The sequence below is a fragment of the Bombina bombina genome, chromosome 8, assembly GCF_027579735.1.
Source record: "Bombina bombina isolate aBomBom1 chromosome 8, aBomBom1.pri, whole genome shotgun sequence".
In the NCBI taxonomy this organism is placed as follows: domain Eukaryota; kingdom Metazoa; phylum Chordata; class Amphibia; order Anura; family Bombinatoridae; genus Bombina; species Bombina bombina.
Window position 1 is genome coordinate 351,885,810 of NC_069506.1, and position 72,089 is coordinate 351,957,898.

The following is a 72,089-nucleotide window of genomic DNA, read 5'->3' on the forward strand; positions in this document are numbered from 1 at the left end:
GCTGAGAGGTGACCCTATAAGAGGAGAAACTGATGGGGGAGAAAGGCAGATAGACTGTGTGCGTCTGTCTGTGCCTGAACCGAGTTAACCTGTACAGGGAGAAACTGTCTGTGAAAGGAGGCAGATGAATGATGAGTGTCTGTCTGTGATTGAATCAGTGGATTCTATAGAAGGAGGTGAGATTGACGGGGGAGAGAATGACTGGGTGACTGGGCCGCTGGATGATGTGTGCCAGTCTGTGGCAGGGACAATTCCATGCCCTGTGAAAAGACACAATAGTTGGGATAAATGGCAGAAGGAAGATGTGTGCTTGTCTGCACCAGGGTCAAAAGGATCTCAGATTCTGTGTGAGGATGCAAAGTGGCAGACTGACTGTAAGAGAGAGCAGGGGGGCAAGCTTGTCCACTCTATGACAGAAGAAGCAAAGCCACAGATTTCAGAGTGTGTGGGCGAGGAGGGTACAGGATACTCTTTGAGGGACCCCCCGAGTGAGTGTGAAAGATTGTGGGTGACAGAGACCCCAGTAACCTCAGCTGTGACCTATAAACAGACTGCACAGACTAGGGGACAGAGACTGACACAGACTGCAGGCACAGGGGGAGGAGTACAGAGAAGTGTATTTACACAGCCCCACAGTGCCATTCAGCAAATACACTGATAGATGTGCAGCATCAGTGTCCCCAGCAGGCTCAGCAGTTAGAACACAGAGTGGAGAGGAGGGGGGCAGTTAGTCAACCCCCTACCAACCATAACAGAGTGCAGGAGTACAGGAATTCTACTACAGTGGGAGGGCAAGAGCCTATGGTAGTTAAGCAGCAACTGACAGCACACAATATGTTTAGAGAGCCCACCATAGGTAGCAAGACACTAGGTTTCACAGGCACCTCTGTAACAGGGGATGATGTGTTATTCATGGATAAGATGCACGCCTTATTGAAGGAGGTACCTGCAAAACCCAGAGATGCCATATTCGCATAAAAACAGTTGCAGGAGTTTACTGCCAGAGAGGGAGTGTGTGAGATGGTCCATAATGTTCTTGTACTCACGCCCATGAGACAGAACCAGCTACAGGCTGCATGGGAGGGGCCCTGCAATATATTCAATCAGTTGGGTAGAGCAACTAGTGTGCCAATTTTAAAAGGAGGGCATCCGGCTGCCAAAACTGCTATGTGCAATCTGTCTGGCAATGGTGTTCTCACCGCAAGGGGAAGCTCCTTTTGATGCGCATCCGGAGTGGCTTGTAGCCATCCCCTTTTGCGTCTCTTATTGGGGGAGGTGTCACGAAAACCTCAGAATTTAGCTAAGAAGGGGTTAATTCTGTGTAGCTTGAACTCAAAACAGTTATTTGTTTTCAAGAAGAATTGTGTTTGTATTTTCTTTGAAGTGCCAGAAGCCTCCTAAATAGCCCCACCAAATGTTATTGTGTATGCATTGAGTCATAACGCCACTCCAGCTCTTAGTCCCAGAGATACACAGGATAAAGTTTATGGCTTAGGCTGTCAATAGAATGCCTGATGCAAAACAGGCCCTTCATCGGTCACTGAAAGGACACTGGTATATTATGTACATATGTGTGTTAAAACTGTTATAACCTTAAAGGAAGGTAAATATGACAACCTATGGCATATTTGATATCAAACCGATTCTCCCTATAAAAGTAAAAGGTTCTAGATATGTAAATATAGAAATTGAGTTACCTAGCAGAACTCATAATGGATTGTATAATTTCAGGCAAGAAATTAGTCTATTGAAGGTCATAAAGACAGGGGGGTTTTCTTAGCCCGCCCAGGAGGGTGTTGTCAGGCAACTTGATCTGTGGAAAATGGTATAAGAATTTTATAGTTTAAAAATAAGATTGTCATTCTTACAAGGGAGGCTGTGACAACACAGAGTAAGGACCCAATTGCTTCATGCCATCTCTCTGGTAACAGATTCCAAAGACTAGTACAGTGTAAGGTTTCTAATTTTCTTCTTTTTATTTTGAAAAAACTGTTCGCGTGTGTAATTTTATTTGTAACAACTTTTTTTATTAATAATGCATTGTGCATAATATTTTTGGCATAATAAATAATTCATTTATTAAGTTTGGCCTTTGTCTAATAATTGAACCACGTTACTGAAAGAGACTGGAATATTAGAACTGTATAATTTAGGTTATTTTCTTCTAAATTGTATTTCTAGAGTTAATGTGTAAAGTCTGGGTTTTTTCTTAGGATTTTCCCTTTAATAAATCTAAAGTTGTTGCAGTATTTGAGCTATAGGATTGATAGTTTATTGTGGGTGGCATTAAAAGGGAGTTTTGGGCGTTTCTCTTACGTCTAGTACAGACTAGGGGAGTGTGGTTAACCCTTGCACCCACTAAACTGAATCACAAGCTTGCCTGGTGTGGCTAGATTGTGACCTATTGGTGACAGAAAAAGGGGGCTGATAACCCTTTCTGTGCCAAATAAGTGACTGACACAGGTTTGGATAACCTTGGTTCGTCACACCTAGTATCTCTAATGTGCTTCCTAATCCTGGACCGTAGTTCCCTGGTCGTTTGACCTGTATACTGTAGATTGCAATATTTGCACTCGAGAAGATATACTGCAAAAACAGTTCTGCAGTTAGCATAAAATTTATGCACAAATTCTTCTCCAGTTTGTGTGCTCTTAAAACCATTGGCTATACTTATAAAACCACAGGTCACGCATGGACCATGGCCACACTTATAGGTCCCTTTCTTTTTAATCCAATCACTTCTATCAATGTTTTCAGAACAAACCAAACTAGGAGACAACTTTGAAGATAATGTTGGTGGTCTTTTAGACACAAATTTACAATTGCCAATATGTGACCTTAAGGTCTCATCTTCTTCCAATAAATTAAAATTTTTCCTCAGAATGGAACAAACTTGATTAAATTGGCTTGAATATTCGGTAGAAAAGACCACCGTTTCTTGGGTTACAGTACTCTGTTTAACAGATCCCTGAACTAACTCAAATTGTGATTTGGACCTCACCTCACTATAACTCTGATAACCTTTTTAGGTTTCCAAATAGATTCAGTATCCATGACTTTGTCTAACAGACAAGAGACGTCTGAAATTGGTTGCAGCTTGTCAGAACCTTCAGTTTCAATCATTCCCTTCACTATTTATGTGCATGAAGGTTTTAGGTCTCATGACTGCAGCATCGGATGCAATCCCCTTTGCTCGTTTTCACATGAGACCTCTTCAGCTTTGTATACTGAACCAGGGATTATACAAAGATATCACAATTAATATCCTTAAATCCCAATGTTTGACTATCTCTGACTTGGTGGTTAGATCACCATTGTTTAGTTCAAGGGGCCTCTTTTGTTCGTCCAACCTGGACTGTGATCACAACAGATGCAAGTCTTTCAGGTTGGGGAGCTGTCTGGGGATCTCTGACAGCGCAGGGAGTTTGGAAATCTCAAGAGGCGAGATTACCAATCAATATTTTGGAACTCCGTGCGATTCTCAGAGCTCTTCAGTTTTGGCCTCTACTGAAGAGAGAACCATTTATTTGATTTCAGACAGACAATGTCACAACCGTGGCATATGTCAATCATAAGGGTGGGACTCACAGTCCTCAAGCTATGAAAGAAGTATCTTGGATACTTGCTTGGGCGGAATCCAGCACATGTCTAATTTCTGCAGTCCATATCCCAGGTATAGACAATTGGGAAGCGGATTATCTCAGTCGTCAGACTTTACATCCGGGAGAGTGGTCTCTTCACCCAGATGTGTTTTTTCAGATTGTTCAGATGTGGGGGCCTCCAGAAATAGATCTGATGGCTTCTCATCTAAACAGGAAACTTCCCAGGTATCTGTCCAGGTCCAAGGATCCTCAGGCGGAAGCAGTGGATGCGTTGACACTTCCTTGGAGATATCAACCTGCTTATATATTTCCACCTCTAGTTCTTCTTCCAAGAGTGATTTCCAAAATCATAATGGAGCGTTCGTTTGTACTGCTGTTGGCTCCAGCATGGCCACACAGGTTTTGGTATGCAGATCTTATTCGGATGTCCAGTTGCCAACCTTGGCCACTTTCGTTAAGGCCAGACCTGAGGGGGATCCATGGCAAAACTCCCATGGAAAATTACATAGTTGATGAAGAGTCTGGTTTTAAGCCATAAAGGGCATAAATCACCTAACATTCCTAAATTGTTTGGAATAACGTGCTTTAAAACATCAGGTATGATGTTGTATCGATCAGGTAGTGTAAGGGTTACACCTGCTTCACAGTGACAGACCAAACTCCCCGTTTAAAGGGACAGTCTACACCAGAATTTTTATTGTTTTAAAAGATAGATAATCCCTTTATTACCCATTTCCCAGTTTTGCATAACTAACACATTTATAATAATATACTTTTAACCTCTGTGATTATCTTGTATCTAAGCCTCTGCAAACTGCCCCTTTTTTCAGTTCTTTTGACAGTCTAGCAGTCTAGCCAATCAGTGCCTGCTCCCAGATAACCTCGCGTGCACGAGCACAGTGTTATCTATATGAAATACGTGAACTAACAACCTCTAGTGGTGAAAAGCTGTTAAAATGCAATCTGAAAGAGGTGGGCTTCAAGGTCTAAGAAATTAGCATATAAACCTCCTAGGTTAAGCTTTCAACTAAGAATACCAAGAGAACAAAGCAAAATTGGTGATAAAAGTAAATTGGAAAATTGTTTAAAATGGCATGCTCTATCTGAATCATGAAAGTTTATTAACGCACTTTAACGCACCGCAAACAACCACAAACAGTCCGATTGCAAAACTGCAAACCCCCATTTGCACAAGGTTGGATACCAAGCTAGCCATGTCCCGTTCCTTGTCCTCACTGATGTCATTGAAGGTCTCTTCCTCCACCCAGCCACGTACAACACCAAGGGTCCCCGAAAGGTGACAACAAGCGCCCTGGGACACCTGCTGTGTTTGGTCTTCCACATCCTCAAAGCCACCTTCCTCCTCTGACTCCTCTTCTTCAGACTCCTCTCTCTGTGTTGCCTCTCTCTGCGTTATTATAAGGTGTGTTAAGTATTACTATTCCTATCAGTTTAATCCCTGTTACGTCCCCTATCAGGGGACGTGTATATGGCATCGATTTTAGGAACCAGGAGATGGAAAACCTACTTCAAATTTGGGGCACTGCGCATGCAATCTAATGTGCCACCAGATAGGAGTGGTGTGTTAATTAGTTCTATTCTTATCAGTTTAATCCCTGTTATGTCCCCTATCAGGGGACGTGTATATGGCATCGATTTTAGGAACCAGGAGATGGAAAAAGATTCTTGGTCGGTCCTTCTACTTCAAATTTGGGGCACTGCGCGTGCAATCTAATGTGCCACCAGATAGTAGTGTTGTGTTAAGTAGTACTATTCTTATCAGTTTAATCCCTGTTACGTCCCCTATCAGGGGACGTGTATATGGCATCGATTTTAGGAACCGGGAGATGAAAAAAGATGCTTGGTCGGTCCTCCTACTTCAAATTTGGGGCACTGCGCGTGCAATCTAATGTGCCACCAGATAGGAGTGGTGTGTTTAGTAGTACTATTCTTATCAGTTTAATCCCTGTTACGTCCCCTATCAGGGGACGTGTATATGGCATCGATTTTAGGAACCGGGAGATGAAAAAAGATTCTTGGTCGGTCCTCCTACTTCAAATATGGGGCACTGCGCGTGCATTCTAATGTGCCACCAGATAGGAGTGGTGTGTTAAGTAGTACTATTCTTATCAGTTTAATCCCTGTTAAATCCCCTATCAGGGGACGTGTATATGGCATCGATTTTAGGAAACGGGAGATGGAAAAAGATTCTTGGTCGGTCCTTCTACTTCAAATTTGGGGCACTGCGCGTGCAATCTAATGTGCCACCCAATAGGAGTGGTGTATTAAGTAGTTCTATTCTTATCAGTTTAATCCCTGTTATGTGCCTTTTTTTTGGTTTGTTTTTTGAAGCCACAGTGCAGCACCAGAGGCCAGAAAAATTAGGCATGTACACATGCCTGAAAAATTAGGTATTGTAGCAGCCGCTGCTGTAGCAACGGCCAGAAAAAATGATGTTTGTTTCCCAGGCAGAAAGTGCCCTAAAACATTACAGCTTGAACCCTAGTTGGTGGCGGATAAGTCACGCAAGTCATCTGGCATTCAGAGATCAAATACAGCAGCGTGTGGACCATTTTTAGCCCAAGGCAGCTCATCTCATTAGGCCTTTTTTAGTCGAATGTATCGCCCACTGTCAGTCCCTTCGGGATCCATCCCTCATTCATCTTAATAAAGGTGAGGTAATCTAGACTTTTTTGACCTAGGCGACTTCTCTTCTCAGTGACAATACCTCCTGCTGCACTGAAGGTCTTTTCTGACAGGACACTTGAAGCGGGGCAGGCCAGAAGTTCTATCGCAAATTGGGATAGCTCAGGCCACAGGTCAAGCCTGCACACTCAGTAGTCAAGGGGTTCATCGCTCCTCAGAGTGTCGAGATCTGCAGTTAAGGCGAGGTAGTCTGCTACCTGTCGGTCGAGTCGTTCTCTAAAGGGTGGACCCCGAAGGGCTGTGGCGATGCGTAGGACTTAAAAAGCTCCGCATGTCCTCCATCAACAACACGTCTGTAAAGCGTCCTGTCCTTGCCGGCATGGTGGTGGGAGGAGGAGGATTATTTTCACCTCTTCCCCTGTTAGATTCCCGTTGTGCTGTGACATGATACTTATACGCTGTGTAAAGCATACTTTTTAATTTATTTTGGAACTGCTGCATCCTTTCCGACTTGTGGTAATTCGCTAACATTTCAGGCACTTTATGCTTATACCGGGGGTCTAGTAGCATGGACACCCAGTACAGTTCGTTCTCCTTCAGCTTTTTTATACGAGGGTCCCTCAACAGGCACGACAGCATGAAAGACCCCATTTGCACAAGGTTAGATGCCGAGCTACTCATGTCCCGTTCCTCATCCTCAGTGATCTCACTGAAGGTATCTTCTTCCCCCCAGCCACGTACAACACCACGGGTACTAGATAGGTGACAACGAGCACCCTGGGATGCCTGTTGTGGTTGGTCTTCCTCCTCCTCCTCAAAGCCACATTCCTCCTCTGACTCCTCTTCCTCACAATCCTCTTCCAGCGTTGCCGCAGGTCCAGCAAGCGATGCTGATAAGGCTATTTCTCTTCCTCTTCACGCTCATCTACGGCCTGATCCAGCACTCTTCGCAGGGCACGCTCTAGGAAGAAAACAAATGGTATGATGTTGCTGATGGTGCCTTCAGTGCGACTGACTAGGTTTGTCACCACCTCAAAAGGACGCATGAGCCTACAGGCATTGCGCATGAGCGTCCAGTAACGTGGCAAAAAAATTCCCAGCTCCGCAGAGGCTGTCCTAGCACCCCGGTCATACAAATAGTCGTTAACGGCTTTTTCTTGTTGGATCAGGTGGTTGAACATTTGGAGTGTTGAAATCCAACGTGTCGGGCTGTCGCAAATCAAGCGCCTCACTGGCATGTTGTTTCACTGCTGGATATCTGAAAAGTGTGCCATGGCCGTGTAGGAATGCCTGAAATGGCCACACACCTTCCTGGTCTGCTCAGGACGTCCTGTAAGCCTGGGTACTTATGCACAAAGCATTGTACGATCAGATTACACACATGTGCCATGCACGGCACATGTGTCAACTTGCCCAAATTCAATGCCGCCACCAAATTTCTTCCGTTGTCACTAACCACTTTGCCGATCTCCAGTTGGTGCGGAATCAGCCACTGATCCACCTGTGCGTTCAGGGTGGACAGGAGTGCTGGTCCGGTGTGACTCTCTGCTTTCAGGCAAGTCAACCCCAAGACGGTGTGACACTGCCGTATCCGGGATGAAGAATAGTACCTGGGGAGCTGGGGGGGGTGCCGTTGATGTGGAGCAAGACGCAACAGCAGAAGAGGACTCAGCCGAGAAGGTTATGGAAGAGGATGGAGTAGGAGGAGTAGAGGAGGTGGCAGCATGCCTGCCTGCAAGTCGTGGCAGTGTCACCAACTCCTCTGCAGAGCCATGCATTCCATGCTTGGCAGCCATCAGCAGGTTTACCCAATGCGCAGTGTAGGTGATATACCTTCCCTGACCATGCTTTGCAGACCAGGTATCAGTGGTCAGATGGACCCTTGCCCCAACATTGTGTGCCAGACATGCCATTACTTCCTTTTGCACAATCGAGTACAGGTTGGGGATTGCCTTTTGTGCAAAGACATTTCGGCCGGGTACCTTCCACTGCGGTGTCCCAATAGCTACAAATTTTTTGTACGCCTCAGAATCCACCAGCTTGTATGGTAAAAGCTGGTGGGCTAAGAGTTCAGTCAAGCCAGCTGTCAGATGCCGGGCAAGGGGGTGACTTTGTGACATTGGCTTCTTACGCTCAAACATGTCCTTGAAAGACACCTGACTGTGGGCAGATGAGCAGGAACTGCTCAAGGCGAGAGACAGAGTGGCGGATGGTTGAGAGGGGGCAAGGAGGACAGCAGTGGATGACGTGGCTGAAGATGCTGGACCAGGAGCAGGATGGCGGCTTTGAGTTTGTGTGTTGCTTGTACTCGTGTGTTGATCCCATAGGCGATCATGTGCCTTTGCAAAGCAGTTGTACCTAGGTGGGTGTTGGACTTCCCACGACTCAGTTTATTTTGGCACAGGTTGCAAATGGCATCGCTGTTGTCAGAGGCAGACACACACAAAAAATGCCACACTGCTGAGCTATGCAATGACGGCATTCTGGTGGTGGCAACAGCATGCGTTGATTGGCGTGCTGTCTGGCTGACCCCGGGTGCCGATGCATGCTGTCTGACTGTGCCACTAGCTCCTTGCGATGACCTCCCCCTCCTTCCAACTCGTCTCCTCCTCTTTTCTGTCTCCCCATATGAACTTTCCCCCTGTTCTTATTCTCTTCTAGTGGGCACCCACGTGACATCCACGGATGCATCGTCATCAACTGCTTCACTTGTATCTGACAAGTCAACAAAGGAAGCAGCAGCGGGTACAACATCATCATCATCACACCATACGTCCATGTGTGTAATGCTGCCTGACTGAGACATATCCCTGTTATCTACATCCTCTGGCAATAATGGTTGCACATCACTATCACTCATTTCTTCCAACTGATGTGTAAATAACTCCTCTGACAGATCAAGTGAAGTGGCTGTGGTGCTAGTGTTGGTGGTGGCGGCAGGCGGGCGAGTGGTAACTTGAGAGGTGCCCGAAGCTAAGCTGGAGGAGGATGGTGCTTCAAGGTTCCGAGCGGAAGCTGTAGAAGATTGGGTGTCCTGTGTTAGCCAGACAACTATGTCCTCAGAAATATTCGAGTTCGGGGTACGTGGCCTCTGAACACTGGGCATTATTCTAGGGCCAAAGGGAATCACAGCACCACGAACATGATTGCCCCTGCGGGGTGGCCTGCCTCTGCCTGTCATTTTTTTTTTTAGATTAGTGGTACTATGCGTGCAAGCTACTGTGACAACAGATATGAGTGGCACTGTGCACTGGCAGAAGTTGGCAGAGTAGACGCTGTAGGCCTGACACACACGCTTGCAGACAACTAACTGCTATTCAATCTATTACAGTCAAAATTGTATTTTTTTTTTTAAATCTACACTACTGTTACACCAGATATGAGTTGCACTGGGGTGACACTGTGCCCTGGCAGGCAGGCACTGAAACGCACACGTGTGAAGGAAACTGACTGCTATTATTTAACACAGTCAAAAAAGTGTTGTTTTTTTTTTAAATCTACACTACTGTTACACCAGATATGAGTTGCACTGGGGTGACACTGTGTCCTGGCAGGCAGGCACTGAAACGCACACGTGTGAAGGAAACCGACTGCTATTATTTAACACAGTCAAAAAAGTGTTGTTTTTTTTTTAAATCTACACTACTTTGGTTTTATTGGCCATTATAGCTCTGTTTGGCAAGATACTAGGTTATTTAGGAAAGATGGCTTGCATTTGGATGAACAGAGTATCTGGGAGAGGAGTTCAAATGCTTTATTAGAAATCATTTAAACTAATAAAGGGGGGTAGCATTAATATATCCACCTGCCCCCCACAGCATGCCGAAACTGTTAGTCCAAGTAACAATTCTAAAAATTCTAGTAGAAAAATTCTTCGTGCCATGAGCACAAATGCTCGCAGCTTAGGAAATAAATTACCTGAACTCATTTCAATAACGACTAGGGACAACTTGGATTTAGTAGCTATAACAGAAACATTGTACAATGATTTGCATGACTGGGACATAGTCATACCTGGATACAGGTTATTTAAAAAGAACAGAGTAGGAAAGAAAGGTGGAGGTTGCTCTGTATGTAAATGAAAATATAAAGGTTACTGAAATTGTAGGAACAAATGATGAGGTGGAAAGTATTTGGGTAACTTTGGAAATTGGAGATAAAAATGTTTTTAGAATAGGGGTTGTATATAGGCCTCCATTGCAGGATGAAAAACTGGACAATCTGTTATTAGAAGAAATAACCAAAATTACCATGAAGGGTAAGGTTATAGTACTGGGGGACTTTAATTTGCCAGATATAGACTGGAAGATTCCTTCTGCTAGATCGGCTAGAAGCAGGTATATTCTTGAATCTCTGCTAGGGGAATCACTTGAGCAATTAGTCAAGAAACCAACTCGTAAGGAAGCTATATTAGATCTAATACTTACAAACAGTGATACAGTTTCAGATGTGTCTGTAGGTGAGAACTTAGGATCCAGTAATCATCAATCTGTTTGGTTTAGTATTTATGTGCAGGAACTGTCCACCCAGACTAAAACAAAAGTTTTAGACTTTAGGACGGCAGATTTTTTATTAATGGGAGAGTACCTAAAAAACTATTGAAAGGGGAAAACTCTTATTACAGGGGTTCAAGAACAGTGGGAATTTTTGAAAGGTGCAATTTTAGATGCAACCGCACACTGTATTAGACATGTCTGTAAAAGTAAAAGAAAGCGGAAACCAATTTGGTTTTCCAAAGAAGTAGCACATGCTGTAAAGACAAAAAAGATAGCTTATAAAAATTACAGACACACACAAGCAGATGATGATATGAAAATATGGAGACTCCAACAAAAAAAGACTAAGCAGTTAATTAGGAAGGTTAAAGCTCATGCAGAAGAGAAGATAGCACAGTCAGTAAAACATGGGGACAAAACATTCTTTAGATATATCAGTGAAAGAAGAAAAAATAAGTTAGGAATAGTAAAATGGAAATCAGTTGATGGTAGAATAATAGAAGGAGATAAGCAGATTGCAAAATGTCTCAATGATTACTTCTGTTCTGTTTTCACAAAAGATTGTGAAGATACAATGTCTACATTAAGGGATGCTACTAAAAATAGAAACAAGCTTAACAGTAATCTTTTTACAGAGGATGAGGTTTTGTTAGCATTATCAAAAATAAATGTTAAAAAGGCAGTGGGTCCTGATAATATTCATCCAAGGGTTTTAAAAGAACTTCAATCAGTGCTAACTGTCCCATTAACTAATCTGTTTAATCAGTCACTATTAACAGGAGCTGTCCCAGATGATTGGAGAATAGCAAATGTAATACCTCTTCATAAAAAGGGCAGTAGAGAAGAATCTGGCAACTACAGGCCAGTCAGTTTAACTTCAGTAGTAGGGAAATTAATGGAAAGCCTCTTAAAAGAAAGAATTATGACTTACATAAAGACAAACAATTTAGAGGACCAAAATCAGCATGGTTTTACTTCAGGGAGATCATGTCAGACTAATCTAATTGACTTCTTTGATTATGTAACAAAAGTATTAGACAAGGGTGGAGCAGTTGATGTAGCATATCTAGATTTCAGCAAAGCATTTGACACCGTCCCACACAATAAACTAATTCACAAACTATATCTCCTTGGTCTAGATTCAAAAATTGTGAACTGGGTGGAATGCTGGCTTAAGGACAGAAAACAAAGTGTCTTAGTAAATGGAGTTCATTCAGCAGAGGGGGCTGTTACTAGTGGTGTTCCTCAGGGGTCAGTTCTAGGGCCTGTTTTGTTTAACATATTTATCTGCGATATCAGCAAAGGGCTACAGGGGAAAGTATCTCTCTTTGCAGATGATACAAAAATTTGCAACAGAGTGGATGTTCCAGGGGGGGTAGACAAAATGAGAAGTGATATACAACAATTGGAGGATTGGACAAACGACTGGGATCTAAAGTTTAACACAGCAAAGTGTAAAATAATGCATTTAGGGAAGAAAAATCCAAATGTTAATTACAGACTCAATGACACTTTACTGAGTGTTACAGATGAGGAACAGGACTTGGGAATTATTATTTCAGATGATTTAAAACTTAGTAAACAATGTAGTAATGCAGCGAGTAAGGCTAGCAGAATGCTTGGATGTATTGGTAGAGGTATTTGCAGCAGAAATAGTAAGGTTCTTATGCCACTTTATAGATCATTAGTTAGGCCTCATCTTGAGTATTGTGTGCAGTTCTGGAGGCCATATCTTCAGAAGGATATTAACAAACTTGAATCTGTGCAAAGGAGGGCTACCAAAATGGTACATGGTCTAAAAAATAAAACTTACCAGGATAGGCTCAATTACCTAAATATGTATAGCTTAGAGGAGAGAAGGGAAAGAGGTGATATGATAGCAACTTTCAAGTACATTAAAGGGTTTAGTAAAACTGAGGCTTTTAAATAAAATGGAAAATTCAAGAACAAGGGGTCATGAGCTCAAGCTAAAGGGTAGTAGATTCAGGAGTAATTTGAGGAAACACTTCTTTACAGAAAGAGTGATTGATTTATGGAATAAACTTCCTCAAGAGGTAGTAGCAACAAACACTGTGGGGGACTTTAAAAATGCATGGGACAAGCATAAGGCTATCCTACGAACTAGATAAGTTTATACTGTTAGGTAAGGTCGGGCTGACTTGCTGGGCCTATGGCTCTTATCTGCCATCAATATCTATGTTTCTATGTTTCTACTATTACACCAGGTATGAGTTGCACTGGGGTGACACTGTGCCCTGGCAGGCAGGCACTTAAACGCACACGTGTGAAGGAAACTGACTGCTATTATTTAACACAGTCAAAAAAGTGTTGTTTTTTTTTAAATCTACACTACTGTTACACCAGATATGAGTTGCACTGGGGTGACACTGTGCCCTGGCAGGCAGGCACTGAAACGCACATGTGTGAAGGATACTGACTGCTATTATTTAACACAGTCAAAAAAGTGTTGTTTTTTTTTTAAATCTACACTACTGTTACACCACATATGAGTTGCACTGGGGTGACACTGTGCCCTAGCAGGCAGGCACTGAAACGCACACGTGTGAAGGAAACTGACTGCTATTATTTAACACAGTCAAAAAAGTGTTGTTTTTTTTAAATCTACACTACTGTTACATCAGATATGAGTTGCACTGGGGTGACACTGTGCCCTGGCAGGCAGGCACTTAAACGCACACGTGTGAAGGAAACTGACTGCTATTATTTAACACAGTCAAAAAAGTGTTTTTTGTTTTTTTTAAATCTACACTACTGTTACACCAGATATGAGTTGCACTGGGGTGACACTGTGCCCTGGCAGGCAGGCAGGCACTTAAATGCACACGGGTGAAGGAAACTGACTGCTATTATTTAACACAGTCAAAAAAGTGTTTTTTGTTTTTTTTAAATCTACACTACTGTTACACCAGATTTGAGTTGCACTGGGGTGACACTGTGCCCTGGCAGGCAGGCAGGCACTTAAACGCACACGCGTGAAGGAAACTGACTGCTATTATTTCATAATCAAATTTCTAGTTTTTTTTTTTTTATGTACACTACTGTTACACCAGATATGATTTGCACTGGGATGACACTGTGCCCTGGCAGGCAGGCACTGAAACGCACACGTGTGAAGGAAACTGACTGCTATTATTTAACACAGTCAAAAAAGTGTTTTTTTTTTTAAAATCTACACTACTGTTACACCAGATATGAGCGGTGGCACTGGGCAAGTGGGCACAGTATAAACTGTGAGCCTGACACACACGCTGGCAGGCAGGCAACTGCAATTAGATTACACAGGGAAAAAAAAAAGGGCTTTTTGGGGTGCTGTCCTTACAGCAGAGATCAGATGAGTCCTTCAGGACTGTAGTGGACACTGAATACACTAGCCTAGCTATCGATTTCCCTATTCAATCAGCAGCAGCTACACTGTCCCTCCTCTCTCTAAGAATGCAGCTTCCAAATGAATCTAAAATGGATGCTGTCCAGGAGGTATGAGGGTCTGGAAGGGAGGGTCTGCTGCTGATTGGCTGGAATGTGTCTGCTGACTGTGAGGTACAGGGTCAAAGTATTACTCAATGATGACGAATAGGGGGCGGATCGAACATCGCATATGTTCGCCCGCCGCAGCGAACGCGAACAAGCTATGTTCGCCGGGAACTATTCGCCGGCGAACTATTCGCGACATCACTATTAATACTATGTTGCAGGCTCGTAAATCTGTGTCTAGAAAGATTTATTATTGAGTTTGGAAGACTTACATTTCATGGTGCTCTTCTCATAAATTCTCTTGGCATTCTTTTAGAATTCCTAGAATTGTACAGTTTCTTCAGGATGGTTTAGATAAGGGTTTGTCTGCAAGTTCCTTGAAAGGACAAATCTCTGCTCTTTCTGTTCTGTTCCACAGAAAAATTGCTAATCTTCCTGATATTCATTGTTTTGTACAGGCTTTGGTTCGTATCAAGCCTGTCATTAAATCAATCTCTCCTCCTTGGAGTCTTAATTTGGTTTTGAAGGCTTTACAGGCTCCTCCGTTTGAGCCTATGCATTCTCTGGATATTAAATTACTTTCTTGGAAAGTATTGAATAATGGTGTGAATAATGAAATTGCTGACGCGCTATCAAGATTTGATTGGGTGACATTTAAGCATCTCATGCCCCATGCTGCTAGAGTGGGCTTACCCTGTCCAGGTTTCCTTTGGCAGCTTCTAAATCCTGGATATCCCTGCTCCCTTTAGTACGTGCCTCTCTAGACCCATTCACTTGGCACTCTTACGTGAGGTTGTGGAAGGAATGGGACATGTCTTGTCAGGACAGGAAGGTGGAAGCGTCTGAGGCATCACAAGTCACCTTGTATGATTAGCTGGTGAGTCTGTTGAATGACAGTGTCCGGCAGGGTGCCATTCATTCTCGCCTGGCAGCTTTGAGCTTTTTCTACTGCATGCTTTCCCTACCCGATCCTACTAACTCTTTCTTTGTTCACCAATCGTAAAGGGCTGGGGTCGTTCTCAACCACAGCAAAAGGATGTTAGGGAGCCCATCTGTTATGAGGTTCTTTTTCAGGATATGTACTTATCATTAGTGATGTCGCAAACAGTTCGCCGGAGAACAGTTCCCGGTGAACAAAGCTTGTTCGCGTTCGCCGCTGCGGGCGAACATATGCGATGTTCGATCCGCCCCCTATTTGTCATCATTGAGGAAACTTTGACCCTGTATCTCACAGCCTTCTGACACATTTGAGCCAATCAGCAGCAGACACTCCCTCACAGACCCTCCCAGCTCCTGGGCAGCAGCCATTTTAGATTCATTACGATCTTGCTTTCTTAGTGAGAGGAGCTTTAGTGTTGCTGCTGCTGACATTATAGGGAAATAGATAGCTAGGCTAGTGTATTTAGTGTCCACTACAGTCCTGAAGGACTCATCTAATCTCTGCTGTAAGGACAGCACCCCAAAAAGCCCTTTTTAGGGCTAGAACTTCAGTCGTTTTTTTTATTTTTGTATTTGTAATTTTATTTGCATTTGCCTGGCTTTCAGCCTGTGTGTGAGGCTCACAGCATATACTGTGATTAGTGCCACCACTGATATCTGCTTAACATTAGTGTAAATTTAAACAACCAAACTTTTAAATCATTTTGCTAGTGTAATCTAATTTCATTTTCTATCAGGCCTGTGTGTCAGGCTTACACAGCATACACTGTGGTTAATTGCTGTGCCAGCAGCCACCACTCATATCTGCTTAACATTATTTTAAATAAAAAATAAAAAACTTTTAAATCATTTTGCTAGTGTAATCTAATTTCATTTTCTATCAGGCCTGTGTGTCAGGCTTACGCAGCATACACTGTGGTTAATTGCTGTGCCAGCAGCCACCACTCATATCTGCTTAACATTATTTTAAATAAAAAATAAAAAACTTTTAAATCATTTTGCTAGTGTAATCTAATTTCATTTTCTATCAGGCCTGTGTGTCAGGCTTACACAGTATACACTGTGGTTAATTGCTTTGCAAGCAGCCACCACTCATATCTGCTTAACATTATTTTAAATTAAAAAAAAAACTTTTAAATCATTTTGCTAGTGTAATCTAATTTCATTTTCTATCAGGTCTGTGTGTCAGGCTTACACGGCATACAACATTGTTTAATTGCTGTGCCAGCAGCCACCACTCATATCTGCTTAACATTATTTTAAATTTAAAAAAAAAACTTTTAAATCATTTTGCTAGTGTAATCTAATTTCATTTTCTATCAGGCCTGTGTGTCAGGCTTACACAGCATACACTGTGGTTAATTGCTGTGCCAGCAGCCACCACTCATATCTGCTTAACATTATTTTAAATTAAAAAAAAAAAAAAATTAAATCATTTTGCTAGTGTAATCTAATTTCATTTTCCATCAGGCCTGTGTGTCAGGCCCACATCATATAGTGTGATTAATAGCTCTTTTTTCCACCACTATCTGGTGTAACATTAGTGTAACATTTTTTTTTTTTTTTTTTTTTTAATATCAGTCCTCTTCTAGTGTTATTTAATATTAGTTGCCATGCCAGCCTGGCTGCCATTAGTGCCAGCCTGTGTGTCAGGCTGCCAGTATATACTGTGCCTACTTCCATCCTCAGTGCCAGTCCACCACTCCTATCTGGTGTAACATTAGTTTAAATTTTGTAAAAAAAAACTTTTACATCAGTCTTCTAGTGTTATTTAATTTTAGTTGCCAGGCCAGCCTGCCACTAGTGCCAACCTGTGTGTCAGGCTGCCAGCACATACTGTGCCTACTTCTATCCTGAGTGCCATCACTCCTATCTGTTGTAACATTAGTCTAACTTTTTTAAAAACAAACTTTTACATCAGTCTGCTATTGTTATTTAATTGCAGTTGCCTGTCTGCCAGCGTGTGTGCCAGGCCCACTTTCCAACTAGTGCCACGAATCGTATTTGTTATAACAGTAGTGTAAATATTTAAAATAAAAACTTTTTTGACTGTGAATCATCAGTCTGCTAGTGCAATTGAATTGCAGTTGCCTGCCTGCCAGCGTGTGTGCCAGGCCCACTTGCCAACTAGTGCCACCAATCATATTTGTTATAACAGTATTGTACATATTTAAAATAAAAACTTTTTTGACTGAGAAACATCAGTCATCTAGTGCAGTGTTTTTCAACCAGTGTGCCATGGCACACTAGTGTGCCATGAGAGATCCTCAGGTGTGCCGCGGCAGACTGACAACAGTGCGGGGGTGTCCCTCTTTCAAATTTTGAAATATTGGGAGGTATGTGACAGGCTCATCAGGCATCATTTACAACCATGACATTGACATTCATTCACAGACAATCATTATGATTGTTTGTGAATGAATGTCAATACGTCATGTATAGTTTGTAGGAGTCATGGCATGACAGCATAGTACAGTGTATGTGTATATATATATATATATATATATATATATATATATATATACTGTGTATATATATCCTGTATTAGGCTACAATGTGTGATTTTGTAAAATTTTGGGATGGTGGTGTGCCACATGATTTTTTAATGTAAAAAAGTGTGCCACGGCAAAAAAAGGTTGCAAATCACTGATCTAGTGTAATCTAATTGCAGTTGCCTTCCTCCCAGCGTGTGTGCCAGGCCCACTTGCCAACTAGTGCCACCAATCATATTTGTTATAACAGTTTAGAAAATATTTAAAATAAAAACTTTTTTGACTGTGAAAGATCAGTCTGCTAGTGTAATCTAATTGAAGTTGCCTGCCTGCCAGCGTGTGTGCCAGGCCCACTTGCTGCCAACTATTGCCACCAATCATATTTGTTATAACAGTTTTAAAAATATTTAAAATCAAAACTTTTTTTAATGTGAATCATCAGTCTGCTAGTGCAATTGAATTGCATTTGCATGCCTGCCAGCGTGTGTGCCAGGCCCACTTGCCAACTAGTGCCACCAATCATATTTGTTATAACAGTATTGTAAATATTTAAAATAAAAAATGTTTAGACTGTGAATCATCAGTCTGCTAGTGCAATTGAATTGCAGTTTCCTGCCTGCCAGCGTGTGTGCCAGGCCCACTAGCCAACTAGTGCCACCAATCATATTTGTTGTAACAGTATTGTAAATATTTAAAATCAAAAAAATTTTGACTGGGAATCATCAGTCTTCTAGTGCCATTGAATTGCAGTTGCCTGCCTGCCAGCGTGTGTGCCAGGCCCACTTGCCAATTAGTGCCATCAATCAAATTTGTTATAACAGTATTGTAAATATTTAAAATAAAAACTTTTTTGACTGTGAAACATCAGTCTGCTAGTGTAATCTAATTGCAGTTGCCTTCCTCCCAGTGTGTGTGCCAGGCCCACTTGCCAAGCCAACTAGTGCCACCAATCATATTTGTTATAACAGTTTTGAAAATATTTAAAATAAAAACTTTTTTGACTGTGAATCATCAGTATGCTAGTGCAATTGAATTGCAGTTGCCTGTCTGCCTGCCATCGTGTGTGCCAGGCCCACTTGCCAACTAGTGCCACCAATCATATTTGTTATAACAGTATTTAAAATATTTAAAAAAACGCTTTTTTGGCTGGGAAGCATCAGTCAGCTAGTGTAATCTAATTGCAGTTGCCTTCCTCCCAGCGTGTGTGCCAGCCAGGACCACTTGCCAACTAGTGCCACCAATCAAATTTGTTGTCACAGTACTTTTAATATTTAAAAAATAAACATTTTTGACTTTGAAACATCAGTCTGTTTTTTTGTGTCAGGCTCACAGCATATACTGTGCCCACTTGCCCAGTGCCACCACTCATAATTTGTTTAATAGTATTGTAAGTGTACATTTTAAAAAAAATGACAGGCAGAAGCAGGCCACCCCACAGGTGCCGTCGTGGTCATGGTGCTGTGATTCCTAGTCCTCCTAACCTTGACATACCATCCACCTCTAGTTGTGCTTTGGGCACCTCTCAAGTGACCAGTGCCACTCGCCCGCCTGTCGCCACCACCAACACTAGCACCACAGCCGCTTCACTTCATCTGTCAGAGGAGTTATTGACACATCAGCTGGAAGAAATGAGTGATGTGCAACCATCATTGACAGAGGATGTAGATAACAGTGATATGTCTCAGTCAGGCAGCATTACAGACATGGAGGTACGGTGTGATGAAGATGATGATGTTGTACCCGCTGTTGCTTCCTTTGTTGATGTGTCAGATACAAGTGAAGCGGTTGATGATGATGTGTCCGTGGATGTCACGTGGGTGCCTGCTAGAAGAGAAAAAGAAGAGGGGGAAAGTTCAGATGGGGAGACAGAAAGGAGGAGGAGGAGAGGAGTTGGAAGCAGGGGAAGGTCGTCGCAAGGAGAGGTCATCACAAAGAGCTAGTGGCACAGTCAGACAGCATGCATCGGCACCCGGGGTCAGCCAGACAGCACGCCAACGCCAATCAATGCATGCTGTTGACACCACCAGAATGCCGTCATCGCAGAGCTCAGCACTGTGGCATTTTTTTTGTGTGTCTGCCTCTGACAACAGCGATGCCATTTGCAACCTGTGCCAAAAGAAACTGAGTCGTGGGAATTCCAACACCCACCTAGGTACAACTGATTTGCGAAGGCACATGGTCTCACATCACAAACACTGATGAGAAGAACACATGAGTAGAAGCAGCACACAAACTCAAAGCCGCCCTCCTCCTCCTGGTCCAGCATCTTCAGCCATGTCAACCACTGCTATCCTCCTTGCCCCCCATCCTCCACTGAGTCTCTCTTATGTAGCAGTTCCTGGTCATCTGCCCACAGTCAGGTGTCTGTCAAGGACATGTTTGAGCGTAAGAAGCCAATTTCCCAGAGTCACCCCCTTGCCCGGCTTCTGACAGCTGGCTTGTCTGAACTCTTAGCCCGCCAGCTTTTACCATACAAGCTGGTGGAGTCTGAGGCTTTCAAAAAATTTGTATCTATTGGGACACCGCAGTGGAAGGTACCCGGCCAAAATTTCTTTTCACAAAATGCAATCCCAAACCTGTACTGTGCGAAAGGAAGTAATGGCATGTCTGGCACACAGCGTTGGGGCAAGGGTCCATATGACCACAGATAGCTGGTCTGCAAAGCATGGTCAGGGCAGGTATATCACCTACACTGCGCATTGGGTAAACCTACTGACGTCTGACAAGCATGGAATGCGTGGCTCTGCAGGGGAGTTGGTGACACCGCCACGACTTGCAGGCAGGCCTGCTGCTACCTCCTCTACTCCTCCTACTCCATCCTCTTCCATAACCTCTTCCTCGGCTGAGTCCTCTTCTGCTGCTGCGTCTTGCTCCACATCAACGGCACCCCCCAGCTCCCCAGGTACTATTCAACATCCCGGATACGGCAGTGTCACGCCATCTTGGGGTTGACTTGCCTGAAAGCCGAAAGTCACACCGCACCAGCACTCCTGTCCGCCCTGAACGCACAGGTGGATCAGTGGCTTACTCCGCATCAACTGGAGATTGGCAAAGTTGTTTCTGAAAATGGAAGTAATTTTGTGGCGGCATTGAAATTGGGCAAGTTGACACATGTGCCGTGCATGGCACATGTGTGTAATCTGATTGTACAACGGTTTGTGCATAAGTACCCAGGCTTACAGGACATCCTGAAGCAGGCCTGGAAGGTGTGTGGCCATTTCAGGCGTTCCTACACGGCCATGGCGCACTTGTCCGATATCCAGCGTCAAAACAACCTGCCAGTGAGGCGCTTGATTTGCGACAGCCCGACATGGTGGAATTCAACACTCCTAATGTTCGACCGCCTGCTACAACAAGAAAAAGCTGTTAATGAGTATTTGTATGACCAGGGTGCTAGGACAGCTGGGGATTTTTTTGTCAAATTACTGGACGCTCATGCGCAATGCCTGTAGGCTCATTCGTCCTTTTGAGGAGGTGACAAACCTTGTCAGTTACACCGAAGGCACCATCAGCGACATCATACCATTTGTTTTCTTCCTGCGAAGAGTGCTGGATCAGGCCGTAGATGAGCGGGAAGAGGAAGAGTTGTGGTGTCCATCACCACCAGAAACAGCCTTATCAGCATCGCTTGCTTGACCTGCGGCAATGCAGGAAGAGGATTGTGAGCAAGAGGAGTCAGAGGAGGAATGTGGCTTTGAGGAGGAGGAAGACCAAGCACAACAGGCATCCCAGGGTGCTCGTTGTTGTCACCTATCTGGTACCCGTGGTGTTGTACGTGGCTGGGGGGAAGAAGATACCTTCAGTGAGATCAGTGAGGACGAGGAACGGGATATGATTATCTCGGCATCCAACCTTGTGCAAATGGGGGCTTTCATGCTGTCGTGCCTGTTGAGGGACCCTCATATAAAAAAGCTGAAGGAGAACGACCTGTACTGGGTGTCCACGCTACTAGACCCCCGGTATAAGCATAAAGTGAGTGAAATGTTACCAAATTCCTGCAAGTCGGAAAGGATGGAGCAGTTCAAAAATAAATGAAAAACTATGCTTTACACAGCGTATAAGGGTGATGTCACAGCACAATGGGAATCTAACAGGGGAAGAGATGAAAGTAATCCTCCTCCCACGACCATGGCGGCAAGGACAGGACGCTTTCCTGACGTTTTGTTGATGGAGGACATGCGGACCTTTTTTACTCCTATGCATCGCCAGATCCTTTCGGGATCCAGCCTCAGAGAAAGACTCAACTGACAGGTAGCAGACTACCTAGCATTAACTGCGGATCTCGACACTCTGAGGAGCGATGGACCCCTTGACTACTGGATGTGCAGGCTTGACCTGTGGCCTGAGCTATCCCAATTTGCAATCGAACTTCTGGCCTGCCCCGCTTCAAGTGTCCTGTCAGAAAGGACCTTCAGTGCAGCAGGAGGTTTTGTCACTGAGAAGAGAAGTCACCTAGGTCAAAAAAGTCTTGATTATCTGACCTTTATTAAAATGAATGAGGGATGGATCCCAAAGGGACTGACATTGGGCGATACATTTGAGTAAAAAAGGTCTGATGATGAGATGAGCTGCCTTGGGCTACAAATGGTACACACGCTGGCGTATTTTTTCTTAGAATGCAGGATGACTTGCGTGACTTATCCGCCAACAACTAGTGTTCAAGCCGCAAGGTTTTAGGGCACTTTCTAACTGTTTTAAAAACATCAATTTTTCTGGCCGCTGCTACAGCAGCGGCTGCAACAATACCGAAATTTTTCAGGCATTTGGACATGCCTAATTTTTCTGGCCTCTGGTGCTGCACTGTGGCTACAAAACCCAAACCAAAAAACGGCACATAACAGTGATTAAACTGTTAAGAATAGTACTCAGTCATTAACACACCACTCATATCTGGTGGCACAGTAGATTGCACGCGCAGTGCCCCAAATTTGAAGTAGGAGGACCGACCAAGCATCTTTTTCCATCTCACGGTTCCGAAAAATTATCTATGGTTTCCTAAAAATGATGCCATAACTGTACTCGATTGTGCTAAAGGATGTCATATGTGGTGTTTCATGCTGTTGTGCCTTTTGAGGGTCGTGGACCATCGTATAAAAAGGCTGAAGGAGAATGACCTGTACTAGGTGTCCAAGCATGGTTTTTTGTTCAATTTTCCGGTTCCTAAAAATTATCTCCGGGTTCCTAAAATCAATGCCATATCTGTAATCTATTGTGCAAAAGGATGGCATATGTGGTGTTTCATGCTGTTGTGCCTGTTGAGGGTCGTGGGCCATCGTATAAAAAGGCTGAAGGAGAACAACCTGTACTGTGTGTCCAAGCACGTTTTTTGTTCAATTTCCCGGTTCCTAAAAATTATCTCCGGGTTCCTAAAATCAATGCCATATCTGTAATCTATTGTGCAAAAGGATGGCATATGTGGTGTTTCCTGCTGTTGTTTCTGTTGAGGGTCCGGGACCCTTTTATAAAAAGGCTGAAGGAGAACGAAGTGTACTGGTTGTCCAAGCATCTTTTTCCATCTCCCGGTTCCTAAAAATTATCTCCGGGTTTCAAAAATCAATGCCATACCTGTACTGGATTATTCAAAAGGATGGCATATGTGGTGTTTCATGCTGTTGTTTCTGTTGAGGGTCCGGGACCGGGACCCTGGTATAAAAAGGCTAAGGAGAACGAAGTGTACTGGGTGTCCATTCCAATCATGTTTTTTTTATCAATTTCCCCATTCCTAAAAATTATCTCCGGGTTCCTAAAATCAATTCCATACCTGTACTCTATTGTTCAAAAAGATGGCATAGTTGGTGTTTCATGCTGTTGTTTCTGTTGAAGGTCCTGGACCCTCGCATAAAAAGGCTGAAGGAGAACGAAGTGTACTGGTTGTCCAAGCATCTTTTTCCATCTCCCGTTTCCTAAAATTTATCTCTGGGTTTCTAAAATCAATGCCATACATGTACTGGATTATTCAAAAGGATGGCATATGTGGTGTTTACTGCTGTTGTTTCTGTTGAGGGTCCGGGACCGGGACCCTCGTAATAAAAGGCTGAAGGAGAACGAAGTGTACTGGGTGTCCAATCATGTTTTTTTTTTCAATTTCCCGGTTCCTAAAAATTATATCTGGGTTCCTAAAATCGATGCCATACCTGTACTCTATTGTGCAAAAGGATGGCATAGGTGGTGTTTCATGCTGTTGTGTCTGTTGAGTGTCCTGGACCCTCGTCTAAAAAGGCGGAAGGAGAACGACCTGTACTGGATGTCAAAGCATCTTTTTCCATCTCCCGGTTCCTAAAAATTATCTCCGGGTTCCTATAATCAATGCCATACCTGTACTCTATTGTGCTAAAGGATGGCATATGTGGTGTTTCATTCTGTTGTTTCTGGTGAGCGTCCGGGACACTCATATAAAAAGGCTGAAGGAGAACAACCTGTACTGGATGTCAAAGCATCTTTTTCCATCTCCCGGTTCCTAATAATTATCTCCGGGTTCCTATAATCGATGCCATACCTGTACTCTATTGTGCTAAAGGATGGCATATGTGGTGTTTCATTCTGTTGTTTCTGTTGAGGGTCAGGGACACTCGTATAAAAAGGCTGAAGGAGAACGACCTGTACTGGATGTCAAAGCATCTTTTTCCATCTCCCAGTTCCTAAAAATTATCTCTGGGTTCCTAAAATCAATGCTCCTTTCAGGCAGGCCAGCTCTTTGCATACCAGCCCACAGTTTCTGTAACAGATCGCTCTTGCAGGTAGAGTTGCAGCAAGAATGCAGGGTCAGAACCACTGCAACTGGTATACCTGAAAGAATCAGACGGTCCCAGACCACATGTGTGTCCTATTGTTGTACTTTGTTAGTATAATTATAGATCATGATGGCCATATAGGCCTCCCCCGATAGGTGGGAGTAACAGGGATGAAAGTGCTAAGCATAGTACTACTTAACACAAACTTACCATGGGTCCCAGAACGCATGTTGTATTGTTATAATTTGTAAGGGTAATCATGCAGGCCATATAGACCTCCCCCGATAGGGGGAGTAAGAGGGATTAAACTGCTAAGAATAGTACTACTTAACACAACCTTGTTACCGTAGGTCCCAGACCACATGTCAGATTGTTGTACTTTGTTAGGCTAATTATATATCATGCCGGCCATATACACCTTCCCCGATAGGGGGAGTAACTGGTATTAAAGTGCTAAGCATAGTACTACTTAACACAACCTTACCATGGGTCCCAGACCGCATGTCTTATTGTTATACTTTGTAAGGGTAATCATGCAGGCCATATAGACCTCCCCCGATAGGAGGAGTAAGAGGGATTAAACTGCTAAGAATAGTACTACTTAACACAACCTTGTTAACGTAGGTCCCAGACCACATGTCAGATTCTTGTACTTTGTTAGGCTAATTATATATCATGCCGGCCATATACACCTCCCCCGATAGGGGGAGTAACTGGTATTAAAGTGCTAAGAATAGTACTACTGCATGTCTTATTGTTATACTTTGTAAGGGTAATTATATATCATGCAGGCCATATAGACCTACACCGATAGGTGGGAGTAACAGGGATGAAAGTGCTAAGAATAGTACTACTTAACACAACCTAGTTAGCCATGGGTCCCAGTCCCAGACCGCATGTCTTGTTGTTTTATTTGGTCCGTGTAATCATGCAGGCCATATAGACCTCCCCCGATAGGGGTTGTAACAGGTATTAAACTAAAAAGAACAGTACTACTGAAATAAACCTAGTTACCATGGGTCCCAGACAGCATGTTTTATTGTTGTACTTTGTTAGGCTAATCATGATGGCCATATAGACCTCCCCCGATAGGTGGGAGTAACAGGGATGAAAGTGCTAAGAAAAGTACTACTTAACACATGGGTCCCAGTCAAATACCGCATGTTTTGTTGTTTTATTTGGTCAGGGTAATCATGCAGGCCATATAGACCTCCCCAGATAGGGGTAGTAACAGGTATTAAACTAATAAGAACAGTACTACTGAAATAAACCTAGTTACCATGGGTCCTAGAACGCATGTTTTATGATTATATTTTGTAAGGTTAATCATGCAGGCCATATAGACCTCCCTCGATAGGGTGAGTAACAGGTATTAAAATGCTAAGAACAATAATACTTAACACAACCTTACCATGGGTCCTAGAGTGCATATTTTATTATTATATTTTGTAAGGGTAATCATGCAAGCCATATAGACCTCCCCCGATAGGGTAAGTAACAGGTATTAAAATGCTAAGAACAGTACTACTTTACACAACCTTACCATGGGCCCCAGAGCGCATGTTTTGTGATTGTATTTTGTAAGGGTAATCATGCAGGCCATATAGACCTCCCCCGATAGGGTGAGTTACAGGTATTAAAATGCTAAGAACAGTACTACTTAACACAACCTTACCATGGGTCCCAGGATGCATGTTTTATTATTATATTTTGTAAGGGTAATCATGCAGGCCATATAGACCTCCCCCAATAGGGTGAGTAACAAGTATTAAAATGCTAAGAACAGTACTACTTAACACAACCTTACCATGGGTCCCAACCCGCATGTTTGGTTGTTATACTTTATCAGGGTAATCATGCAGGCCATATAGACCTCCCCCGATAGGGTGAGTAACAGGTATTAAAATGCTAAGAACAGTACTATTTAATACAACCTTAAAATGGGTCCCAGAACGCATGTTTTATTATTATATTTTGTCAGGGCAATCATGCAGGCCATATAGACCTCCCCCAATAGGGGGAGTAACAGGGATTAAACTGCTAAGAACAGTACTACTTAACACAACCTAGTTACCTTGGGTCCCAGACCGCATGTTTTGTTGTTATACTTTGTCAGGGTAATCGTGCAGGCCATTTAGACCTCCCCCAATAGGGGGAGTAAGAGGGATTAAACTGCTAAGAACAGTACTACTTAACACAACCTAGTTACCATGGGTCCCAGACCGCATGTCTTATTATTATATTTTGTCAGGGTAATCATGCAGGCCATATACACCTCCCCCGATAGGGGGAGTAACAGGGATTAAAGTGCTAAGAATAGTACTACTTAACACAACCTTGTTACCATGGGTCCCAGACCGCATGTTTTGTTGTTATACTTTGTCAGGGTAATCATGCAGGCCATATACACCTCCCCCGATAGGGGGAGTAAGAGGGATTAAACTGCTAAGAACAGTACTACTTAACACAACCTAGTTACCATGGGTCCCAGACCGCATGTTTTATTATTATACTTTGTCAGGGTAATTATATATCTATCAAATCTATCTATTTATCTTCTATCGATTCTATCTAACTATCAATCTATGTATATCTATCTATCAAATCTATCTATCACGTGGCCGGACTGTTTTGAGACAGCCACTTGTGTTTAGGACAAATTTGAAGTAGGAGGACAGACCAATCATCTTCTTCCATCTCCCTGTTCCAAAAATGCAGGCCATATAGACCTCCCCCGATAGGGAGAGTAACAGGTAGTAGTAAACTGCTAAGAATAGTACTACTTTACACACCACGGGTCCCAGACCGCATGTCTTATTGTTATACTCTGTCAGGGAAATTATATATCTTTCAAATCTATCTATTTATCTATCGAATCTATCTAACTATCAATCGTATCTATCAAATGTATATTGCATCTATTGATCTATGTAATTCGTATCTATCAAATGTATATTGCATCTTTTGATCTATGTAATTCGTATCTATCAAATGTATATTGCATCTATTGATCTATGTAATTTGTATCTATCATATGTATATTGCATCTATTGAGCTAGGTAATCTATGTATCTATCTATCTATCTATCTATCAAATCTATCTATCTCGTGGTTGTGCAAATGGACTGTTTGCAGTTGTTTGCGGTGCGTTACACGGAGAGTTTGGTCTGTCACTGTGAAGCGGGCGTAACCCTTACACTACCTGATCAATAAAACATCATACCTTATGTTTTAAAGCACGTTATTCCAAACAATTTAGGAATGTTAGGTGATTTAGGCCCTTTATGGCTTAAAATCAGACTCTGCATCAACTATGTAATTTTCCATGTGAGTTTTGACATGGATCCTCCTCCAGCATGCCACAGTCCAGGTGTTAGTACCCTTGAAACAACTTTTCCATCACTATTGTGGCCAGAAAGAGTCCTTGTGGGTTTTAAAGTTCGCCTGCCTATTGAAGTCAATGGCGGTTCGCGCGGTTCGCCGGTTCGCGAACAATAGCGGAAGTTCGAGTCCGAAATTTTAAGGTTCGCGACATCACTACTTATCATATATCACTTTCAGCAAGGAAACAACTGACACATCACACAGGTTTTTTGCAATGCTTATGATAACAATAATGGTTTTATTCTGCAATATAATTAGAACAACAAAATACCACAAACCACTGTTCATGCTTATAACATTTTATGCAATTATAATACTTGTACAATTATCCTATTCCTATCTCATCTCTATGCAGTTTTCAGTTACAGTTTAGCAATGAAAATTATAACTAAGTTGCCTGCGCAACCACCGATAACAATCTTATGTTATACTACTACTCAGACAATTCTAGCTAGTTTTAAACAAACAAATAATACATCACCGTGATCATGTATCTCAGCATCCTGTCCTGCTGCTGCGCGATTGGAGAAGACATCTGGGCAATCTTGGAACAGGAGAAAAAGGTGATCACAGGAACAACACTGAACGATGCGTCCATCGACAGGTCACAAGTCTCCTGATCAGATTGCCCACAGGTACCTCTCTTATACTGTTCACTTACGTAACAGTTCTGGCGCAAATCCACAGACCCCGGGCCGCTCCCTGCAAGGTTGGCTAAGAACCAAAGCATCTGGCCAGTCTGCTTTAGCCTCACCCAAGCCTATCAGGGGCATACCAAGGTACTTTCCCTCACGTGTTCCTAAGCGCAATGCTGTCATCTTTCATATTTTCTGCTTAACATTATACATCTGATTATGTGTTCTTATGCAGTTACTTCTCTCCAATACATATACAATTGTCTTAACAATCTTTCCATAGATATAATTAATAATAGCTAAACCACCATAATGGCTTTATTACTCAGCCTATTGCAATTAATAATAATTAATCCTTTAACACATAGCTAGCATTAACCCCTCTACTAATGTGTTATCAAGATGTTCTTTTAGTGTCAGTGAGTGACCCCTGCCAAAGTTACACCCTCGTTCTGAGTTTTGACTTCTTATCATTAGTATCCATCGGTTGTTTACCCCTGTAGCATGATTCAGTGAAATACAGTGTCATCTACTTGAAATTAATAATGTACTTTCCCTCTGTTAAAAACACACTCTCTTAAAGGCAAAGTCACACAAGTTAAGGCAAGTGTCATGTACTTTCACTCTCTTAAAGGCAAAGTCACACAAGTTGAAGCAAGTGTCATATGAGCAATCACCTCAACCACTTTCCTTACACCATCACCCACGACCGCTTGCAGAAGTTGGTTAGTGCTTTAGAAGCCGTATGCTTTTCTCTATATGATTTTTTTTGTTTCGCACAGCTTTTGTACTAGCATATTCCGCGGCTCTTCGTATAGGCAAACTAGTGTCCCCTTCTAAGCAGCATGCCAACAGAGGTGTCCAGCCCCAGCATATCAAAGCATCCTCAGAGTCATTATTGCTTTTTATCCCCCGGTCTTAAACAGATAAACAAGGTAAAGGTCTTTGGATGACCATTCATAAGACGGAGGGCAGCTGTTGTCCTGTGCTATTAGTTAATCAGTTCTTAGGAATCCGCCCCAAGGTTTCAGGTTCTTTCCTCGTAAATGAGGATGGTACATCATTATCCCACTATCAGTTCCAGAGGCTTCTGGCTCGAACAGCTTCTCTGGCCAGCCTTGATCCTTCAAAGATTGCTCCACACTCCTTCCGCATAGGCGCAGCAATAAATGCGGCTCTGTCAGGTGCTTCAATCGACTCAATCGCTTAGGCAGGTGGCGCTCTACCAAATATAAAGGCTATGTTTGCCCAATTGTTTAATGTTGTTTGTTACCTGGTTACAGTTACAAACATTGTTTGTTTTTTGAGGAGTACCCCCAGGTGCTAGGCGGATATGAATCGTGGGGCACTCATATGTGCATTGGTCAATTTGTTCCCTATTCCTTCCTGAGGGTCAAAATCTTGGGCTCCCCTCTTCCAGAGCATCAGTTAGGTGGTTAGGTGAGAGGGGGATGTGTTGGCCTATACTCCCCTCCCTTTTATCCGAGGCCCTGGTACGTTGGCATAAACCTCATATTGTCATTTTGCTTTCAGGGGCAATGACTTAGGTTCCCTCCCGGTCCTGCAGCTTATAAAAATTATGCAGACTGATATTAGCTGGATCACGACCCGTATTCCCAATGTTATTCTGGGCTGGTCTAATGTCATTCCAAGACTAGAATGGAGGCACATGTCATCCCATAGTGCAGCGTACAGGGTAAGGAAGAACATTAATTCCACCATCAGTAGAACCATCACAGAGCAGGGAGGTTTCGTGGTCAGACACGATGTGTTAATGGCCGACAAATCAGAATATTACAGGAGAGAAATGGTTCATTTACAGAAAGCCTTAGATATATTTATTCAGGATATCCGTATGTCTCTTGTTTCCTTCCTGTAAGTCAGGTTGTGGTTTATGGTGGCAGCAAGTATATCATCTGAGATGCTATCTTGTGGCAGGAGGTGCGGCCCTGTTGCATGTAGAGGGTCAATGGAGGGAGTAATGATCAATCTAATTATGGGAGGGGAGGATAGCCTCAGATGCACATTAGGTGCTCCTCCTTTCCCTCATGGGTGGGTCATGTGATCTCAGCAACCCCTTAGTAGCATCTCCGTTGAGCAGAGGGAACGCTCCCTCTGCTGCAGTTTCCGTTTTGGGCCGCTGACCTCCAGTAGCGCTGGGTTGGTTAACTCTTGCTTGCCGCCATCTTAGCCTTGTTGGTTCTATAGTTATGTTTATTAATATTTAATAAAAATGTTTAACCTTTGACGGTTGAAAATTTCCCATAAAGAAGTCTTTACTTATTATTATAGTTATATCTAATTTAGGAATTAAGTTTATGTATATGCTATTATTCCCTCTCTGCTGTTAATGAGTGGTAAGCCTTTAATTCCTTAAGACAGCAAAAGGAACAGCATGAGACTGTAGCAACCTAAGGGCTAAGGCTATAATGAGTGAGAAAGGAGAAGAGGGCTGGGTGCAACATTGTTGCAAGTGTAGGGAGGAGTCCCTGGCCTTACCTTAAAAAGAGCTGCACGTACCTTCCTGTCCCTCTTTCTCCTTGGATCCTGAAGCAGAGACCCTATTTTTCCCTTCCCTCCCTACCCTGTTCATGGTGGCTTACAATAACATCTATTAGATGCCAATGGCATAGTTAAGATTAGTCAATCTAAGCTCAGTAAGACCATAGTGGTAATCTATCTTTCCCCAATATCTACATACTCGGATCAAGCGGACGCGTATCAGACACCCTTACAGGATGGGAATTTCTCTACACCCTGACTGCTGGAGGTAGCGGCCCTGTTGCATGTAGAGGGTGAATGGAGGGAGTAATGACCAATCTAAATATGGGAGGGGCGGATAGCCTCAGGTGCACATGAGGTGCCCCTCCTTCCCCTCATGGGTGGGTCACATGATCTCAGCAACCCCACATGATCTCAGCATCTCCATTGAGCAGAGGGAACCCTCCCTCTGCTGCAGTTTCCGTTTTGGGCCGCTGACCTCCAGTAGCGCTGGATGTTTGCCGCCATCTTAGCCTTGTTGGTTCAATAGTTATGTTTATTAATATTTAATAAAAAAATGTAACCAGTGATGGTTGAAAATTTCCCATAAAGAAGTTGTTGTGTCTTTATGTATTATTATAGTTATACCTAATTTAGGAGTTAAGTTTATGTATATGTTATTATTTCCTCTCTGCTGGTAATGAGTGGTAAGCCTTTAATCCCTTATGAATAAAGGCTGAGATTACAAGTGCAGAGCAAAAATATTAGTGCTATTGTGCATGAACATTGTTCAAGTGCTATCAATAGTACTTCATTTTTTACGTTCTTATTAAAATCGTTTTTATCGCTTAAGCAATAGTCCAGGGCACGCTAACATCTGCAAGTTGGAAAGTGCAGCTGTGCTAAATCCCTTACATAATAGACTTCTATGAGGGAGCACAATAAAATTTGGGTCAGATATCACTCACATGCTTAGCCAATGGTGCGGTAAGCTGAGGTTGCTTTGAGCCAATGATGTGGAAAGCTGAGGTTGCTCTGAGCCAATGGTGCAGTAAGCTGAGGTTACTCTGAGCCAATGGTGCGGTAAGCTGAGGTTGCTCTGAGACAATGGTGCGGTAAGCTGAGGTTGCTCTGAGCCAATGGTGCGGTAAGCTGAGGTTGCTCTGAGACAATGTTGCGGTAAGCTGAGGTTGCTCTGAACCAATGGTGCGGTAAGCTGAGGTTGCTCTGAGCCAATGGGGCGGTAAGCTGAGGTTGCTCTGAGCCAATGGTGCAATAAACTGAGGTTGCTCTGAGCCAATGGTGTGGTAAGCTGAGGTTGCTCTGAGCCAATAGTGCGGTAAGATGAGGTTGCTCTGAGCCAATGGTGCGGTAAGCTGAGGTTACTCTGAGCAAATGGTGCGGTAAGCTGAGGTTGCTCTGAGCCAATGGTGCGGTAAGCTGAGGTTGCTCTGAGCCAATGGTGCAGTAAGCTGAGGTTACTCTGAGCCAATGGTGCGGTAAGCTGAGGTTGCTCTGAGCCAATGGTGCGGGAAGTTGAAGTTGCTCTGAGCCAATGGTGTGGTAAGCTGAGGTTGCTCTGAGCCAATGGTTAGATAAGCTGAGGTTGCTCTGAGCCAATGGTGTGGTAAGTTGAGGTTGCTCTGAGACAATGTTGCGGTAAGCTGAGGTTGCTCTAAACCAATGGTGTGGTAAGTTGAGGTTGCTCTGAGCCAATGGTGCGGTAAGCTGAGGTTTCTCTGAGCCAATGGTACAGTAAGCTGAGGTTGCTCTGAGCCAAAGGTGCGGTAAGCTGAGGTTGCTCTGAGCCAATGGTGCGGTAAGCTGAGGTTGCTCTGAACCAATGGTGCGGTAAGTTGAGGTTGCTCTGAGCCAATGGTGCGGTAAGCTGAGGTTGGTGCGGTAAGCTGAGGTTGCTCTGAGCCAATGATGCGGTAAGCTGAGGTTGCTCTGAGCCAATGGTGCGGTAAGCTGAGGTTGCTCTGAGCCAATGGTGCGGTAAGCTGAGGTTGCTCTGATCCAATGGTGCGGTAAGCTGAGGTTACTCTGAGCCAATGGTGCGGTAAGCTGAGGTTGCTCTGAGCCAATGGTGCGGTAAGCTGAGGTTACTCTGAGCCAATGGTGCAGTAAGCTGAGGATGCTCTGAGCCAATGGTGCGGTAAACTTAGGTTGCTCTGAGCCAATGGTGCGGTAAGCTGAGGTTACTCTGAGCCAATGGTGCGGTAAGCTGAGGTTACTCTGAGCCAATGGTGCAGTAAGCTGATGTTGCTCTGAACCAATGGTGTGGTAAATATATGGAACCCCAAATGTAAAATTAAACACATAGTTAGAAACAGTAACCTCAACATCCTATCATAACTTTTCAGCGCAAACACACAAAAGTACAATATATGTTTTTAAACATGTTACATACTAACAAATAAAATCTATTTTTAAAAACATTGCGACACAACTAGGTTTATGATAAGGCTAGTAGTTTAATTATGGTCCGTAGGACATATAGTCAGTAACATCACAAAAAAAAAAAAAAAAAGAAAGAAAAGTAAAGGAAAAAAAAAAAATATAACTAATACCTTCACATTAAGGGGTTAAAGAAAACAAATACCTACATATGTCATCAGTATAGACACTAATTGCAGGCACAATGTGATAATGCTTTTTGAAGTTTTGCATATATGTATAATGCTATAACATTATAATGCATAATTTCCCAATTCTGGTTATCCATCTTAACATCTATGCGTATATCAACAAAATGTATAAAACTGAAAGAAGTTGAAAAACATACTAGTTGTTTAATGACAAATTGCCTAAATGCCAACTTCCAAAATGGAGGATGTAACCACAAACCTGGCAGAAACTCATCAATGGATTGTTTAAAAGGACTCTTGGACATGCGCACTAACATTCCTTGACAAAGCATACCAGCGAAACGTACGTCGGAACTGAACTGTTCTATATTGAGTTTTATTGCGTCTCTACACTAGCCAGGACACCTGGGGGCTTAGCGCTATTGTCTTGCTACTAAAAAGGTTTTGGTTTCAGCGGTCACACTCCTGCTGATCCATTTACCTCTTTGCAAGTTTGGCGATTTGAAGCATTTGTTACAGCATATCTGCTTTTGTACCCTTACATTGTGGTGTTATCAAGGCTTATGTGACGCTTTTATATATTTTAAAATAAATTTGTATCCAAGTTTTGCCTAGTGTACTGTTTTCCCATCAGTATAAAGTGGGAGTGCGCATATCCTTGAGCTTAGTGGAAAGCTCCAACAAATGTGAGTAGTCATTTGTTACAAAACAACTACTTCCTCAAAGTGCCATTACAGATTCACACTATTTTGCAATTTTCTGTTTCCTTTTTTATGGGATCTCACTGAGGAATGCTAACAAGCTGAAAAACTCATCCAGAGGACACAGACATATCCTTGATTCAGAACTTTATTTGGTTTTCCTTTTATGATTTTTGTTATCACATTTATTTCACATTTTTTTCTTTGTGATATTCGGTATATTTATTGTAATTTTATCTTGTTGTTATACCTATTTTATTAGTGCACTAAGATATAAGTAATATTTATACCCTGTAATTATGGATTAATGTAAGCAATTGTATTAGCACTTATGTTTGGTAAGCACTGTTTACTGTTTATTTTTAACTGATAGCCTTTAAAATTTTGGACTTTTATCAGTTTTTGTCACTAGCACTGTTTTTCTGTTCACACACTGATTTTTCTGCAGCAAACCAGCTATATTTGGGTATTCCTTTAGCACAGAGTTTTGTTTATAGGTGTATCAAAGCTAAGCACACCTTGTTAATTAATTAGCAGTTCACACCATTCACATAGTTTTTAACCTTTTACCCATACTCACAGACTCCACATATAGAACACATTATATATATATTATATTTTTGTCAATTTGGGAGATTTTTTCACTATGTCTTTGTTTCAAAGTAGACGCACCCTAGCATCAGGTGCTGATGATTTTTTTTAATGATTCTGAACACACAGATGACTCACTAGCAAACCTCTTAAAGGAAGTTGAAAAATATATGATTAAAGAAACCAAATATCACCTTGAGATAGTAACCTTAGAAAAATATTTGAAAGAACAAATTACCCCTAGAGGATTACGAATTCTAAAAAATCCCACATTTGGTCAGGATAACCTTATGTTTATGACCAAGTGGAATCATATTTTAGAAGAATGCACAAGAAAACTTATGAATCTTTTATTAGTGAAAAGAAAAAATTATTGGATGAGGCAAATATAGAAATTAACATGCTGGAACAAAAAATAACTCCCCATATGGAGAGCAAACAATATGGGGAACTTTCACAAAAAGTGGCAGAAAATTTAGATTGTTTAAAAAAAGAGATCAAAGACACTAAGAGAAAGAAATACTTTAGAGACTATGAGGATTATAAAGAAAGGAAAGAAAGAAATTATAGAGCTAAAAATAGAAGAACACATATTCAAAATACTAGTAATTCCAACAAAGAGCGTTTACAATATAAAGATCAAGACTTTAGATACACACATAGAAATAATTATTATGGCAATACATCAAATCAACGCCAACATAATTCTTTAGCACATAGAGAAAGAGAGAGCTACTATAATAAAAGAAAGGAAGATATTTCCTACGCAGATCACAGATATCCACAGAAAAATTATGATATGACTTATAATAAAAATATGAATTATAGGAACAATCAGGATAGATCTGAACAGTGGGAAAGAGAAGAAAATAATTGGCAACAACCTAGAAATCCTTTTAAAAATCATAAAGAACAATATCCAAAAGAAACCACCACCCATAATAGATTTGGAGCTTTAGCAAGATATAACTCAGAAGAGGAGGAGGTTTTTATAGAGGCTGGAAAAAGAAAATACACAAGAACGGATTCAGATCTGTTCAACAAAAGACGCAAAAACATGGACAGAACGGATTACTAAGTAATAAACACAATAATAAACAAATAAATAAAAAAGATAATGGTATTTTCAATCTGTCGAGTACCACACTATCAGAAGCCCAAACCTCTGTCTTAAACAAAGGGCTAAATTTTGCTCCCAGTTACAGAATGAATAAATTTGAAGCCTTTATAGGAATTCAGAAGTTTATTAGAAATCTATGCATAAAAAAGTTTTTTACTAACAATCCCATAATCAGTAACAGTTCTATAGAAATAAATAAATATAAACATATAGAGGTACATAAAAAGTCCTCCTTTAATCCCACACAGTGCAAATCAGCACCTATGGAGACATTCTTAGAACTAGTACATAGGGATATTAAAAATATGAAAATTAATTATGGTTCCAATCTCACTAAACTAGAACAAACAGTCTTGGCAGATTTAAAAATGAATGATAAGATAGTCATAAAGCCCGCGGACAAGGGCGGAGGGACAGTTATCATGGATAAAACTAAATACAATGAGGAATGTCTTAGACAACTTAAAAACACTGAGGTATATATCGAACTTGATAGTAATCCAATAATAAAATTTAAAAAAAGACTTGAACTTCACTTGGAAAAAGGCTTAAAAACAGGCATTGTGAATAAAAAAGAATATCAATATATCTACAACCAATTTCCAAAAACTCCCACTTTTTATATACTGCCGAAAATACACAAGGATCCATCTAACCCCCCGGGTAGACCCATAGTGTCAGGGGTTAATTCCCTCACAAGCAACTTATCGGCAGATATAGACCAATTTTTACAGACATGTCGTAAAGACAAAATCATATTTGAAAGATACCTTTAGTATCCTTAACCATTTAGAAAAACTCGAGTGGAATCCAAATTGGTGGTTGGTGACTAGTGATGTCACGTCACTTTATACCATAATAGACAAAAATCTTGGCATAGCTTCAGTAAAAAACATCCTAGAAAAAGATGACTCTTTGGATAAAAAACAACTTGAGTTTATATTAGACAGCATAGCTATAATTCTAGAAACCAACTACTTTTGGTTCAACCACCAATACTATTTGCAAGTAGGAGGCACAGCGATGGGCACCAGATTTGCGCCCAGATATGCCAATTTATATATGGCCAATTGGGAAAATCAATATATTTACAACTCTAGCTGGGCGCAATATCTGGTGTCTTATTATCGCTACATAGATTACCTTTTCTTCATATGGTCAGGAAGTGAGAACCAATTACTTGAATTCATGGAATATTTGAAAACAAATGAGTTCAAAGTAGCTCTAACTTGGAATTATAGTCAAACCAAGGTAGAATTTTTAGACCTTGAAATATACATTGAGAATGAAATGTTGAAGTCGAAAAACTTTTTTAAAAGCATAGACGTAAACAATTACATAAGCCTCGAAAGTTGTCATCAAAAACATTGGCTTAAAAATGTCCCCAAAGGTCAATTCGTTCAACTGAGACGTAATTGTAAAGAACAAGATATGTATAAGGTTCAATCTCAAATCCTAAAAAAACGTTTTTTAGAGAAAAATTATCCAGCTAATTTTCTAGATTAAAAAATAGAAGAAGTAACCAACATGGACAGGTCAGATTTATTAAAATATAAAATCAAAAATAAGAAATTCACTGATGATAAACTAGCAAATAGACTTATCTTCCAACATAGCATGCAGAGTGGAGAACTTAGGAACATCATACAAAAACACTAGGGAATTCTCACAAGAGATGCAGCATTAAATGAATGTTACAGAAGCATTAGTTATTTTGTTGTGAAGAGTTTATTTCCCAGCAGCAATGCCTGAACCAGCAAGCCAGCGTCTAAGAAGGGCTCCAAGAAAACCGTAACAAGTATCATTTCATAAAGAGTTAACTCTTTTTTTTCAGCTTTTAGAAACTATTGCCTAAATACACGTTTGCTGGCCTCGGCTCTAAGTTTAGTGATAACAAATCCCATTGTCTAATCACCTCTGGAGCCAGACTGCTAATTGATAAGATGAACTTGTAAACTTGTTATGTTAAGTACTGTAATCCTATTGTGGCCTGTCAAAGGACAGTGCTCTCTATCTAAATGTGTGATGGGGGATTTTGTGCTTCCCCCCCTCTCCCCCTGGGAGTGCCCTGTGTGCATGTAACCTTAATAAAAAGCAGGCTGGGCATCCCAGTCCTGAGTTCTTGTTTGACCCTCAATCGCAGCGTTGACTCGTTTTTGTGGGCAGAAGGGTATCCTAGCTGTACTGCAGCTAAGGGAGATTATTCTATATTTGCGAGACTCATATAGAATACTATGGAAAGCAGCTTCTCCCCTCTTTAGCAATAGGGATCCAGGCTACTAAGCGGTCCATCTCTCAGCGAGACTAAGGGTAACCGTAACATTTGGCAGCGGCGGCGGGATTTTCCTGGATTTCCTAGGAGAGGTACAGAACGGATGGAGAGCGCTTACGAAAAATTGAAGCGTACAACCCTAAAGGATTTACTTGAAAGCAGAGGGGGGTACGCCAGCAACCGCGCCGAGGAGAGAGCTGATCGCAGAATTGACCGAACTGGATCAGAGCTTCACAATGGCGGAAACACCGACCACGATTAGTGACGAAAAAACCAGGATTGTTCGGGAAAGGCTCTCATTATACGGGCTGAACCGCTCCATGGAATTGGTACAGCAGTTGATGGTGGAGGCGGACGAGGATATACGAGAGACTCGAGCCCACAAACTCAACCTAGCGAACGCACACCGCAATGCTGAAGCCCCGCAGGTAATCATCCCTGTCGAAAATGCTGGGAGGCCCAAGATACCCTATGCGGCATTTCGACCCTTCCTAGAGAGCGAGACAGGGATTGATGAATATTTGGCGGACTTCGAAAGGCAATGTGCCCTGCACCAGATTCCCAACAGAGAGTGGCCCACGATATTGTCTGGGAAACTATCCGGGCGAACCCTGGAAGCCTTTCGTACTCTGGGTGCTGAGGAAGTGACACAGTATGAGCTAGTTAAGGAGACACTGTTGCGACGGTACGCTGTAACTCCGGACATGTATCGCCGACAGTTTCGGGGCACGGAAAAGAAGCCTAACGATACCCATATGGAATGAGCGCACCGAATGCGGAGAGCGGCAAATCACTGGCTGAGCGGAAGTAAAGCGGTGACTGGGGAGGAAATTTTACAATTGTTTCTCTTAGAACATTTTTATAATGGCATGGAACAGCAAGGGAAGGAATGGCTGCGAGACAGGCGGCCTTCTACCTTAGAAGAAGCAGCCAAATTGGCCGATGAACATTATGACTCCCGTCTTCACGAACCCATGAACTACCGAGCTCCAGCACGGGTCGAACCCAGAGAGGTTTACCGTGCACCCCCTCATGCTGAATTCCGAGCCCCGGTGCCCACAGGGCCCGTCCGACACTCAGGACCACCCAATAGCAGCTCTGAGCGTCCCAGACCGACTTGCCACCGATGCAAGCAACCAGGGCATTTCATGGCTAGCTGCCCCTTTAATACGCACCAGACACCCAGGAATTACAATTACCCCTCTGGGTCCTATCTTCCGGCCCGGGCCCTCTGTGTTAACCAAGAGGCCCCTATGGAGGGATATGTTGGGCCGCTTCACGAGGCAGACCCTGTATATGCTGCCTCAGATAACCGCCAGCACCATCGGCAGAGGGTATGGCTCGAGGGGCGATCTACCGAGGGATTGCGAGAAACAGGGGCTACTATCACGCTGGTACAGAGTCATTTGGTGCCAGAGTACAAGCGATCCGGACAGACTGTGGCCGTTAGAGTGGCGGGGGGGGGGATGTGTACAAAATTCCAACAGCTAAAGTGCATCTTGATTGGGGAGCGGGAAAGGGGGCTGTGAACGTGGGCCTAATGGATAATTTACCTGCCGAAGTACTACTGGGCAATGATTTGGGCCCCATGACTTCTGCCTATGCTCCAGTATGAAACAACGAGGCGGACCCAGTGACTACACGGGCCCAAGCCTGGACGGAGCGAGAGCTCTCACCAGTGCGGGAGACACAGGTAAGACCTACCCCGACCTTGCCTGACAGGTTAGGCCCCATACCCTGGGACACCCCAGATGCTTTCGAGGCAGAGTCTAAGACTGACCCGACCTTACAAAAGTACCGGGAACGAGCAGAGACCGGAGGGGGCGGGGCAGATAACGAAACATTCTTATGGGAAAAAGGGAAACTATACCGCTGGACAGAGAAAAGGGGACAGCGTAGGCGACAGCTGGTAGTGCCCCACAAATACCGTCAAGAAATCTTCAAAATAGGCCACGACATCCCCTTAGCAGGCCACCTAGCCGTTACCCGTACCCTACACCGCATTACTCACACGTTCTTTTGGCCAGGGGTGCACGCTGACATTAGAACTTACTGTAACACCTGCGATGTGTGTCAACGAGTAGGAAGGCGAGGCGATCACCCTAAAGCCCAGCTAGTAAATATGCCCATTGTAGAGGAACCCTTCAGCCGGGTTGCTATTGACCTAGTGGGACCACTGGCTACCCCTAGTCCCTCCGGTAAGCGATACATTCTTACCGTAGTGGACTACGCTACCAGGTACCCAGAGGCTGTCGCCCTATCCAACATACAAGCGGATATGGTAGCGAATGCACTAGTACAGGTGTTCTCCCGGGTAGGATTTCCAAAAGAAATCCTATCCGACCGAGGCACCCAATTTACGACTGAATTGACCCAACAACTCTGGCAGGTTTGCAAAATTAAGTCCCTCCTGAGCTCCCCATACCACCCCCAGACGAACGGGCTGTGTGAGAGGTTCAATGGGACCCTCAAGCAAATGCTCAAGACGTTCACTCAGGAATACCGAGACTGGGAACGCTTCCTGCCGCACCTCCTATTTGCTTATCGGGAGGTGCCCCAGGAAACGACAGGGTTCTCTCCCTTTGAGTTGCTCTACGGAAGAAAGGTACGGGGACCCCTAAACCTGATCCGGGAGCACTGGGAGGGAGAGATGGAGGCTGACGGTGTCCCCATTGTGCCATACGTGCTGGAACTCAGGGACCGAATGGAGCAATTAGCCAAATCCGTGCGGGCTAATCTCCAGTTGGCCCAGAGAAGACAGAACGTATGGTACGATCGGGGGGCCCGAAAGAGAATCTTCACCATAGGACAAAAGGTGTTAGTACTTAAGCCGGTGAAGACAGACAAATTGCAGGCGTCCTGGCAGGGTCCCTACCAGATCGTAGAGAAAAGGGGAGACACCACTTATGTGGTAGCTAGCTGCCACGACAACAATCTTAGAAAGACATTCCATGTAAACATGCTCAAGGAATATTTTGAGCGACCAGAGAACGTGACGGCCGTATGTTGTTCCCCTCAGGAAGACCCCGACAGTTTACCCATTCCAGACCTATTAGAAAAGAGCCTCCCCACAGGTATAGTGGCGCAGGTTCAGATAGGGGACCGACTTAGCCCCACTGAAAGGGAGCAGCTCAACCAACTCCTCCAGTCCAAACACCTCACCTTCTCCCCGAAGCCAGGGTACACTACTTTAACCACCCACCAGGTAGATACTCCGGGACAAGCTCCCTTGCGCCAGGCTCCGTACCGAATCCCTGAAGCAGTTAGGACAGGAATGAAGAAGGAGATCGATGAGATGCTCCAGCTCAGGGTAATTGAGCCCTCCGATAGTCCCTGGGCCTCCCCAGTTGTCTTGATGCCCAAGAAAGATGGGACCACCCGGTTCTGCGTAGACTATCGGAGGCTCAATGAAAATACCGTTACGGACGCTTACCCTATGCCCAGGGTAGACGAGCTACTCGATCGTATAGCCAGGGGAAATTACCTTACCACTATTGACCTCTGCAAAGGTTACTGGCAGATTCCCCTGGCCCCGGAGGCTATCCCCAAGTCGGCATTCATCACCCCATTCGGCTTATATCAGTTTAGGGTAATACCGTTTGGGATGAAGAATGCCCCAGCTACATTCCAGCGCTCGCCCAGCTACATTCCAGCGCTTGGTGGATAGGCTCCTGGATGGCTTCCAGAGTTTTGCTTGCGCCTACCTGGACGACATAGCGATCCACAGTGAGTCCTGGGAGGACCACTTAGCTCATGTGGGAATGGTTCTGGATCAGATCCGGGCTGCTGGCCTGACTCTGAAGCCAGAAAAATGCCACTTTGGGATGGCCGAGGTACAGTACCTGGGTCACCGGGTGGGGTGTGGAAAGCAGCGACCAGAGCCGGCCAAAATAGAAGCTGTCGCCAATTGGCCCACCCCCATCACTAAGACTCAGGTCCTAGCCTTCCTGGGCACGGCAGGGTACTATAGACGGTTCGTACCAGACTACAGCACACTTGCCAAACCCCTGACTGACTTGACCAAGAAGAACTTACCTCGACAGGTCCTGTGGTCTCCCCACTGTGAAACGGCTTTCCAGGCTCTCAAAAATGCTCTAATTAACGCTCCTGTCTTGGCGGCCCCAGCCCTTAACAAACGTTTTATCGTCCATACAGATGCTTCCATGTTCGGGCTGGGAGCCGTCCTCAGCCAAGTAGGCGAAGATGGAGGGGAGCATCCAGTTGCCTACATCAGCCGGAAGCTCCTGCCCCGTGAAGTCAGCTATGCAGCGGTCGAAAAGGAGTGTTTGGCTTTGGTGTGGGCATTAAAGAAATTGACTCCCTATTTATATGGTCAGGAGTTCACTCTGGTCACCGACCATAACCCGTTGGTGTGGCTGAACCGGGTCTCTGGAGATAACGGCAGGCTATTACGTTGGAGCTTATCGTTGCAACCCTTCAATTTCACCATTACTTACAGACCTGGGAAACAGAATGGCAACGCCGACGGGTTGTCCAGACAAACCGACCTCAGCCCCGCATAACCAGCGGTCTGGACAGCCTTAGTCTGCCCTGAAAAGGGGTCAGACCGTGTCTGCCAGAGTGTTCCACAGAAAGGGAGCACTGTTACAGAAGCATTAGTTATTTTGTTGTGAAGAGCTTATTTCCCAGAAGCAATGCCTGAACCAGCAAGCCAGCGTCTAAGAAGGGCTCCAAGAAAACCATAACAAGTATCATTTCATAAAGAGTTAACTCTTTTTTTTCAGCTTTTAGAAACTATTGCCTAAATACACGTTTGCTGGCCTCAACTCTAAGTTTAGTGATAACAAATCCCATTGTCTAATCACCTCTGGAGCCAGACTGCTAATTGATAAGATGAACTTGTAAACTTGTTATCTTAAGTACTGTAATCCTATTGTGGCCTGTCAAAGGACAGTGCTCTCTATCTAAATGTGTGATGGGGGATTTTGTGCTTCCCCCCCTCTCCCCCTGGGAGTGCCCTGTGTGCATGCAACCTTAATAAAAAGCAGGCTGGGCATCCCAGTCCTGAGTTCTTGTTTGACCCTCAATCGCAACGTTGACTCGTTTTTGTGGGCAGAAGGGTATCCTAGCTGTACTGCAGCTAAGGGAGATTATTCTATATTTGCGAGACTCATATAGAATACTATGGAAAGCAGCTTCTCCCCTCTTTAGCAATAGGGATCCAGGCTACTAAGCGGTCCATCTCTCAGCGAGACTAAGGGTAACCGTAACAATGAATTTTTAGGCGATGGACCTAACATAATTTTTAGAAAGGTTCCCAATCTTAAGTTTCAACTATCCCAATGTATTAAAGAAGTAGACAACAACAAAGTAAAAAATTGGTTGCTACCATCTGAAATGGGTTTTAGAAAGTGTCAATTCTGCAATGCTTGCAAATTTATGAAAAAAACTCCAAAATTCTGTAAAAAAAATTTTTCTGGAGATAACAAAAGGGAGTACAGTATAGATCAATTTATTACTTGCAATAGCAAAAACGTATTTACATGTTATGATGCTCATGCAATTTAATCTATATAGGTGCATACCTCTAGACTTCTAAAAATTAGGATGAATGAGCATATTTACAATATTGAAAAGGGTTATGCTAATCATACAGTATCGTCTCACTTTGATAAAAAGCACAATAGAAATGTAAAGGATTTGGAATTTCTGGGCATTAGGAAATTAGAACAGAATTGGAAGGGAGGAGACACACAGAATAGATTGGGACAATTGGAAATGAAGTGGATCCATATTATGGATAGCTTCATACCCAATGGTCTTAATAAAGATTTTGAAATCCATCACTTTTTGTGAAAGTTATTTATAAGTACAGCTACGAAGGCTATAAAATCTATATATGTCTTTTTTCTTTTTTCTTTTTTTTTTTTATTTTAATAAAAAAAAAAAAAAATTTAATTTTTCTTAATTTTTTTTTTTAATTTTTCTTAATTTTTTTTTTTTTTAATTAATTTTTTTAATTTTTTTTAATTTTTAATATTAATTTTTTTTTTTTTTTTAATTTTTCTTAATTTTTTTTTTTTTTTTTTTTTGTCCACACATATTATCAGTGCTAAATAGTTTTAGAATGTTTCACAAACTTATTTTCAATATATGGAACCCCAAATGTAAAATTAAACAGATAGTTAGAAACAGTAACCTCAACATCCTATCATAACTTTTCAGCGCAAACACACAAAAGTACAATATATGTTTTTAAACATGTTACATGCTAACAAATAAAATCTATTTTTAAAAACATTGCGACACAACTAGGTTTATGATAAGGTTAGTAGTTTAATTATGGTCCGTAGGACATATAGTCAGTAACATCACAAAAAAAAAAAAAAATATATAACTAATACCTTCACATTAAGGGGTTAAAAAAAACAAATACCTACATATATCATCAGTATAGACACTAATTGCAGGCACAATGTGATAATGCTTTTTGAAGTTTTGCATATATGTATAATGCTATAACATTATAATGCATAATTTCCCAATTCTGGTTATCCATCTTAACATCTATGCATATATCAACAAAATGTATAAAACTGAAAGAAGTTGAAAAACATACTAGTTGTTTAATGACAAATTACCTAAATGCCAACTTCCAAAATGGAGGATGTAACCACAAACCTGGCAGAAACTCATCAATGGATTGTTTAAAAGGACTCTTGGACATGCGCACTAACATTCCTTGACAAAGCATACCAGCGAAACGTACGTCGGAACTGAACTGTTCTATATTGAGTTTTATTGTGTCTCTACACTAGCCAGGACACCTGGGGGCTTAGCGCTATTGTCTTGCTACTAAAAAGGTTTTGGTTTCAGCGGTCACACTCCTGCTGATCCATTTACCTCTTTGCAAGTTTGGCGATTTGAAGCATTTGTTACAGCATATCTGCTTTTGTACCCTTACATTGTGGTGTTATCAAGGCTTATGTGACGCTTTTATATATTTTAAAATAAATTTGTATCCAAGTTTTGCCTACTGTACTGTTTTCCTATCAGTATAAAGTGGGAGTGCGCATATCCTTGAGCTTAGTGGAAAGCTCCAACAAATGTGAGTAGTCATTGTTACAAAACAACTACTTCCTCAAAGTGCCATTACAGATTCACACTATTTTGCAATTTTCTGTTTCCTTTTTTATGGGATCTCACTGAGGAATGCTAACAAGCTGAAAAACTCATCCAGAGGACACAGACATATCCTTGATTCAGAACTTTATTTGGTTTTCCTTTTATGATTTTTGTTATCACATTTATTTCACATTTTTTTCTTTGTGATATTCGGTATATTTATTGCAATGGTGCGGTAAGCTGAGGTTTCTCTGAGCCAATGGTGCAGTAAGCTGAGGTTGCTCTGAGCCAAAGGTGCGGTAAGCTGAGGTTGCTCTGAGCCAATGGTGCGGTAAGCTGAGGTTGCTCTGAACCAATGGTGCGGTAAGTTGAGGTTGCTCTGAGCCAATGGTGCGGTAAGCTGAGGTTGGTGCGGTAAGCTGAGGTTGCTCTGAGCCAATGATGCGGTAAGCTGAGGTTGCTCTGAGCCAATGGTGCGGTAAGCTGAGGTTGCTCTGAGCCAATGGTGCGGTAAGCTGAGGTTGCTCTGATCCAATGGTGCGGTAAGCTGAGGTTGCTCTGAGCCAATGGTGCGGTAAGCTGAGGTTGCTCTGAGCCAATGGTGCGGTAAGCTGAGGTTACTCTGAGCCAATGGTGCAGTAAGTTGAGGATGCTCTGAGCCAATGGTGCGGTAAACTTAGGTTGCTCTGAGCCAATGGTGCAGTAAGCTGAGGTTACTCTGAGCCAATGGTGCGGTAAGCTGAGGTTACTCTGAGCCAATGGTGCAGTAAGCTGATGTTGCTCTGAGCCAATGGTGTGGTAAACTGAGGTTGCTCTGAGCCAATGGTGTGGTAAACTGCGGTTACTCTGAGCCAATGGTGCAGTAAGCTGAGGTTGCTCTGAGCCAATGGTGCGGTAAACTAAGGTTGCTCTGAGCCAATGGTGCGGTAAGCTGAGGTTACTCTGAGCCAATGGTGCGGTAAGCTGAGATTGCTCTGAGCCAATGGTGCGGTAAGCTGAGGTTACTCTGAGCCAATGGTGCAGTAAGCTGAAGTTGCTCTGAACCAATGGTGTGGTAAACTGAGGTTGCTCTGAGCCAATGTTGCGGTAAGCTGAGGTTGCTCTGAGCCAATGGTGCGGTAAGCTGAGGTTGCTCTGAGCCAATGGTGCGGTAAGCTGAGGTTGCTCTGAGCCAATGGTGTGGTAAGCTGAGGTTGCTCTGAGACAATGGTGCGGTAAGCTGAGATTGCTCTGAGACAATGGTGCGGTAAGCTGAGGTTGCTCTGAGACAATGGTGCGGTAAGCTGAGGTTGCTCTGAGTCAATGGTGCGGTAAGCTGAGGTTGCTCTGAGCCAATGGTGCGGTAAGCTGAGGTTGCTCTGAGCCAATGGTGCACAAGTAGTGGAGTTCTGTAGTTCTGGGCTATCCTATGAATACAAATTGGTTATTTCAGGTCTTACATTTTAATGTAGTCATTTGGATTGTGCTTGAGTGAAGCACATATCTCATGTGACTCCCTGCACTATCCATTAAAAGTATAGGGTGAGCTAAAAAAGTTTTGGCCACTTTTAATATAACATTTGAACAAAATATAAAGCACCCTGTGCTATCGATTGCGCTCCATTTGTAATGTAGCCCAATATGTTTTTAATACATATTACTATATTATTTTTCTAAAAAGGATTTATAAAGAGTAAGATCAGTGTATTTACCACCTCTTTGTTTGCTGTAAGATATTATTGTTTTTTGTGTTCTTCAGTCAATGAAATAGACTGTCAGAGTAGGTGAAGTCTTCACATCTGTCCCCTATTCCCTATATTCCTTCATGCTGACCTCAATTCTCTCTTTCTTACATTCAACATGCCAGGAATTATTTGTCATGCTTACCAAATCAATATACGTCAGTAGAAAAGCTGACAAATAAAGTGATTACACCTAGGGGTGAGGCAGGAGACCTTTGAAGCTCCAGAACTTGTTGCCTGACCTTATTTCCCTTCCAGGCACAGACTTCTGTTTTCTCTTAGCCATGTTATTTTGGTAATGGCAAACTGATTACTTGAGAATAAAGTAACACTGTCTGTGATTATCTAAAATAGCAAGCAAGGCTGTGAGGAGTGATGCATTAAAACCATGGACAAGAATTATAGTTTGCTGTGATAGCTGACAGCTCTTATCATTGTTGATAGGATTTAATAAAATCAATATTTCAGTCTTAATTTCTTGGCTGCTGAGATTAAGGTAAGCAGAGAGAATAGGTGTAAGTATCTCAAGACTCCCTTTTTTTCTTACACTGTAAACTTTTATAAATCATGATTCTGGTCTGAACATGTTTTTTTTGTAGTGAAGAGAAAAGTGTATAAAGTTTTAGTGCACTGAGTAAAACCATCTCAGTTAACGATACATACAAAACATCCATTATCTCAGGAGAATAGAATACAGATCTGTTGATCATACCTCTCATGGAGGTCTTGGATGCAAGGAGGTGGCACAGGCCCTGGGCTATATCTTCAGAAGAGTTTAGGTGACTGGTTAATGATAGATAAATTTGGTGAAATATCTGAAAGTGTGTGATCAAGTGACACGAGGGAGAAGACAATCTAGAACCTAGGCCCCCTTTGGCTGAAGTGGGCAAGCTTCTAATAGCACAGAATATGTGTCCATCCAAGGCTTCTCATGCCTTTATTATATAAACAAAACATAATACAGTTTTGTGAATGTTTTGAAGGCTTAGAAGCCTTTTGAACCCTTTTGGTTGGTCATATTTGGCCTATGATAGATAATGTATGGCCATGCTTTATAATGACCAATACAGACCTGTCAATCTTAAACTTGAATGTTGCTTAGAACAAAATATGACAGTCAATATTACATTATTTACTCAACAATTACATCAGCCAGCATTTTTGAATGTGCATTACTGTCTAAATTTCTGTATAACAGACTAGATATGTGTACATTCCACCAATAAGGATAGCCAATTATCACACTTTTGCATTGGCTTGAAATTGCTTGTGTCCATATGACTGATTAATGCCTCCACATTCAATTAGAGATGGGGTACCCATTTGATTGTTTACAGCAGTGGTTAAATAAATAAACACAGAGAGGAATGAGAAAAATAAGAACAGATATCCTAATACCTAAGATCTCTTGAGGCACTGTGGAAGAAAGAAATCAGGCAAAACACATTTATTAAACCCATTAGAATGTTCCACAAAAACTGCATTTTATTTATATTATATAATCTATAAAAACATCAGAGAACTTAATATGCATAGAATTAACTAGGTATACTGAGAGAAGAAAGGTATACTGTAAATTAATGTTTCTTTTGTTTATTGAGGGATACTTTACTGCCAAGAGGGGGCACAGAAGGACAGCAATACTTACTGAGGTTTAGAGGTAATTAGTTGTTTTTATTGAGAACATCTGCTTAGGAATGTAAAAAACGACACATCACATCTTGATAAATAGTCTTATATACTAGATGATCAATAAATGCATAAATTAAAGGTAATCAGGCACTTAAAACTAATTATATGTGTATGTGCAGTATAAAGAAATCTCCATTGGACACAGCTTATAAATCAAGAGCCACCACACAAAATCTGCCTTTGCCTTATACTGCTAGCCGGTCCATCAGTAGAGAACTCCTGCTTGCAAAGATCCTATTAGTTTAATAGATATTGCACACTGTACAACTGTATTATAAAAGGAAAGAGGATAAAGAGGGTAAAAGAAAATGAACAGAAAAATTAAAAATTAACTTTCATGATTGAAATATAGCAAATAACAAATTCTTCTATTATCACATATAGGGGGTTTGATAATTATCAGCATGTTAACAACTGCAGCCATTTTCTATGTCAATGTAATCACAATCAGCTAGTTTTTTGTTTATCCGAAGCATATTTTTGTTATTGTATTAGTGAAAAATGATCATACTTTACACGTGCCAGTTTTGTTTGGCTAATCATAATCCGAATTCATCACAATCCAAATTCATCACAATCCAAATTCATCACAATCCAAATTCATCACAATCCAAATTCTTTAACGACAGATTTACGGAGCCACCAAAGTACACATCTAAAAGGGATTGATAAAACCCAGGATAACACTTTTAAAATTCAAAAAGTTGAGACTCACCACACAGACACAAGTACTATATATTCAATCAGAAAAATAATAAGTACTGTTACACTAATAACAATTAGCCAGAACAGGACACTATACTAATAATTCCCCTGTTCTAATCCCTTAAAGAAACATATATTTAGGGTTATGGAGGACAGGTTAATTGCACGTCACCTATTAGCATTGTTACTATATACAGGCTATTCAACCTGTGTAATCGCTAATTGCCATTTTGTTTGCCCTTATTTGCTTTCTTTTTGGATTATGGAATAGCGAGATTACAATACAGTCAACGATTCCCTGTTGTTTTTGAGAGGACAAAGATTTCAAGTTAGAGGGGCATAAAAGGACCATTATAGCAATTAAACGAAATGTCATTTTATCACTAGAGAAGCTGTATATATTTAATCAGTTTGCACTCTCACCTTACACTAACAACCATCAGTAAACAAATGGCTTACACTCGCTGGACTTTTAAATTTCGTGCCTTTATTTGTGATGTTTCGGGGAGAGAGAGAGAGAGATAAATATTGTATATACAGATACAGTATATATATATATAATTTTTTTTTTTTTTTAAATAAAAAGAATATCGGCTAGATTACGAGATGTGCGTTATGAGTGAAAAAGCATTGTTATGGCTCTTTTTCACTAACGCTGCTATTACGAGTCTTGTAGGTACAGCTGTACCGCACACTTTTTTGGCCATCACGCAACGTTACTACCGCACTTTTTAAAAAGTCCTTTTTCAATAGGATTTCCATAGCGCCGGTATTACGAGTTTGCCTGTCCGGCCAAAAAGTGAGCGGTACACCCTATAACTACAAAATCTGTACCGCAACCTGAAAGTCAGTAGTTATGGGTTTTACGTTACTAAGCTCTAACATAAAACTCATAACTAAAGTGCTACAAAGTACACTAACACCCATAAACTACCTATTAATCCCTAAACCGAGGCCCTCCCTCATCGCAAACATGAAAATAAATTTATTAACCCCTAATCTGCTGCTCCGGACATAGCCGCCACTATAATAAACATATTAACCCCTAAACCGCCACACTCCCACATCGTAAACACTAGTTAAATATTATTAACCCCTATCTGCTGCCCCCAATGTCGTCGCAACCTACATTACTGTTATTAACCCCTAATCTGCTGCCCCCAAAATCGCCGCCAGCTAACTACACTTATTAACCCCTAATCTGCTGCCCCCAATGTCACCGCCACTATACTAAAGTTATTAAACCGTAAACCTAACCCTAAGTCTAACCCTAACGTAACCCTAACTCTAACACTTACTAACTTTAACATAATTAAAATAATTCCAAATAAAAATTACAATTAATACCTAAATTATTCCTATTTAAAACTTAATACTTACCTGTAAAATAAAACCTAAGCTGGCTTCGATATAACTAATAGTTATATTTGGCTAGATTACGAGTTGTGCATTAGATTAAAAAAAGCAGCATTAAGAGGTCCTAACGCTGCTTTTTAACACCTGAAGGTACAGGCTCACCGCTCACTTTTTCGGCCAGACTTGGAAATACCACAAATACACTTAAATTCTATCAGCCAATCAGAATTAAGGTAGAAAAAATCCTATTGGCTGATGCAATCAGCCAATAGAATTGAGCTTGCATTCTATTGGCTGATTGGAACAGCCAATAGAATGCCAGCTCAATCCTATTGACTGATTGCATCAGCTAATAGGATTGAAATTCAATCCTACTGGCTGATTGCATCAGTCAATAGGATTTTTTCTACCTTAATTCCGATTGGCTGATAGAATTCTATCAGCCAATCGGAATTGAAGGGACGCCATCTTGGATGACGTCATTTAAAGGAACCTTCATTCCAGAAGAGCCGTCGGATGAAGAGGATGCTCCGCGTCGGATGTCTTGAAGATGGACCAGCTCCACGTCGGATGGATGAAGATAGAAGATGCCGTCTGGATGAAGACTTCTGCCCGTCTGGAGGACCACTTCGCCCGGCTTGGATAAAGACTTCTCCCGGCTTCGTTTAGGACTTTGGCCTGGTTGGATGAAGACTTCTCCCAGTAAGGTGATCTTCAAGGGGTTAGTGTTAGGTTTTTTTAAGGGGTATTGGGTGGGTTTTAGAGTAGGGTTGGTTGTGTGGGTGGTGGGTTTTAATGTTTTGGGGGATTTGTAATTTTTTTTACAGGTAAAAGAGCTGATTACTTTGAGGCAATGCCCCACAAAAGGCCCTTTTAAGGGTTATTTGTAATTTAGTGTAGGGTAGGGCTTTTTATTTTGGGGGGGCTTTTTTATTTTGTTAGGGGGATTAGATTAGGTGTAATTAGTTTAAAAATCTTGTCATTTGTTTATTATTTTCTGCAATTTAGTTTTTGTTTGTTTTTGTACTTTAGATAATTTAATTTAATTGTATTTAATTGTATTTAATTTATTATTTATTATTATCAGGTATTTGTAGAGCGCCAACAGATTCCGCAGCGCTGTTAACATAGTCGATGTACAGGATAGCTTTTGTAGGGGTCAAGTGGGTAGAGGGCCCTGCCGAGAGTTTCACTGTTGTAGTCGGCTCTTATGAAGCGATCGGTAAACAGCTGGCCCCATAGGCTTACACTCTAAGGGGTTCAAGGGGAAAGCAGTGGAGTTAGGAAAGGTTAGTGTTGGTTGTATGCATCCCTGAATAGTAGAGTTTTTAGGGAGTGCTTGAAGCTGATAAAACTAGGGGAGAGTCTTACGGAGCGAGGCAGGGAATTCCACAAGATGGGGGCCAGTCTGGAGAAGTCCTGTAAATGGGAATGTGAGGAAGTAACAAGAGAGGAGGAGAGGAGGAGATCCTGAGCTGATCGAAGGGGGCGGGAAGGAGACAAGTTCTGAGATGTAGGGGGGAGCAGTGCAGTTGAGAGCTTTATATGTCAGGGTGAGGATTTTATGTTTAATCCTAGAGGCAAGAGGAAGCCAGTGAAGGGATTGGCAGAGAGGTGCAGCAGATGAAGAGCGACGAGTAAGGAAGATGAGCCTGGCAGAGGCATTCATAATGGATTGTAAAGGAGCTATGCTGCAGCTAGGTAGACCAGAGAGGACGGAGTTGCAGTAGTCAAGGCGGGAGAGGATGAGAGAGTGGATTAAAATCTTGGTTGTATCTTGTGTAAGGAAATGTCTAATTTTAGCAATGTTTTTAAGGTGGAAGCAGCAGGCTTTAGCCAAGGACTGAATGTGAGGAGTGAAGGAAAGATCTGAGTCAAGTGTGACCCCAAGACATCGGGTGTGCGGGGTAGGGGTAATGATGGAATTATCAACAGTTATAGAAATTTTTGGGGTGGAGACATTGGAAGAAGGAGGGAAAATAAGGAGTTCAGTTTTGGAGAGATTTAGCTTAAGGTAGTGAGAGGACATCCAAGATGAGATTTGAGAAAGACAGTTAGTGACACGGGTTAGTAAGGAAGGAGGTAGGTCTGGAGCAGAGAGGTAGATTTGGGTGTCATCGGCATACAAATGGTATTGAAACCCATGGGACTTTATTAAGGAACCTAGTGATGACGTGCAGATTGAAAAGAGAAGGGGACCAAGGACAGAGCCTTGAGGTACCCCAACAGAAAGTGGTAACGGGGCAGAGGATGCTCCAGAGAAGGCTACACTAAATGTACGGTTAGTCAGATAGGAAGAGAACCACGAGAGAGCTGTGTCACAGATGCCGAAGGATTGGAGGGTTTGGAGCAGAAGAGGGTGGTCAACAGTGTCAAAGGCTGCAGACAGGTCAAGGAGGATAAGCAGAGGGAAGTGGCCTTTGGATTTTGCTGTAAGTAGGTCATTGGTAACCTTGACAATTGCTGTCTCTATAGAGTGATGGGAATGAAATCCAGATTGCAGTGGGTCAAGAAGAGAGTTTAGTGTAAGGAAATGGGATAAACGTGCGTAAACTAGCTTTTCGAGGAGCTTTGAGTCAAGAGGGAGTAGGGAAATAGGGCGGTAATTGGAAGGGGAGGTTGGATCGAGGGAAGGTTTTTTGAGGATAGGTGTGACCAGTGCATGTTTTAGAGATGAGGGAAATATACCAGTGCTGAGGGAGAGGTTGAAAATGTGTGTGAGTATGGTGGTGAGGGTAGAAGAGAGGGAGGGGAGTAGCTGTGAGGGGATGGGGTCGAGGGGACAGGTAGTGAGGTGAGAGGATAGTATAAGGGCAGAAACTTCATCCTCATTGACAGGGGCAAAAGAGCTGCATTTTTGGATATTTGGGTTTTGGGTGATCGTGAGCTTTTGAGGGGGTGGGAGATTGGAAGTATGTTGAGAGCTGATTTCACTTCTGATGGAGTCAATATTGTTGTTGAAGTGGCTTGCAAAATCTTGAGCTGAGAGAGAGGTTGTGTTAGGAGGTGGGGGTGGGCGGAGAAGAGTGTTGAATGTGGAGAACAGACATTTAGGATTAGAGTAAAGAGTAGAGATGAGATTAGAAAAATATTGTTGCTTATAAAGTTTAAGGGCAGAATAGTAGGAGTTCAGGATGAACTTGTAGTGAAGAAAGTCAGCTGAACTCCGAGATTTCCTCCAATGTCGCTCAGCAGTACGGGAGCATCTGCGTAGGTATCGTGTCAGAGGGGTATGTCAGGGCTGAGGATGAGAGTGTGGTTTCTGAGCTAAGGTTAGAGGGGCCAGAGTGTCAATGACCGATGTAAGGGTGGAATTATACTGGCAGATAGATTGGTCAGGGCAGGAAAAGAAGGTGATGGATGAGAGGAGACATTTGAGAGAGCTAGCGAGCTGATGCAGATATAGTGACTTAGTGCTTCTGTGAAGTTTGGTGTGAGGGGTAGAGGGAGGGGGAGTTGTAGGTAGGGAAGTGATGTTGCAAGTTAGGAGATGATAGTCAGAGAGAGGAAAAGGGGAGTTTGTTAAATTTGAAAGAGTGCATCGATAGGTGAAAGTCAGATAAAGGGAATGATCATCTTTGTGAGTGGGAGAGTCAGTCCATTGTGACAGGCCGAAAGAGGAAGTCAGTTGAAGAAGTTGTTTTGCAGAGGAGGCAGTGGGATTGTCAAGAGGGATGTTAAAGTCACCAAGAATGAGGGCAGGGGTGTCTGAGGAAAGGAAATAAGGAAGCCAGGCAGCAAAGTGATCTAAAAATTGAGTTGGAGAGCCAGGGGGGAGGTATATGACTGCAACACGTATAGAGAGGGGAGAGAATAACCGAATCATGTGTGCTTCAAATGAAGAAAATGTGAGTGAAGAGAAGGGCTGTATTTGTTGGAAGGTGCAACGAGAGGAAAGTAAAATACCGACACCACCTCCGTGTCTTTAGCCAGACCTAGGAGTGTGGCTGAAATGGAGACCCCCATGTGACAGTGCAGCAGTGGATGCCGTGTCTGAAGCAGAGAGCCAGGTTTCTGTAAGAGCCAGAAGGTTAAGAGAGTGGGAGATAAAGAGATCATGGTTAGAAGTGAGCTTGTTGCAAACAGAGCGAGAGTTCCAGAGTGCACAAGTGAAGGGGGAGGGGTTTTTAGATGTAAGAGGAATGCGATTAAGGTTACCAGAGTTTAGTTTATGAAGTCTATTGCACACAAGAATGCGAAAGGCTAGGAGGTTGTGAGGGACCAGGATTAGGGGAGATGTCGCCAGCAGCTAGTATGAGCAAGAGGGAGAGTGACATGAGATGAGAAGCAGATTTGCAGTAATGAGACTGTTGTTTGGCTGAAGTGCAGGGGGGAGAGAGAGTGTTTAGGAATAGGTAAAGTTCATGAGTACTAAAGTAAGGTGAGTATAAGAGAGATGGGCTAATGAATAGTGATGTCGCGAACATAAAAATTTGGGTCCGCGAACGTTGAACGCAAACTCCCACATCTGTTCGCGAATGGGCGAACCGGGCGAACCGCCATAGACTTCAATAGGCAGGCGAATTTTAAAACCCACAGGGACTCTTTCTGGCCACAATAGTGATGGAAAAGTTATTTCAAGGGGACTAACACCTGGACTGTGGGGGATCCATGGCAAAACTCCCATGGAAAATTACATAGTTGATGCAGAGTCTGGTTTTAATCCATAAAGGGCATAAATCACCTAACATTCCTAAATTGTTTGGAATAACGTGCTTTAAAACATCAGGTATGATGTTGTATCGATCAGGTAGTGTAAGGGTTACGCCCGCTTCACAGTGACAGACCAAACTCCCCGTTTAAAGGGACAGTCTACACCAGAATCTTTATTGTTTTAAAAGATAGATAATCCCTTTATTACCCATTTCCCAGTTTTGCATAACTAAGACATTTATAATAATATACTTTTAACCTCTGTGATTATCTTGTATCTAAGCCTCTGCAAGCTGCCCCTTTTTTCAGTTCTTTTGACAGACTTGCAGTCTAGCCAATCAGTGCCTGCTCCCAGATAACTTCTCGTGCACGTGCACAGTGTTATATATATGAAATACGTGAACTAACACCCTCTAGTGGGGAAAAACTGTTAAAATGCAATCTGAAAGAGGTGGGCTTCAAGGTCTAAGAAATTAGCATATGAACCTCCTAGGTTAAGCTTTCAACTAAGAATACCAAGAGAACAAAGCAAAATTGGTGATAAAAGTAAATTGGAAAATTGTTTAAAATTACATGCTCTATCTGAAAGTTTATTTTGGCCTAGACTGCCCCTTTAACGCACCGCAAACAACCGCAAACAGTCCATTTGCACAACCGCAAACTCCCCATTTGCACAAGGTTGGATACCAAGCTAGCCATGTCCCGTTCCTTGTCCTCACTGATGTCATTAAAGGTCTCTTCCTCCACCCAGCCATGTACAACACCAAGGGTCCCCGAAAGGTGACAACAAGCCCCCTGGGACGCCTGCTATGTTTGGTCTTCCACCTCCTCAAAGCCACCTTCCTCCTCTGACTCCTCTTCTTCAGACTCCTCTCTCTACGTTGCCTCTCTCTGCATTATTATAAGGTGTGTTAAGTAGTACTATTCCTATCAGTTTAATCCCTGTTACGTCCCCTATCAGGGGACGTGTACATGGCATCAATTTTAGGAACCGGGAGATGGAAAAAGATGCTTGGTCGGTCCTCCTACTTCAAATTTGGGGCACCGCGCGTGCAATCTAATGTGCCACCAGATAGGAGTGGTGTGTTAAGTAGTACTATTCTTATCAGTTTAATCCCTGTTACGTCCCCTATCAGGTACAGATATGAGTGGCACTGTGCACTGGCAGAAGTTGGCAGAGTAGACGCTGTAGGCCTGACACACACGCTTGCAGACAACTAACTGCTATTCAATCTATTATAGTCAAAAAAGTGTTGTTTGAGTTGCACTGGGGTGACACTGTGCCCTGGCAGGCAGACACTGAAACGCACACGTGTGAAGGAAACTGACTGCTATTATTTCACAGTCAAAAAAGTGTTGTTTTTTTTAAATGCACACTACTGTTACAACAGATATGAGTTGTGGCACTGGGCAAGTGGGCACAGTATACGCTGTGAGCCTGACACACACACTGGTAGGCAGGCAGGCAACTGCAATTAGATTACACAGTAGAAAAAGAAAAAAAGCAGACTGATGTTCTAGCCCTAAAAAGGGCTTTTTGGGGTGCTGTCCTTACAGCAGAGATCAGATGAGTCCTTCAGGACTGTAGTGGACACTGAATACACTAGCCTAGCTATCGATTTCCCTATTAAATCAGCAGCAGCTACACTGTCACCTCCTCTCACTAAGAATGCAGCTTCCGAATGAATCTAAAATGGATGCTGTCCCGGAGGTAGGAGGGTCTGGGAGGGAGGGTCTGCTGCTGATTGGCTTGAATGTGTCTGCTGACTGTGAGGTACAGGGTCAAAGTATTACTCAATGATGACGAATAGGGGGCGGATCGAACATCGCATATGTTCACCCGCCGCGGCGAATGCGAACAAGCTATGTTCACCGGGAACTATTCGCCGGCGAACTATTCGCGACATCACTACTAATGAAGAGTGCAGGTGGAGAGGGAGAAGGAGTATGTGAGTAATATAGTTTGTTATAGAGACAAGAGGTAGCAAAAAGGAAAATGAAGATATTGAGCATTATTATGAAAGTGGGGACCAAGTAAACACATAAGACACAGTGTTACAGCAGCACTTGCAAAAGGATACAATGAGATACATAAAACATAGTATTACAAGAGTACTTGCCTTGTGTCTTTCCCCTTGCCCAATCCTTGTTTAATTCTTGTATAATTCTTAAAAATGATTGCCTCACTTATAAAATGTTCACTTAATTCTTGTATAATTCTTAAAAATTAGTGCCTCACTTATAAAATGTTCACTTAATTATTGTATAATTCTTAAAAATTAGTGCCTCACTTATAAAATGTTCACTATGAAAATGTGAACATATGCTATTGTTAAAAAGTACACAGCCCTGTAAGCAGTGCACACCCCTGTGCAGTGCACATCCCCAAACTAGTCTGAAATGTATACAGGTAGGGCAGTCAGCTGAGTCCACTAAATTTAGTTAATTGCTAATCAGGCCAATTGGAATGTTAGAATCTGGTCAGGGTGAGATGAGTTAAGTAAACAGACAATAAAATTTGGAGGGGGGTAAAACTGTGATATAAGACAACTATAAATTTAAGAGTTATAGCAAGTATTGATAAGGATTGAGCATCACATGGCAATTAACTAGACATTAGAATTGAGACATTGGGAAAAAATATTACAAAAAATGCAGGACTTAATTTTAACAGACTAAATTCATGTGCTCAATATATATATACACAGAGAGAGTATATTGGCTATGTTCCGATCAGCCAATATAATGCAAGCTCAATCTGATTGGCTGATTGGATCAGCCAATCGGATTGAACTTGAATCTGATTGGCTGATTCTGTGGTATTGTGAGCTTTGTAAATCAGGAAACAAGTATTTATAGCAATAGTTATGAAGGTTAGCCCTAAAATTAGAGCTTGTTGCTCTTTTTTGTATTAATCAGAAAACAACTTCTATGTAGCCTGATTAAACAATATGAGACATTTAATATATGATGAATTTTAGTATTAACTGCAAACTTATGTGTTAATAAAGATAAGAATATAATAATGAGATACATATCATATGTTCAATATATATCGAAAGGAAGCCACGGAAGCAGTAGATATACTGACATGGTCTGAATCAGTAATGATAGTAACAAAAATAGAACTCCTTTACTTCACGCAATCACACACATCCTAAAATATTTACAGTTTCAGACACTCCGCAGACACACATTGTTTGTTTGTAATGGATATTGCAGATAATAGGATTTGCCCAATAATTCAGAATGGTGACAACAATATGCAGGTAAGAAGCTTAAAGGCTTTAGTTTGGTTCGTGTACGTTACCACCTTAAGGACCGTGAGTGTTCCGTTACCGCATTGGGAGATCCGTGTCTGGGACAGGCAGCGTGTGTGAATGCGGCTTACTTCCGGGTAGCGGTATAAAAGTAGATCCGGCCGTTCAGTGATCCAGACTCGGTAATAACAAAGTTGCACAAAAACATATGAGATTCAAAAAGGTAACAAAAGTAAATATTGGAACGATACTTAGCACAGAATACGAGTGATAGGAGACCTGAAATAGGAATAGCTACATCAGAGTAGGTATGACTTCAATAATCAGGCAGTAAATGAATGCAACAGGTAGTCCTTAAATAGGAAAGAGATCACATAGTAGGAGTTAGAGTTAAAGGTATACCACATCTCCCCCCCTTCAAGGAAGCACCCCAGGGGATTCCAAACTAGGTTTCTCAGAATAGCGGCGATGAAAGTTCCGCAGAAGACGGGGAGTGCGAAGATCAGAATGAAGTAGCCAAGAGTTATCCTCCGAACCATAACCCTTCCATTTCACAAGGTACTCCAACCTCCGTCTATGGATCCTAGAATCCAACACAGCTTCAACCTCATACTCCTCTCGATCATCAATGACTATCGGAGGTGGTCTAGACAAGGAGAGGGACTGAGGTGAAGGAAGATATGGCTTCAGCAAAGAGACGTGGAAAGAGGGGTGAATTTTAAAATCCTGAGGAAGCTCCAATCTCAAAGCATTCGGGGTGATTATTTTAGACACCTTAAAAGGACCCAAATATTGATTAGCTAGCTTTTTGCTAGGAACGGAAAGTTTAAGATTCTTTGTTGATAGCAGAACTAAATCTCCAATTTGATAGGTAGGACCTGCTGTATGATGGGTATCATACAACCTTTTCTGATATTCTTTGGCTTCTGAAAGATGTTTTTTCAGGATGTCCAGCCTTTCATGTAAGTTAGTCGCAAAATCCAATGCAGATGGTGAGTTCACTTGTTGAGAACTCAAAGAGATGGTGGTAGGATGATATCCGTAAGTAACAAAGAATGGAGATAATTTAGTTGATGAAGAAGTGGTATTGTTATAACAGAACTCTGCCAAAGGTAGATAAGATGACCAATCATCCTGAAGATGAGATATGTAGCAGCGAAGATATTGCTCAAGGGTTTGGTTAAGTCGTTCCGTGAGACCATTTGTCTGGGGGTGAAATGCAGTCGAGTATCGTGAATCAATCTGGATTAGCTTGCATAAAGATTTCCAAAAATTAGAGGTAAATTGAGTACCACGGTCAGTTATAATAACTTTAGGCAATCCATGCAAGCGAACTATATTGTCTAAGAAAACATGAGCTGTTGTGAAAGCTGTAGGAAGACCTTTTAATGGAATGTAATGAGCCAGTCTTGTTAAATGGTCAATGACAACTAAGATAGTATTGTATTGATGGGATTCAGGTAATTCAACAATAAAGTCCATTGATATGGTACTCCAGGGTTTGTCAGGAATAGGCAGAGGAGACAAAAGACCTGATGGTCTTTTGTGAACTAACTTATTTCTGGCGCAGGTATCACAATGTTTTACATAATTTGTTATATAAGCATCCATGAGTGGCCACCAATAATTTCTCCTAGTTAGGTCAATAGTTTTAGAAATACCTGGATGACCCGCAAGAGTCCCATCATGGGTTTGTTTAAGGATGGAAGATCTCATTTGTTGGGGGATGTAAAGTTTAGATTTATGGTAAAAAAGACCAGTATTGGAATCTTTCTGACAGTCTATTCCATGTGGTGGTTCATGCTTTAATTATTTTAATATATCTTCTTCCAAAGGTGTAAGTAAACCTATAATCTTTTCTTTTGGAATGATTTGGTTGATTTGATCTTGAGTGTCTTGATCATGTTGTCTAGAGAGAGCATCGGCTTTGGTATTCAAGTGTCCCGGTCTGTATGTTAGAAGAAAATTAAAACGATCAAAAAATATCGACCATCTTGCTTGGCGTGCAGACAAAGTCTTACTTGTCTTTAGGAATTCAAGATTTTTATGGTCGGTAAAAATCTTAAAAGGCAGTTTGGAACCTTCTAATAAATGTCTCCAGTGTTCTAGGGCACGTTTTATAGCTAGAAGTTCTTTATCTCCTATGCTATAGTTTTTCTCAGCGCTAGTCAACATCTTCGAATAAAAAGCAATAGGATGAATCTCAGTCTTGTTCTTATCCTGTTGTGATAATACTGCACCGATACCTGAGTCAGATGCATCGACTTTAAGGATAAATTCTAAATCAAAGTCTGGCATAGCTAAGATGGGTGCTGTGGTAAAATATTCTTTCAACTTGTTGAAAGCTTGACTTGCGGATTCTGTCCATTTAAATCTTTGTTTTTCACTAGTAAGTGCTGTTAATGGTTTAACGATTGAAGAATTTTTTTTAATAAACTTTCTATAAAAGTTCGCAAAACCAATGAATCGTTGTACAGATTTTGTTGAAGTGGGAGTAGGCCAATTCAAAATTGCTGATACCTTCTCTGGATCCATTTGTATTTTGTTGGGACTGATGATGTAACCCAAGAATTTTATTTCTGTAACATGAAAAGAACATTTTTCCAATTTAGCATATAATTTGTGTTCTTTTAAACGAGTTAATACCCAGCGTACATGTTTTTCATGTTCCTGTGGTGTTCTAGAATAAATTAGGATGTCATCAAGGTATATTATGACACAAACATCAATCAGGTCTCGGAATATCTCGTTTATAAAAAACTGAAAAGTTGCTGGGGCATTACTCAGACCGAAAGGCATTACATTATACTGAAAAAGGCCATATCTAGTCCGGAATGCCGTCTTCCATTCGTGACCCTCTTTGATTCTAATCAAATTATAAGCCCCCTTTAAATCTAGTTTGCTGTAAATAGTGGCACCAGTTAGACGCTCCAAAAGTTCTGGTATTAAAGGTAAAGGGTATCTGTTTTTTATTGTGATGTTATTCAATGCCCTATAATCAATAATAGGTCTTATGGTACCATCCTTGTTTCTTACTAGAAACATTCCTGCAGCTGCAGGGGATGTGGAGTGTGAAATAAATCCCTTACATAAATTTTCGTCTAGGTAATTTCTAATATATTGAAGTTCCTCTTGAGAGAGAGGATAGATCTTACCATGAGGGATTTTAGAACCAGGTATTATATCGATAGGGCAGTCAAAATCCCTATGGGGTGGAAGGTTTTCTGCCTCTTTTAAATTGAATACTTCTGCCAAATCCTGATAACACGAGGGTAAACCATTATCAAGTGACGCTATGGTTTGATGTGGGTAACAAGTCTTTGAACAAAAGGCAGAATCTAATGTTACCTTACTTGAAACCCAATTTATGTTTGGGTTGTGTTTCTTCAACCAAGGATACCCTAAGATGAGAGTATGCTGATGTATGGATATGAGATCAAAGGATAAATATTCAGTGTGTCCTTGGAATGATGTTACAAGCAGGGGAACAGTATGATGTGTGATAGGTCCTTGTTCTATGAATGAACCATCTATTAACTTAATGGAGACAGGGTTTTGTTTGCATATAACTGGTATTTTATTTTTATATACATAGGTGGAATCAATGTAATTGCCAGATGCTCCTGAATCAATTAATGCCTTGGTTTGGATATTTTTCTGGTCCCACTGTAAAGAAATGGACAAAGTCATATGGGTATCATTTGTAATGCTGTAAATAAAGTCACTGGTTATTGTCTTACCATTCTTTTGTTTTTTTAACATAGGACAAGTGGATACTGAATGTTCCTTGTGAGCACAGTATAAACAGAGGTTTTCCAACCTCCTTCTAATTTTTTCCTCTGGTGGCAGAGGTCCTCTAAAAACTCCAATCTCCATGGGGGTAGCACTGCCATGAGCTCTGTCATGGCTTGTGGTGACTTGGTAAGGTTTCCTGGATGGGGTATCATAAGAGGCCCTCTCTGCTCTCCTTTCTCTCAAACGTCGATCCAAAGAGGTGCTTAATTTGATAAGCCCCTCAAGAGTATCAGGGATCTCCAGACGTGAAAGTTCATCTTTGAGTGATTCAGACAACCCCAGACGATATTGATTCTTTAAACTGATTTCATTCCACTGAGAGTCCTCTGCCCACATCTGAAACTCAGTGGTATAATCCTCCACATTTCTCTTACCCTGTTTTAAAGACCTTAATCTCGTTTCAGCATTTATTTGAGTATTTGAGTCTTGATATAGACTAGTCAAAGCAGAAAAAAAATCCTGTAATGAATCTAGGATAGGGTTATTGTTTTCAAAAAACCTATTAGCCCAAGTCCTAGGTTCACCTTGTAAAAAAGATATTGTGGTACATACTTTAATGCGCTCAGTGTGATAAGTCTTAGGTCTAAGGGAGAATAATAAATTACAGGCATTCTTAAATTCCCTGAACTCAGAACGTTTCCCTGAGAAAGGTTGTGGATAATTAATATGAGGTTCAGGTGGATCATGAGGTTTTTGTGAAACATAATCTTTAACTATAGTTTTAAGTGCAGCATTTTCAGTTTGCACTTCAGTTACTGCTCTTGCCAAATAATCAAGTTTGAGATAGACATTATTAATCTCCTTCTTTATTTCATTAGGATCCATAATAGTAAATATTCCAATCAAAAAAGATTTTGATTGTCTTTTGGGCCTGATTATTATGTGGTATTGTGAGCTTTGTAAATCAGGAAACAAGTATTTATGGCAATAGTTATGAAGGTTAGCCCTAAAATTAGAGCTTGTTGCTCTTTTTTGTATTAATCAGAAAACAACTTCTATGTAGCCTGATTAAACAATATGAGACATTTAATATATGATGAATTTTAGTATTAACTACAAACTTAAGTGTTAATAAAGATAAGGATATAATAATGAGATACATATCATATCTTCAATATATATCGAAAGGAAGCCACGGAAGGAGTAGATATACTGACATGGTCTGAATCAGTAATGATAGTAACAAAAATAGAACTCCTTTACTTCACGCAATCACACACATCCTAAAATATTTACAGGTTCAGACACTCCGCAGACACACATTGTTTGTTTGTAATGGATATTGCAGATAATAGGATTTGCCCAATAATTCAGAATGGTGACAACAATATGCAGGTAAGAAGCTTAAAGGCTTTAGTTTGGTTCGTGTACGTTACCACCTTAAGGACCGTGAGTGTTCCGTTACCGCATTGGAAGATCCGTGTCTGGGACAGGCAGCGTGTGTGAATGCGGCTTACTTCCGGGTAGCGGTAAAAAAGTAGATCCGGCCGTTCAGTGATCCAGACTCGGTAATAACAAAGTTGCACAAAAACATATGAGATTCAAAAAGGTAACAAAAGTAAATATTGGAACGATACTTAGCACAGAATACAAGTGATAGGAGACCTGAAATAGGAATAGCTACATCAGAGTAGGTATGACTTCAATAATCAGGCAGTAAATGAATGCAACAGGTAGTCCTTAAATAGGAAGGAGATCACATAGGAGGAGTTAGAGTTAAAGGTATACCACAGATTCCATCAGCCAATCAGATTTTTCCTACCTTAATTCCGATTGGCTGATAGAATCCTATCAGCCAATCGGAATTGAAGGGACGCCATCTTGGATGACATCCCTTAAAGGAGCCTTCATTCGTCGGTAGTCCGTCGGGAAAGAAGGATGTTCCGCGTCGGCGGGATGAAGATTCAAGACCCGGCTTCGAAGATGACCTCGCCCGGATAGAAGACTTCTTCAGCGCCTCTTGGAAGATGACCTCGCCCGGATGGAAGATTTCTTCAGCGCCGCTTGGAGGATCACTTCATCGGATGGAAGATTTCTTCAGCGCCCCTTGGATGATCACTTCTGCCGGTCTGGATGTCCTCTTCAGTTCCATCGGTGGCTCGGCTGAGTGAAGACGACTAAAGGTAGGATGATCTTCAGGGGATTAGTGTTAGGTTATTTTAAGGGGGGTTTGGGTTAGATTAGGGGTATGTGGGTGGTGGGTTTTAATGTTGGGGGGGTTGTATTTTTCTTTTACAGGCAAAAGAGCTGAACTCTTTGGGGCATGCCCCCACAAAAGGCCCTTTTAAGGGCTGGTAAGATAAAAGAGCTTTGAACTTTTTTAATGTAGAATAGGGTAGGGCATTTTTTTATTTTGGGGGGGTTGTTATTTTATTAGGGGGCTTAGATTAGGTGTAAGTAGCTTAAAATTGTTGTAATATTTTTTTAAATGTTTGTAACTTATTTTTTTTATTTTTTGTACTTTAGTTAGTTTATGTAATTGTATTTAATTGTAGTTATTTGTAGGTATTTAATTTAATTTATTTAATGATAGTGTAGTTTTAGGTTTAATTGTAACTTAGGTTAGGATTTATTTTACAGGTAATTTTGTATTTCTTTTATCTAGGTAGTTATTAAATAGTTAATAACTATTTAATAACTATTCTAACTAGCTAAAATAAATACAAAGTTACCTGTAAAATAAATATAAATCCTAAAATAGCTACAATGTAATTATTAATTATATTGTAGCTATCTTAGGGTTTATTTTACAGGTAAGTATTTAGTTTTAAATAGGAATAATTTAGTTAATGATAGTGTAGTGTTAGGTGTAATTGTAACTTAGGTTAGTTTTTATTTTACTGGTAAATTTCTCTTTATTTTAGCTAGGTAGCTATTAAATAGTTAATAACTATTTAATAGCTATTGTACCTAGTTAAAATAAATTGAAAGGTACCTGTAAAATAAAAATAAATCCTAAGAAAGCTACAATATAATTATTATTTATATTGTAGCTATATTAGGGTTTATTTTAAAGGTAAGTATTTAGTTTTAAATAGGATTAATTTAGTTCATAATAGAAATATGATTTAGATTTATTTAATTAATATTTAAGCTAGGGGGTGTTAGGGTTAGTGTTAGACTTAGGTTTAGGGGTTAATAAATTTATTACAGTGGCGGCGGTGTAGTGGGGGGCAGGATAGGGGTTAATAAATGTATTATAGGTGGCGACGGTGTAGGGGGGGCAGATTAGGGGTTAATACATTTAATATAGGTTGCGGCAGGGTCAGGGAGCGGCAGTTTAGGAGTTAAACTATTTATTTGTGGTGAGGTGCGGGATCGGCAGGATAGGGGTTAATAACTTTATTATAGGGGGGGCAGGATAAGGGGTTACTAGGTATCATGTAGGTGGCGGTGGGCTCCGGGAGCGGCAGTTTAGGGGTTAATAGGTATAGAGTAGCTTGCGGTGGGCTCCGGGAGCGGCGGTTTAGGGGTTAATACACTTATTATAGTTGCGGTGGGCTCCGGGAGCGGCGGTTTAGGGGTTAATAGGTATAGAGTAGCTTGCAGTGGGCTCCGGGAGCGGCGGTTTAGGGGTTAATACACTTATTATAGTTGCGGTGGGCTCCGGGAGCGGCGGTTTAGGGGTTAATATGTATAGAGTAGCTTGCGGTGGGCTCCGGGAGCGGCGGTTTAGGGGGTAATAACTTTATTTAGTTGCGGCGGTGTAGGGGGGGGACAGATTAGGGGTGTTTAGACTCGGGGTACATGTTAGGGTGTTAGGTGTAGACAGCTCCCATAGAAATCAATGGGATGTCTGGCAGCAGCGAACTTGTACTTTCGCTATGGTCAGACTCCCATTGATTCCTATGGGATTCGCCGCCTCCAGGGTGGCGGTTTGAAAACCAGCTACGCTGGGCCGTAAAAGTGCCGAGCGTACCTGCTAGTTTTTTGATAACTAGCAAAAGTAGTCAGATTGTGCCGCACTTGTGTGCGGAACATCTGGAGTGGCGTAAGAATCGATCTGTGTCGGACTGAGTCCGGCGGATCGAAGTTTACGTCACAAAATTCTACTTTTGCCAGTCTCTAGCTTTTGATAACTAAGGCGAATCAGCCTCGCCACAAATACGCTGCGGAATTCCAGTGTATTTGAGGTTGACGGCTTGATAACTACCCCCCAGTAGGTTAACTCAGCATTCCTTAGCAGATGTCAGTAGGCAGTTTGTTAGTTAGTAACCAGCAGTGTGGAGAGTATTGAGTGTAATTCTTGTATAATTCTTAAAAATTATTGCCTCACTTATAAAATGTTCACTTTGAAAATGTGAACATATGCTATTGTTAAAAAGTACACAGCTCTGTAAGCAGTGCACACCCCTGTGCAGTGCACATCCCCATGGAAATAATTATGGAAATAATTTAATTATAGTGTAGAGTTAGGTGTAATTGTAACTTAGGTTAGGTTTTATTTAACAGGTACTTTTGTATTTATTTTATCTAGGTAGTTATTAAATAGTTAATAACTATTTAATAACTATTGTACCTAGTTAAAATAAATATAAACTTGCCTGTAAAATAAATATAAACCCTAAGCTAGTTATATTGTAGCTAGCTTAGGGTTTATTTTATAGATAAGTATTTAGTTTTAAATAGTAATAATTTAGTTAATGATAGTCATTTTTATTTTGATTTCTTTTAGTTATATTTAAGTTAGGGGGTGTTAGGTTTAGGGTTAGACTTAGGTTTAGGGGTTAATAACTTTAATATAGTGGCGGCGACGTTGGGGGCGGCAGATTAGGGGTTAATAAATGTAGGTAGGTGTCGGCAATGTTAGGGCCGGTAGATTAGGGGTTAATAATATTTAACTAATGTTTGTGAGGTGGGAGTGCAGCAGTTTAGGGGTTAATAATTATAATGTAGGTGTCGGCGATGTCGGACGGCAGATTAGGGGTTAATAAGTGTAAGATTAGGGGTGTTTAGACTCAGGGTTCATGTTAGGGTGTTAGGTGTAGATATAAAATATATTTCGAAATGTAGATTCCCTAAAACCCCTAGGGAGGGGGGGGGAATGGCTTAGAACTCTTATGTCCTACTAGGGTTAGACCTGAGTACTCTAGTAGGTAGTGCCTTATGCTTGTATGTAATACGATAATCAGAGGAAGAGAGGACAGGAAAAGAGAAGGATAATTTGGCACACTTTATTGGAGAAAAATCCAATTCATTGTAAACTTGTGTGGTATATTAGTGTAGTGAATTAAAACGTAACTTTTATATGATTTAACTACTTAAAAAAAGAGTGGTGAATTCCACTAATAAAATTTGTATAATTAAAAATGTGTCATAGTAACAATTGACACACAAAACTCCTCTCTGATATGACACAGTGATCAATCTGTGTCATAAAACCTGGTTGTGTGACTTCCCACAATAAATGTATTTGTATGATAGACTCAACATAAATTATTATCCATAAGTTCAAAGGGCAATAACTTCCAGAATAGCATGAAATTCGTATGTGATTGGGTCAGTGGTTTATTTAATGCTAGACAAAATTGTCATGTCTAGTAAATAGTGGTGAAAATCGGTATAAGGTTTATTTAAAAAGGAGAATATCTATAATAATCTAACACTATGCAGTAAAGATATCATCACTGGTTAAGTGCATAATTATATTATGATGATATTAGGTCTGTATTAGGTTCTTTACAGAAGGTGTCTGTAATAGTCTGACACTTTGCAGTAAGGATATCGTAGTTCATATACAAAGCATACTGATTAGGTGCATGATTTAAATTTAAGAAAAATGTCACATTTATTGTATCTGATCTGCAAAGACCTGCTATATCAGTATGATTGCTATGAACGTTATGCAAAAAACCTATTGTGTAGATATGCCCAAGCGGTAATAGCGAGGCACTGTTTGTAGTGCTATGTTTTAGTTGTAATGATATATAGTAACTATAAGCGTTTTATCAAAAAGCTAGTTGTCGATATGCCCAGACGATAATAGTAAGATACTGTTTATAGTGCTATGTTACTGTTTGGATTGGTGCTCTAAACCACTTAAGTCGATATTTAGAAGATCATATTTAAGCTAGACCGATTTAGCCCTTTACAGCTGTAGCCAAGTGGTAACAACGGGACTGTTGCTCCTCTCTGATAGCCTGGTTGCTTTAGCTTAAATTTGTTGGCCTCTAAGGCATACTCTATTTTAGACTCTAGTTTAAATGTCTTTTACTTAGTATCAGCTCACTAGCCGAATGTGGTTAAGGGAATAACTATAGTTACAGATAGTATTCTTAATACAGTCCCGCCTCGCAAACACTAGTTAAATATTATTAACCCCTAATCTGCTGTCCCTAACATCGCCACCACCTACCTACATTTATTAACCACTAATCTGCCGCCCCCAACGTCGCCGCCACTATATTAAAGTTATTAACCCCTAAATCTAAATCTAACCCTAACACCCCCTAACTTGAAAATAATTAAAAGAAATCTAACTAAAAATTCCTATCATTAACTAAATAATTCCTATTTAAAACTAAATACTTACCTATAAAATAAACCCTTGGGCCTAGATTTAGAGTTTGGCGTTAGCCGTGAAAACCAGCGTTAGAGGCTCCTAACGCTGGTTTTAGGCTACCGCCGGTATTTGGAGTCACTCAAAAAAGGGTCTAACGCTCACTTTTCAGCCGCGACTTTTCCATACCGCAGATCCCCTTACGTAAATTGCGTATCCTATCTTTTCAATGGGATTTTTATAACTCCGGTATTTAGAGTCGTGTCTGAAGTGAGCGTTAGAAATCTAACGACAAAACTCCAGCCGCAGGAAAAAAGTCAGTAGTTAAGAGCTTTCTGGGCTAACGCCGGTTCATAAAGCTCTTAACTACTGTACTCTAAAGTACACTAACACCCATAAACTACCTATGTACCCCTAAACCGAGGTTCCCCCACATCGCCGCCACTTGATTAAATTTTTTTAACCCCTAATCTGCTGACCGCCATCTACGTTATCCTTATGTACCCCTAATCTGCTGCCCCTAACACCGCCAACCCCTATATTATATTTAATAACCCCTAATCTGCCCCCCACAACGTCGCCGCCAGCTACCTACACTTATTAACCCCTAATCTGCCGACCGCAAAGCGCCGCCCCCTACGTTATGCTTATGTACCCCTAATCTGCTGCCCCTAACACCGCCAACCCCTATATTATATTTATTAACCCCTAATCTGCCCCCCTCAACGTCGCCTCCACCTGCCTACACTTATTAACCCCTAATCTGCCGAGCGGACCGCACCGCTACTATAATAAAGTTATTAACCCCTAATCCGCCTCACTAACCCTATAATAAATAGTATTAACCCCTAATCTGCCCTCCCTAACATCGCCGACACCTAACTTCAATTATTAACCCCTAATCTGCTGACCGAATCTCGCCGCTACTGTAATAAATGTATTAACCCCTAAAGCTAAGTCTAACCCTAACACTAACACCCCCTAAGTTAAATATAATTTTAATCTAACGAAATTAATTAACTCTTATTAAATAAATTATTCCTATTTAAAGCTAAATACTTACCTGTAAAATAAACCCTAATATAGCTACAATATAAATTATAATTATATTATAGCTATTTTAGGATTTATATTTATTTTACAGGCAACTTTGCAATTATTTTAACCAGGTACAATAGCTATTAAATAGTTAAGAACTATTTAATAGCTACCTAGTTAAAATAATTACAAAATTACCTGTAAAATAAATCCTAACCTAAGTTACAATTAAACCTAACACTATACTATCATTAAATTAATTAAATAAAATACCTATAATTACCTACAATTAAACCTAACCCTACACTATCAATACATTAATTAAATACAATATCTACAAATAAATACAATGAAATAAACTAACTAAAGTACAAAAAATAAAAAAGAACTAAGTTACAAAAAATAAAAACATATTTACAAACATAAGAAAAATATTACAACAATTTTAAACTAATTACACCTACTCTAAGCCCCCTAATAAAATAACAAAGACCCCCAAAATAAAAAATGCCCTACCCTATTCTAAATTACTAAAGTTCAAAGCTCTTTTACCTTACCAGCCCTGAACAGGGCCCTTTGCGGGGCATGCCCCAAGAAGTTCAGCTCTTTTGCCTGTAAAAAAAAACATACAATACCCCCCCCCCAACATTACAACCCACCACCCACATACCCCTAATCTAACCCAAACCCCCCTTAAATAAACCTAACACTAAGCCCCTGAAGATCATCCTACCTTGTCTTCACCTCACCAGGTATCACCGATCCGTCCTGGCTCCAAAATCTTCATCCAACCCAAGCGGGGGCTGGCGATCCATCATCCGGAAGAGGTCCAGAAGAGGCTCCAAAGTCTTCATCCTATCCGGGAAGAAGAGGCGATCCGGACCGGCAACCATCTTGATCCAAGCGGCATCTTCTATCTTCATCCGATGACGACCGGCTCCATCCTGAAGACCTCCACCGCGGACCCATCTTCTTCTGGCGACGTCCAACTGAAGAATGATGGTTCCTTTAAGGGACGTCATCCAAGATGGCGTCCCTCGAATGTAGCTATATTAGGATTTATTTTACAGGTAAGTATTTATCTTTAAATAGGAATAATTTATTTAATAAGAGATAATTAATTTCGTTAGATGTAAATTATATTTAACTTAGGGGGGTGTTAGTGTTAGGGTTAGACTTAGCTTTAGGGGTTAATACATTTATTAGAATAGCGGTGAGCTCCAGTCGGCAGATTAGGGGTTAATAATTGAAGTTAGGTGTCGACGATGTTAGGGAGGGCAGATTAGGGGTTAATACTATTTATTATAGGGTTAGTGAGGCGGATTAGGGGTTAATAACTTTATTATAGTAGCGCTCAGGTCTGCTTGGCAGATTAGGGGTTAATAAGTGTAGGCAGGTGGAGGCGACGTTGTGGGGGGCAGATTAGGGGTTAATAAATATAATATAGGGGTCGGCGATGTTAGGGCAACAGATTAGGGGTACATAGGGATAATGTAAGTAGCGGCGGTTTACGGAGCTGCAGATTAGGGGTTAATAATAATATGCAGGGGTCAGCGATAGCGGGGGCGGCAGATTAGGGGTTAATAAGTGTAAGGTTAGGGGTGTTTAGACTCGGGGTACATGTTAGAGTGTTAGGTGCAGACGTAGGAAGTGTTTCCACATAGCAAACAATGGGGCTGCGTTAGGAGCTGCAGGTGTTAGGTTTTTTTTCAGCTCAAACAGCCCCATTGTTTTCTATGGGGGAATCGTGCACGAGCACGTTTGTGAGGCTGGCCGCTTGCGTAAGCAACTCTGGTATCGAGAGTTGAAGCTGCGTTAAATATGCTCTACGCTCCTTTTTTGGAGCCTAACGCAGCCTTTATGTGGACTCTCAATACCAGAGTTATTTTTATGGTGCGGCCAGAAAAAAGCCGGCGTTAGCTTTTCGGGTCGTTACCGACAAAACTCCAAATCTAGCCGTAAGATAGCTATAATATAACTAATAGTTACATTGTAGCTATCTTAGGTTTTATTTTTTATTTTACAGGCAAGTTTGTATTTATTTTAACTAGGTAGAATAGTTACTAAATAGTTATTAACTATTTAATAACTACCTAGCTAAAATAAATACA